Source organism: Triticum urartu, chromosome 4, assembly GCF_003073215.2.
Source record: "Triticum urartu cultivar G1812 chromosome 4, Tu2.1, whole genome shotgun sequence".
NCBI classification, from domain to species: Eukaryota; Viridiplantae; Streptophyta; class Magnoliopsida; order Poales; family Poaceae; genus Triticum; species Triticum urartu.
Window position 1 is genome coordinate 12,335,366 of NC_053025.1, and position 70,383 is coordinate 12,405,748.

At 45.1% G+C, this 70,383-nt stretch overlaps 5 protein-coding genes, 1 long non-coding RNA gene and 3 other non-coding genes across 15 annotated transcripts in view; 6 read left to right on the top strand and 3 right to left on the bottom strand.

Moving 5' to 3' along the window:
• Positions 1 to 22,688: 22,688 nt before the first annotated feature.
• Positions 22,689 to 26,949, top strand: LOC125553407 (bisdemethoxycurcumin synthase-like). The gene is made up of 3 exons (XM_048717193.1): positions 22,689 to 22,918; positions 23,265 to 24,245; positions 26,603 to 26,949. Exons 1-3 carry the CDS (start codon positions 22,714 to 22,716, stop codon positions 26,623 to 26,625), a joined length of 1,209 nt encoding a protein of 402 aa, XP_048573150.1. The 5' UTR covers positions 22,689 to 22,713; the 3' UTR covers positions 26,626 to 26,949.
• A 569-nt stretch (positions 26,950 to 27,518) lies between these two features.
• Positions 27,519 to 32,384, bottom strand: LOC125550255. Of its 4 annotated transcripts, none has more exons than XR_007301556.1 (5): positions 31,904 to 32,384; positions 31,354 to 31,474; positions 31,172 to 31,248; positions 30,272 to 30,360; positions 27,519 to 29,359 (listed from the first exon to the last, which is right to left on the bottom strand). It is a non-coding gene; the product is annotated as an uncharacterized LOC125550255 (long non-coding RNA). The 4 variants fall into 4 exon arrangements; XR_007301553.1 differs by having other exon boundaries at positions 27,519 to 29,393; XR_007301554.1 differs by having other exon boundaries at positions 27,519 to 29,612.
• Positions 32,385 to 36,977: 4,593 nt separating this feature from the next.
• Positions 36,978 to 40,231, top strand: LOC125550256. Its single transcript, XM_048713212.1, has 3 exons — positions 36,978 to 37,322; positions 37,431 to 39,775; positions 39,871 to 40,231. Exons 1-3 carry the CDS (start codon positions 37,223 to 37,225, stop codon positions 39,955 to 39,957), a joined length of 2,532 nt encoding a protein of 843 aa, XP_048569169.1. The 5' UTR covers positions 36,978 to 37,222; the 3' UTR covers positions 39,958 to 40,231.
• Positions 40,232 to 41,344: 1,113 nt separating this feature from the next.
• Positions 41,345 to 46,278, top strand: LOC125550257 (pyruvate kinase isozyme A, chloroplastic-like). The gene is made up of 7 exons (XM_048713213.1): positions 41,345 to 41,884; positions 43,723 to 43,810; positions 43,909 to 44,099; positions 44,321 to 44,439; positions 44,927 to 45,170; positions 45,284 to 45,518; positions 45,615 to 46,278. Exons 1-7 carry the CDS (start codon positions 41,480 to 41,482, stop codon positions 45,953 to 45,955), a joined length of 1,623 nt encoding a protein of 540 aa, XP_048569170.1. The 5' UTR covers positions 41,345 to 41,479; the 3' UTR covers positions 45,956 to 46,278.
• A 298-nt stretch (positions 46,279 to 46,576) lies between these two features.
• TRNAT-AGU lies at positions 46,577 to 46,650 on the top strand. The gene has a single exon. It is a non-coding gene; the product is annotated as a tRNA-Thr (tRNA).
• A 1,253-nt stretch (positions 46,651 to 47,903) lies between these two features.
• On the top strand, positions 47,904 to 47,977 carry TRNAT-AGU. Its single transcript has one exon. It is a non-coding gene; the product is annotated as a tRNA-Thr (tRNA).
• A 3,988-nt stretch (positions 47,978 to 51,965) lies between these two features.
• TRNAT-AGU lies at positions 51,966 to 52,039 on the top strand. The gene has a single exon. It is a non-coding gene; the product is annotated as a tRNA-Thr (tRNA).
• Positions 52,040 to 59,005: 6,966 nt separating this feature from the next.
• Positions 59,006 to 61,402, bottom strand: LOC125553409 (transcription factor bHLH19-like). The gene is made up of 4 exons (XM_048717194.1): positions 61,273 to 61,402; positions 60,496 to 61,116; positions 59,992 to 60,402; positions 59,006 to 59,439 (listed from the first exon to the last, which is right to left on the bottom strand). The coding sequence occupies exons 2-4, from the start codon at positions 61,087 to 61,089 to the stop codon at positions 59,365 to 59,367; spliced, it is 1,080 nt and encodes a 359-aa protein (XP_048573151.1). The 5' UTR covers positions 61,090 to 61,116; positions 61,273 to 61,402; the 3' UTR covers positions 59,006 to 59,364.
• A 7,732-nt stretch (positions 61,403 to 69,134) lies between these two features.
• Positions 69,135 to 70,383, bottom strand: part of LOC125550258 (transcription factor bHLH19-like) — a 3,045-nt gene continuing 1,796 nt past the window's right edge. For all 4 annotated transcript variants that reach the window (XM_048713214.1, XM_048713216.1, XM_048713215.1 and 1 more), the window contains exon 4: positions 69,135 to 69,520. In XM_048713214.1, the coding sequence (XP_048569171.1) occupies positions 69,422 to 69,520 (99 nt within the window). In that variant the 3' untranslated portion in view covers positions 69,135 to 69,421. The remainder of the gene's footprint in view (positions 69,521 to 70,383) is intronic.

Genomic DNA, 70,383 nt, shown 5'->3' on the forward strand with positions numbered 1-70,383 from the left:
ATATAAAAAACTTTTTCATCCGAGTTAGTATGCAAAAGTTATGCCCATTTTTACAAATTTCAGAGAGATTTTGCAAATAAAGTCAAAATTCACATTTGCAGATTTTTCCCAATAACTAGACCACATATCACATGGGAAACTTATTTTCTTTTATTTTTTTGACATTTCCATCATTTTCTTTTATTTTTTAAAAAACTGAAAAGGCGATCCACGGCGGGGGGGTGGGTAGAGTTTGAAAATGGGACCTTTAGTGCCGGTTCGTGGCACGAACCGGGACTAAAGGACTCAACCCCATTAGTCCCGGTTCATGCCTCAAACCGGGACTAAAGGTTAGACCTTTAGTCCCGGTTGGTGCCACCAACCGGGACTAATGGGCATCACACCCTTTAGTCCCGGTTCGTGGCACGAGCCGGGACTAAAGGGCCCAGGTGAACCGGGACTAATTTTTCATCCGAGTAGATGATTTTTCATATAAAAAACTTTTTCATCCGAGTTAGTATGCAAAAGTTATGCCCATTTTTACAAATTTCAGAGAGATTTTGCAAATAAAGTCAAAATTCACATTTGCAAATTTTCCCAACAACTAGACCACATATCACATGGGAAACTTATTTTCTTTTATTTTTTTGACATTTCCATCATTTTCTTTTATTTTTTAAAAAACTGAAAAGGCGATCCACTGGGGGGGGTAGAGTTTGAAAATGGGACCTTTAGTACCGGTTCGTGGCACGAACCTGGACTAAAGGTCTCAACCCCATTAGTCCCGGTTCGTGCCTCAAACCGGGACTAAAGGTCTAACCTTTAGTCCCGGTTGGTGCCACCAACCGGGACTAATGGGCATCACACCCTTTAGTCCCGGTTCGTGGCACGAACCGGGACTAAAGGGCCCAGGTGAACCGGGACTAATTTTTCATCCGAGTAGATGATTTTTCATATAAAAAACTTTTTCATCCGAGTTAGTATGCAAAAGTTATGCCCATTTTTACAAATTTCAGAGAGATTTTGCAAATAAAGTCAAAATTCACATTTGCAGATTTTTCCCAATAACTAGACCACATATCACATGGGAAACTTATTTTCTTTTATTTTTTTGACATTTCCATCATTTTCTTTTATTTTTTAAAAAACTGAAAAGGCGATCCACAGGGGGGTAGAGTTTGAAAATGGGACATTTAGTATCAGTTCGTGGCACGAACCGGGACTAAAGGTCTCAACCCCATTAGTCCCGGTTCGTGCCTCAAACCGGGACTAAAGGTCTAACGTTTAGTCCCGGTTGGTGCCACCAACCGGGACTAATGGGCATCACACCCTTTAGTCCCGGTTCGTGGCACGAACCGGGACTAAAGGGCCCAGGTGAACCGGGACTAATGACTTAGCCGTACGAACCGGGATAAATGCTCACATTAGTCCCGGTTCGTGACTGAACCGGGACTAATGTGAAAATTGCCCCGTGACCATAGCCCTGTTTTCTACTAGTGACAAGACCGAGACATCTATCTGGTCAATAACCAACAACGGGATCTGGGTACCCATGTTGGCTCCCACATGTTCCATGATGATCTCATCGGATGAACCACGATGTCAAGGATTCAATCAATCCCGTATACAATTCCCTTTGTTTACTGGTATGATACTTGCCCGAGATTCGATCGTCGGTATCCCGATACCTTGTTCAATCTCGATACCGGCAAGTCTCTTTACTCTTTCCGTAACACATCATCCCGTGATCAACTCCTTGGTCATATTGTGCACATTATGATGATGTCCTACCGAGTGGGCCCAGAGATACCTCTCCGTTACATGGAGTGATAAATCCCAGTCTCGATTCGTACCAACCCAACAGACACTTTCGGAGATACCCGTAGTGCACCTTTATATCCACCTAGTTACTTTGTGACGTTTGGTACACCCAAAGCATTCCTACGGTATCCGGGAGTTGCACAATCTCATGGTCTAAGGAAATGATACTTGACATTAGAAAAGCTTTAGCATACGAACTACACGATCTTTTGCTAGGCTTAGGATTGGGTCTTGTCCATCACATCATTTTCCTAATGATGTGATCCCGTTATCAACGACATCCAATGTCCATGGTCAGGAAACCGTAACCATCTATTGATCAACGAGCTAGTCAACTAGAGGCTTCCTAGGGACATGGTGTTGTCTATGTATCCACACATGTATCTGAGTTTCCTATCAATACAATTCTAGCATGGATAATAAACGATTATAATGAACAAGGAAATATAATAATAACCAATTTATTATTGCCTCTAGGGCATATTTCCAACAATCTCCCACTTGCACTAGAGTCAATAATCTAGTTCACATCGCTATGTGATTAACACTCATAGGTCACATCGCCATGTGACTAACACCCAAGAGTTTACTAGAGTCAATAATCCAGTTCACATCATTCATGTTATGCTTGTGAGAGAGGTTATAGTTAACGGGTCTGCAACAATCAAATCCGCATGTACTTCGCAAAACTTTATGTCATATCGTAGATGCTGCTACCACGTTCCACTTGGAGCTATTCCAAATGGTTGCTCCATTATACGTATCCGGTTTTTCTACTCATAGTCATCCGGATAGGTGATAAAGCTTTGCATCGACGTAACTCTTAACGTCGAACTCTTTATCACCTCCATAACCGAGAAATATTTCCTTATTCCTCTAAGGATAATTTTGACCACTGTCCAGTTATCCACTCCTGGATCACATTTGTACCCTCTTGCCAGACATGTGGCAAGGAACAAATCAGGTGCGGTACTCAGCATGGCATGCCGTATAGAGCCTATGAAAAAGCATAGGGGACGACCTTCGTCATTCCTCTTTCTTCTGCCGTGGTCAAGCTTTGAGTCTTACTCAACTTCACACCTTACAACTCAGGTAAGAATCCCCTTCTTTGACTGATCTATTTTGAACTCCTTCAAAATCATGTCAAGGTGTGCGTTCTTTGAAAGTATCATCAGGCGTTTTGATCTATCTCTATAGATCTTGATGCCCAATATGTAAGCAGCTTTATCCAGGTCTTCCTTTGAAAATCACTCTTCAAACAACCGTTTATGCTTTCCAGAAATTCTACATTATTTCAGATCAACAATATGTCATCCACATATGCTTATCAGAAATGTTGTAGTGCTCCCACTCACTTTCTTGTAAATACAAGTTTCTAGCAAACATTGTATAAACCTAAAAGCTTTGATCACTCTGTCAAAGCATATATTCCGACTCCGAGATGCTTGCTCTAGTCCATAGAAGGATTGCTAGAGCCAGCATACCTTTTAGCATCCTTAGGATCGACAAAACCTTTTATTGTATCACATACAACTTTTTCTTATGAAAACTGGTAAGAAAACTTGTTTTTACTTCCATCTGTCAGATTTCATAATCGAAAAATATAGCTAATGCTAACATGATTCCGACGGACTTAAGCATCGCTACAGGTGAGAAAATCTCACCGTAGTCAACTCCTTGAACTTGTGAAAAGACTCTTTGCCACAAGTCGAGCTTCATAAACGGTAACATTACCGTCCACGTCCATCTTCTTCTTAAAGATCCATTTATTTCAATGGCTTGCCGATCAACGGGCAAGTCCACCAAAGTCCATACTTTGTTCTGATACATGGATCCTATCTCGGATTCATGGCTTCTAACCATTTGTCGGAATACAGGCCCACCATCGCTTCTCCATAGCTCGTAGGTTCATTGTTGTCTAACAACATGATATCTAAGACAGGATTACCGTACCACTCAGGAGTAGTACATATCCTTGTCGACCTACGAGGTTCGATAGCAACTTGATCCGAAGCTTCATGATCACTATCACTAACTTCCTCTTCAACAGACGTAGGCGCCACAGAAACATCTTTCTGTGTTGCACCACTTTCCGGAAGTAGAGGTTCAACAACCTCATCAAGTTCTATCTTCCTCCCACTCAATTCTTTCGAGAGAAACTCCTTCTCGAGAAAGGACCCGTTCTTAGCGAAAAACACTTTGCCATCGGATCTAAGATAGAAGGTATACCCAACTATTACCTTTGGGTATCCTATGAAGATGTATTTGTCCGCTTTCGGTTCGAGCTTTTTCGGCTGAAGCCTTAAGCATCGCAGCACCAAATATTAAGAAACGACAACTTTGGTTTCTTGCCAAACCAATGTTCATACGAAGTCGTCTCAACGGACTTAGATGGTGCCCTATCTAAAGTGAATGCAACTGTCTCTAACGCATAACCTCACAATGATTGCGGTAGATCGGTAAGAGACATCATAGATCGCACCATATCTCATAAGGTTTGATTACGACGTCCGGACACGCCATTACGCTGTGGTGTTCCAGGTGGTGTCAACTATGAAACAATTTCACAATGTGTTAAGTGATTGCCAAACTCATAACTCAGAAATTCTCCATCGATCAAATCATAGGAATTTGATCTTATTGTTATGATGGTTCTTAACTTCACTCTGAAATTGCTTGAACTTTTCAAACGTTTCAGACTTGTGCTTCATTAAGTAAATATACCCATATCTACTCAAATCGTCAGTGAAGATGAGAAAATAGCGATGTCCACCGCACGCCTCAATTCTTATTGGATCACACACATCAGCATGTACGATTTCCAACAAGTCACTTGCCCATTTCATTGTACCTGAAAACGGGGTCTTAGTCATCCTCCCCATGAGGCATGGCTCACATGTGTCAAGCAATTCAAAATCAAGTGACTCCAAACATCCATCGACATGGACTTTCTTCATGCAACTTACGCCAATATGACCTAAGCGGCAGTGCCACAAGAAAGTGGTACTATCATTATTAACTCTACATCTTTTGGCGTGAACATGTGTATTACCACGACCGAGATTCAATGAACCATTTACATAGGGTGCATGACCTTGAAAGGTATTATTCATGTAAACAGAATAACCATTATTCTCTAACTTAAATGAATAACCGTATTGCAATGAACATGATCTAATCATATTCATGCTCAACGTAGACACCTGATAATATTTATCTAGGTTCAATACTAATCCCGAAGGCAAATGGAGCGTGCGATGGTGATCTCATCAACTTTGGAAACATTTCCAACACACATCGTCACCTCGCCCTTAGCCAGTCTCCGTTTAGTCCGTAGCTTTTGCTTCAAGTCACCAATAATAGCAACTGAACCGGTATCCAATACCCAGGTGCTACCAGGAGTACTAGCAAGGTACACATTAATAACACGTATATACTTTGTTGAAGTTGCCAACCTTCTTATCTACCATGCATTTGGGGTAATTCCGCTACCAGTGACCGTTCCCCTTACAATAGAAGCACTTAGTCTCGGGTTTGGGTTCAACCTTGGGTTCCTTTACTGGAGCGGCATCTGGTTTGCCATTCATGAAGTTTCCCTTCTAGCCCTTGCCCTTCTTGAAACCAGTGGTCTTGTTAAACCATCAACACTTGATGCTCCTTCTTGATTTCTACCTTTTGCGGTCTTAAGCACCGCGAACAGCTCCGGGATCGTCTCCATCCCTTGCATGTCATAGTTCATCACGAAGATCTAGTAGCTTAGTGATAGTGACTAGAGAACTCTATCAATCACTATCTTATCTGGAAGTTTAACTCCCACTTGATTTAAGTGATTGTAGCACCCAGACATTCTGAGCACATGCTCACTAGCTGAGCTATTCTCCTCCATCTTGTAGGCAAAGAACTTGTCAGAGGTCTCATACCTCTCAACACGGGCATGAGCCTGAAATCCCAATTTCAGCTCTTGGAACATCTCATATGTTCTATGGCGTTCAAAACGTCATTGGAATCCCGATTCTAAGCCGTAAAGTATGGTGCACTAAACTATCAAGTAGTCATCAGGATGTGTATGTCAGGTGTTCACAACATCCACAGACGACGTTGTAGGGGTTTGCACATCGAGCGGTGCATCAAAGACGTAAGCCTTCTGTGTAGCAGTGAGGACACTCCTCGGACTACGGACCTAGTCCGCATCATTGCTTACAATATCTTTCAACTTAATCTTTCTCTAGGAACGTATTGAAATAGGGAGCTACAACGTGAGCTATTTATCTACAACATATTTGCAAAGACAATTTAGACTATGTTCATGATAATTGAGTTCATCTAATCAAATTATTTAATGAACTCCCACTCAGATAGACATCCCTCTAGTCATCTAAGTGAAACATGATCCGAATCGACTAGGCCGTGTCCGATCATCACGTGAGACGGACTAGTCATCAATGGTGAACATCTCATGTTGATCGTATCTTCTATACGACTCATGTTCGACCTTTCGGTCTTCCGTGTTCCGAGGCCATGTCTGTACATGCTAGGCTCGTCAAGTCAACCTAAGTGTTTCGCATGTGTCTCGAGGCCATGTCTGTACATGCTAGGCTCGTCAACACCCGTTGTATTCGAACGTTAGAATCTATCACACCCGATCTTCACGTGGTGCTTCGAAACAACGAACCTTCGCAACGGTGCACAGTCAGGGGGAACACTTTCTTGAAATTATTGCGAGGGATCATCTTATTTATGCTACCGTCGTTCTAAGCAGATAAGATGTAAAACATGATAAACATCACATGCAATGAAATAGTGACATGATATGGCCAATATCATTTTGCTCCTTTTGATCTCCATCTTCGGGGCGCCATGATCATCGTTGTCACCGGCATGACACCATGATCTCCATCATCATGATATACATCATTGTGTCTTCGTGAAGTTGTCTCGCCAACTATTACTTCTACTACTACGGCTAACGGTTAGCAATAAAGTAAAGTAATTACATGACGTTTATGTTGACACGCAGGTCATAAATAAATTAAGACAACTCCTATGGCTCCTGCCGGTTGTCATACTGATCGACATGCAAGTCGTGATTCCTATTACAAGAACATGATCAATCTCATACATCACATATATCATTCATCACATCCTTTTGGCCATATCACATCACACGGCATATGCTGCAAAGACAAGTTAGACGTCCTCTAATTGTTGTTGCAAATTTTACGTGGCTGCTATAGGTTTCTTAGCAAGAACGTTTCTTACCTACGCCAAAACCACAACGTGATATGCCAATTTCTATTTACCCTTCATAAGGACCCTTTTCATCGAATCCGATCCGACTAAAGTGGGAGAGACAAACACCCGCTAGCCACCTTATGCAACTAGTGCATGTCAGTCGGTGGAACCTGTCTCACGCAAGAGTACGTGTAAGGTCAGTCCGGGCCGCTTCATCCCATGATGTCGTCGAATCAAGATAAGACTAGTAACGGCAAGTAAATTGACAAAATCGGCGCCCACAACAACTTGTGTTCTACTCGTGCATAGAAACTACGCATAGACTAGCTCTGATACCACTGTTGGGGATCATAGCAGAAATTTAAAATTTTCTACGCATCACCAAGATCAATCTATGGAGTAATCTAGCAACGAGGGGAAGGGGAGTGCATCTACATACCCTTGTAGATCGCTAAGCGGAAGCGTTGCAAGAACGCGGATGAGGTAGTCGTACTCGTGGCGATTCAGATCGCGGTCAATTCCGATCTAAGCACCGAATAACGGCGCCTTCGCGTTCAACACACGTGCATCCCAGTGACGTCTCCCATGCCTTGATCCAGCAAGGAGAGAGGGAGAGGTTGGGGAAGACTCCGTCCAGCAGTAGCACGACGGCGTGGTGGTGGTGGAGGAGCGCGGTACTCCAGCAGGGCTTCGCCAAGCACTACGAGAGACGAGGAGGGAGAGAGGTATGGCTGCGCCTTGGGAGAGAGACTCGCGTGTTGGGCAACCACAAAACCTCCACTATATATAGGGGAGGGGAGGGACTGCGCCCCCACCTAGGGTTCCCTCCCTAGGGGTGGCGGCATCCCCCAGATCCCATCTGGGTGGCGGCCAAGGGGGAGAGAGAGGGGGCGCACCTAGGGTGGGCCTTAGGGCCCATCTGCCCCTAGGGTTTGCCCCCTCTCCTCTTGAGGGCGCCTTGGGCCTTGGTGGGAGGCGCCCCAGCCCACCTAGGGGCTGGTCCCTTCCCACTCTTGGCCCATGCAAGCCTCCGGGGCTGGTGGCACCTCCCGGTGGACCCCCGAAATCCTTCCGGTGGTCCCGGCACATTACCGGTGATGCCCGGAACACTTCCGCTGGCCAAATCCACACTTCCTATATATCAATCTTTACCTCCGGACCATTCCGGAACTCCTCGTGACGTCCGGGATCTCATCTGGGACTCCGAACAACATTCAGTAACCGCGTACATACTTTCCCTATAACCCTAGCGTCATCGAACCTTAAGTGTGTAGACCCTACGGGCTCGGGAATCGTGCATACATGACCGAGACATCTCACTAGTCAATAACCAACAACGGGATCTGGATACCCATGTTGGCTCCCACATGTTCCACGATGATCTCATCGGATGAACCACGATGTCAAGGATTCAATCAATCCCGTATACAATTCCCTTTGTTTACTGGTATGATACTTGCCCAAGATTCGATCGTCGGTATCCCAATACCTTGTTCAATCTCGTTACCGGCAAGTCTCTTTACTCTTTTCGTAACACATCATCCTGTGATCAACTCCTTGGTCACATTGTGCACATTATGATGATGTCCTACCGAGTGGGCCCAGAGATACCTCTCCGTTACACGGAGTGACAAATCCCAGTCTCGATTCGTGCCAACCCAACAAACACTTTCAGAGATACCTGTAGTGCACCTTTATAGCCACCTAGTTATGTTGTGACATTTGGTACACCCAAAGCATTCCTACGGTATCCGGGAGTTGCACAATCTCATGGTCTAAGGAAATGATACTTGACATTAGAACAGCTTTAGCATACGAACTACACGATCTTGTGCTAGGCTTAGGATCGGGTCTTGTCCATCACATCATTCTCCTAATGATGTGATCCCGTTATCAACGACATCCAATGTCCATGGTCATGAAACCGTAACCATCTATTGATCAACGAGCTAGTCAACTAGAGGATTACTAGGGACATGGTGTTGTATGTATCCACACATGTATCTAAGTTTCCTATCAATACAATTCTAGCATGGATAATAAACAATTATCATGAACAAGGAAATATAATAATAACCAATTTATTATTGCCTCTAGGGCATATTTACAACAGCGGTGTCCTTTCCCATGACAGAAGGGGCAGCAAGGCACGTATTGTATCGTTGCCATCGAGGATAACAAGATGGGGTTTTTATCATATTGCATGAAACTATCCCTCTACATCATGTCATCTTGCTTAAGGCGTTACTATGTTTTTAACTTAATACTCTAGATGCATGCTGGATAGCGGTCGATGAGTGGAGTAATAGTAGTAGATGCAGGCAGGAGTCGGTCTACTTTTCTCGGACGTGATGCATATATACATGATCATACCTAGATATTCTCATAACTATGCTCAGTTCTGTCAATTGCTCAACAGTAATTTGTTCACCCACCGTAGAATACTTATGCTCTTGAGAGAAGCCACTAGTGAAACCTATGGCCCCCGGGTCTCTTTCTCATCATGTCAATCTCCATCACTTTATTATTGCTTTGCTTTTACTTTGCCTTTCTTTTTACTTTGCATCTCTATACCAAAATACCAAAAATATTATTTATCATCTCTATCAGATCTCACTTTCGTAAGTGACCGTGAAGGGATTGACAACCCCTAAGCACGTTGGTTGCGTTGAGCTATTGTTTTTGTGTAGGTACGAGGGACTCACCCGTTTTCTTTTTGTTTGCTCGTGTGTTCGATTGCTTGTTTGTCGTGATGGCTCTACCTCAATTTGGTGATGTTCACCTTAAAAGGTTAGAGGAGATCGAAAACAACGTCGGGAAGTTTATGGTTTTGCAATTTGAGCATAATAATTTCTTTAGAAATGAGCTTAAGGAACAAAAAGGTTTCATGAATTATATGAATAAAGAACTCGATGATATGTCTAAAGAATTTGATGGTATAAGATCCCAAATTGCTCATCTTGAAAAATTAACTGCTGAAATTTCGGATATGCAAGCTACCTTAGTAAATAAGATGGCCGCTAAACCGGATTCCTATGAAAATAATGATGAAGATCTAAAATTTATTGATGTGTCCCCTATTAAATCTTTGTTTTGCAATATTAATCTTGATAATAATGGGACTGAATATGATCCACCTTTACCTAGAAGGTGTTCTAAAAATTCGGAGTATTTAGATCTTGATGATGAAATTGATAGAAGTGGGATTAAAAGAAATAAAACCCTAGATGATGCGAAACCCACTATATTGGATTTCAAGGAATTTAATTATGAAAATTGCTCTTTAATTGATTGTATTTCCTTGTTGCAATCCTTGGTAAGATCTCCTCATGCTTATAGTCAAAATAAAGCCTTTACCGAACATATCGTTGATGCCTTGATGCAATCTTATGAAGAAAAACTTGAGTTGAAAGTTTCTATCCCTAGAAAACTTTATGATGAGTGGGAACCTACTATTAAAATTAAAATTAAAAATTATGAGTTTTATGCTTTGTGTGATTTGGGTGCTCCTGTCTCTACTATTCCCAAAACTTTGTGTGATTTGCTAGATTTCCGTGATTTTGATGATTGCTCTCTAAACTTGCATCTTGAGGATTCCACTATTAAGAAACCTATGGGAAGAATTAATTATGTTCTTATTGTTGCAAATAGGGATTATGTGACCGTAGATTTTATCGTTCTTGATATAGATTGCAATCCTTCTTGCCCTATTATTCTCGGTAGACCTTTCCTTAGAACGGTTGGTGCAGTTATTGATATGAAGGAAGGGAATATTAGATTTCAATTTCCATTAAAAAAGGGCATGGAACACTTCCCTAGAAAGAAAATAGAATTACCATATGAATCTATCATGAGAGCCACTTATGGATTGCCTACCAAAGATGGCAATACCTAGATCTATTCTTGCTTGTTATGCCTAGCTAGGGGCGTTAAACGATAGCGCTTGTTGGGAGGCAACCCAATTTTATTTTTATTCCTTGCTTTTTGCTACTGTTTAGTAATAAATAAATTATCTAGCCTCTGTTTTGGTTGTGTTATTTGTGTTTAATTAGTGTTTGTGCCAAGTAGAACCATTGGGAAGACTTGGGGAAAGTCTTGTTGAACTTGCTGTAAAAAACAGAAACTTTAGCGCTCATGAGAACTGCTGTCATTTTTATTTGGAAAGTAGTATTTAGTTAATTATTTTTTAATATGATTCATAGATAAATTCCTCACGTCCAGAAATTTATTTTAGAATTTTTGGGGTTCCAGATCTTGCGCTAGCTACAGATTACTACAGACTGTTCTGTTTTTGACAGATTCTGTTTTCCGTGTGTTGTTTGCTTCTTTTGATGAATCTATGGCTAGTAAAATAGTTTACAATCCATAGAGAAGTTGGAATACAGTAGGTTTAACACCAATATTCTATATCTAAATAGCTAGCCCCCACTAACATATTTCTCTCAACATGCAAGCATGACACCTCATCATTCAACATGCATAAAAAAGGCCCACCTCAACATGCAACTGTACATATTAAAAATCCACTTCACCATGCACCCATGCGTGCATGTAAAATTCCATTCTATTATGCTATTTACATCAAATTCTTATATACTTTCAAAAACTATTATTTCAAATATTGATGTTTCGTGTAATCAAAAACCTCATTGAAATATTGCAAAATATTCCCGCAACAACGTGCGGGGCATCATCTAGTATAAATAAAGAATGAGTTCATTACAGTACCTTGAAGTGGTCTTTTGTTTTCTTTTGCTAACGGAGCTCACGAGTTTTCTACTTTAAGTTTTGTGTTGTGAAGTTCGCAAGAGCCTAAGCTTGGGGGTGCCCATGGCACCCCCAAGATAATCTAAGGACACCTAAGAGCCAAAGCTTGGGGATGCCCCGGAAGGCATCCCCTCTTTCGTCTACTTCTATCGGTAACTTTACTTGGAGCTATATTTTTATTCACCACATGATATGTGTTTTGCTTAGAGCGTCTTTTATGATTTGAGTCTTTGCTTGTTAGTCTACCACAATCATCCTTGCTGTACACACCTTTTCAGAGAGCCATATATGATTTGGAATTTGATAGAATACTCTATGTGCTTCACTTATATCTTTTGAGCTTTATAGTTTTGCTCTAGTGCTTCACTTATATCTTTTAGAGCACGGTGGTGGATTTGTTTTATAGAAACTATTGATCTCTCATGCTTCACTTAGATTATTTTGAGAGTCTAAATAGCATGGTAAGTTGCTTAAAATCCTAATATGCTTGGTATGCAAGATTAATAATAAAAAAATTGTATGAGTGTGTTGAATACTAAGAAAAGTTTGATGATTGATGATTGTTTTGAGATATGGAGATAATAATATCAAAGTCATGCTAGTTGAGTAGTTGTGAAATTGAGAAATACTTGTGTTGAGGTTTGCAAGTCCCGTAGCATGCACGTATGGTAAACGTTATGCAACAAATTTGAAACATGAGGTGTTATTTGATTGTCTTCCTTATGAGTGGCGGTCGGGGACGAGCGATGGTCTTTTCCTACCAATCTATCCCCCTAGGAGCATGCGCGTAGTGCCGAGGTTTTTGATGACTTGTAGATTTTTGCAATAAGTATGTGAGTTCTTTATGACTAATGTTGAGTCCATGGATTATACGCACTCTCACCCTTCCATCCTTGCTAGCCTCTTCGGTATCGTGCATTGCCCTTTCTCACATTGAGAGTTGGCGCAAACTTCGCCGGTGCATCCAAACCCCGTGATATGATCCGCTCTTTCACACATAAACCTCCTTATATCTTCCTCAAAACAGCCACCATACCTACCTATTATGGCATTTCCATAGCCATTCCGAGATATATTGCCATGCAACTTTCCATCATTCCGTTCATCATGACACATTCATCATTGTCATATTGCTTAGCATGATCATGTAGTTGACATAGTATCTGTGGCAAAGCCACCGTTCATAATTCTTTCACACATGTCACTCTTGGTTCATTGCATATCCCGGTACACCGCCGGAGGCATTCATATAGAGTCATCTTTGTTCTAGTATCGAGTTGTAATCATTGAGTTGTAAATAAATAGAAGTGTGATGATCATCATTATTAGAGCATTGTTCCAAGTGAGGAATATAAAAAAAGAGAGAAAGGCCATAAAAAAGAGAAGGCCCAAAAAAGAGAGAAAGGCCATAAAAAAGAGAAGGCCCAAAAAAAGAGAAAGGCCATAAAAAAAGAAAAGGCCCAAAAAATGAGAGAAAAAGAGAGAAGGGACAATGTTACTATCCTTTTACCATACTTGTGCTTCAAAGTAGCACCATGATCTTCATAGTAGAGAGTCTCTCATGTTATCACTTTCATATACTAGTGGGAATTTTTCATTATAGAACTTGGCTTGTATATTCTAACAATGGGCCTCCTCAAGTGCCCTAGGTATTCGTGAGCAAGCAAGTTGGATGCACACCCACTAGTTTCTTTTGTTGAGCTTTCATACATTTATAGCTCTAGTGCATCCGTTGCATGGCAATCCCTACTCCTTGCATTAACATCAATCGGTGGGCATCTCCATAGCCCATTGATTAGCCTCGTTGATGTGAGACTTTCTCCCTTTTTGTATTCTCCACATAACCCCCTCATTATATTCTATTCCACCTATAGTGCTATGTCCATGGCTCGCGCTCATATATTGCGTGAAAGTTTTTATAGGTTTGAGATTACTAAAGTATGAAACAATTGCTTGGCTTGTCATCGGGGTTGTGCATGATGAGAGCATTCTTGTGTGATGAAAATGAAACATGACTAAACTATATGATTTTGTAGGGATGAACTTTCTTTGGCCATGTTATTTTGAGAAGACATAATTGCTTAGTTAGTATGCTTGAAGTATTATCATTTTTATGTCAATATGAACTTTTGTCTTGAATCTTTCAGATCTAAATATTCATACCACAATTAAGAAGAATTACATTAAAATTATGCCAAGTAGCACTCCGCATCAAAAATTCTGTTTTTATCATTTACCTACTCGAGGACGAGCAGGAATTAAGCTTGGGGATGCTTGATACGTCTCCAACGTATCTATAATTTTTGATTGCTCCATGCTATATTATCTACTGTTTTGGACTATATTGGGCTTTATTTTCCACTTATATATTATTTTTGGGACTAACCTATTAACCGGAGGCCCAGCCCAGAATTGTTGTTTTTTGCCTATTTCGGTGTTTCGGAGAAACAGAATATCAAACAGAGTCCAAACGGAATGAAACCTTCGGAAACGTGATTTTCTCATCAGATAAGATCCAAGAGACTTGGACCCTTCGTCAAGAAAGCCACGAGGCGACCACGAGGGTGGAGGGCGCCCCCCCCCCCCAGGGCGCGCCCCCTGCCTTGTGGGCCCCTCGAAGCTCCATCGACGTACTTCTTCCTCCCATATATATCCACGTACCCCGAAACGATCGGGGACGGAGCCAAAAACCTAATTCCACCGCCGCAACTTTATGTATCCACGAGATCCCATCTTGGGGCCTGTTCCGGAGCTCCGCCGGAGGGGGCATCGATCACAGAGGGCTTCTACATCATCATCCAAGCCCCTCCGATGAAGTGTGAGTAGTTTATTTCAGACCTACGGGTCCATAGTTAGTAGCTAGATGGCTTCTTCTCTCTTTTTGGATCTCAATACAATGTTCTCCCCCTCTCTTGTGGAGATCTATTCGATGTAATCTTCTTTTTGCGGTGTGTTTGTTGAGACCGATGAATTGTGGGTTTATGATCCAGTCTATCTATGAATAATATTTGAATCTTCTCTGAATTCTTTTATGTATGATTGGTTATCTTTGCAAGTCTCTTTGAATTATCAGTTTGGTTTGGCCTACTAGATTGGTTGTTCTTGCCATGGGAGAAGTGCTTAGCTTTGGGTTCGATCTTGCGGTGTCCTTTCCCAGTGACAGAATGGGCAGCAAGGCACGTATTGTATCATTGCCATCGAGGATAACAAGATGGGTTTTTTTATCATATTGCATGAAACTATCCCTCTACATCATGTCATCTTGCTTAAGGCGTTACTCTGTTTTTAACTTAATACTCTAGATGCATGCTGGATAGTGGTCGATGAGTGGAGTAATAGTAGTAGATGCAGGCAGGAGTCGGTCTACTTGTCTCAGACGTGATGCCTATATACATGATCATACCTAGATATTCTCATAACTATGCTCAATTCTGTCAATTGCTCAATAGTAATTTGTTCATCCACCATAGAATACTTATGCTCTTGAGATAAGCCACTAGTGAAACCTATGGCCCCCGGGTCTCTTTCTCATCATATCAATCTCCATCACTTTATTATTGCTTTGCTTTTACTTTGCCTTTTACTTTTTACTTTGCATCTCTATACCAAAAATACCAAAAATATTATTTATCATCTCTATCAGATCTCACTTTCGTAAGTGACCGTGAAGGGATTAACAACCCCTAAGCGCGTTGGTTGCGTTGAGCTATTGTTTTTGTGTAGGTACGAGGGACTCACGTGTAGCCTCCTACTGGATTGATACCTTGGTTCTAAAAAACTGAGGGAAATACTTACGCTACTTTGCTGCATCATCCTCTCCTCTTCGGGGAAATCTAACGCAGTGCTCAAGAGATAGCAGTGGCACCTGATGGAGGTGCTTGTGCAGTGGAAATAGAGGATGCACGTGGTGTCCATGATGAAGATCGACCTGCAGAAAAGTTAGTTCGCGCCAATGCCTGTCGATCCTGCACTTCACGTTCAGCTTTACAAGCAAGATGGAATAAACGAGTGATATTAGTATACTTCTTATACTCTATAATGGTCTGAATCTCTCTATTTAATCCACCCATAAAACGTGCAATCATAGCTTCATTCTCCTCAACAATACCACATCTAATCATGCCAGTATGTAATTCTTGATAATATTCTTCTACAAAAAAAATTCCTTGTCTTAAACGCTGCAATTTTTGAAGTAATTCACGTTGATAATATGGTGAAACCCAACGAGTACGCATAGCAGTTTTCAAAGCAGCCCAAGTAGCTGGAATAGGATATGATCTACAATGTTCAGACCACCAAACACATGCAAAGCTAGTGAAACCACAAACAGCAGCAGGAACACGTCTCTCCTCAGGATATTGTAAACATGTAAATCGTTATTCAGTTTCTAACTCCCAAGTAAGATATATATCAGGAACATATCTACCCTCAAACGGTGGAATGTTCAATTTCAGTTTAGGGAGATGGTCATGATCACGTACCTGAGGTGGTTGTGTAGCCCTACCATTGCGATGATATGCTTGAGGACGACCTGGTGGTGGTGGTGCTGGTGGTTGCACGTAGTTCTGATTTTGATCAACCTCATCCTCGTAATGGTCCTCCACCTCTGCAGTAGCAGCAGGAGCTACAGAAGCATCAACAGCGGCACCAGAATTTTGACCAGGCTCAAGGGGAATGCGCAGTGCCCGTCCCACTTGATTTGGAAGGCGATGTTGTTGTTGTTGTTGTTGTTGTTGTTGTTGTAGAGGTGCGTTAGGTGTAGCTGGTGGTGGTGGTGGAAGACGCGCGAGCAATTCATTAAACTTGTTATCGAGATTTGTTTCGAACGTCTTCTCCATGCCATCTATCTTCTCCATGGCCTCTTCAACTCTGTTTAGCACATCTTGCACCTGTCCACTCATCATTTGCTGAAATTTATCATGTAGCTCTTCGTTCGTCATGTTCTCCCAATCTGTCTCATCGGCTTGTGATCCTACCATGGTTAGCAGCAATAGAAACACACAAGAATATGATCCTACAAACTACTAGGAAGTGGTGGTGGTGGTGTAGGACAAATTCGGCAAGCGAATCTCAAATTCTTACCAATTCTTACCCAACAGCGGGTGGTGATCGGCAACCGTCGTAGTCAAAACTCTCAAAGATTGGATAGAGCCATTGCTAGGAGGTGTCAAACGCACGATGTAGATGTATGTGGAGCTGGGAAGGCTTATGATATGGTAGCAAAAATGTCAGCAATAATCAATTCAGAGATGCAAAGTTGAATAAACGCTCAACGACGGTACTGTGCTGGTCCTAGGCTAGACCGTACTAGAGACGCGAGCCTAGAACATGAACAAAATCACCGTGCGACACGTAAACAAGGGAGGAGCACTCTCTGATTTTTTTTTCCTTTTTTGCACTTTTTTCCTTTTTTTGCTCCGCAACAATTTTTTTTCGAAAAAGTCTACATATGTCCTAAGAACTGCCTAGCCAGAATTTTCCAGACTTAGTTTTTTTAGTTTGGAATTATTTTTCTTCTGCGGATGGCTCGGAAGTTGGGGAGTCCTACTTTGTCACGACTCGGAGTATCGTGTAATCTGGAAATCGAAAACAAAGCAACAATTACTAGACTCGGACTAGGACTGGTGATGGAGATGAATCTGGTGGAATTTTGGACTGGTGGCGGAGATGAATCTGGTGTAACTCAGACTGGTGGCAGATATATGTTGCAGGTGGACTCGAACTGGTGTGATTATGTGGTGGTGGTATATGGCAGCGGCGATGAAGTTGGTGCGGTGGTGGTATATGGCAGCAGTGATGATGATGATGCGGTGGTGATATATGGTAGCGGCGACGTGACAACCTGTGAACAGAACTCGAAACTCTAAAGGACTAGACGCTAAGACCAGTAACTTGACACGACGATGCAACCGCAAATTCAACAAAGCAAATACAGAAAAGATTATGCAAAGGCTCAGATTGGTTCGGACAGGATGAACTAACCCTAATTTTTTTGGCTTTTTCGTGGACTATAGGTATGAAGAACAGACTCGATCTAAACTACAAAAAACTGTAAAATCTCACCGAGCAACCTGGAAATCTGATACCACTTGATAGAGGCAAAGGTGTCCCGTCTTTCAATGAGATGGTGGCTATCGTTTTAGAGGAAGTAGACTTTGATGATCCGACTACGAACGTGCGAGGACGCCACGCCTTAGCAATCGCTAAACCAACTCCGGGGGGTTATTGACCACGCTGGAGCATGATCAACCTGACCATGAGGGCTTGTTTCCTGCGAGCAAACGAAGAATAAGCAAGAAACTAAGATTGCAATCTGGATATTGCGAATATAAGATGAAAGCTTTATTGATCAAGGTGGGGTTCTGTGACGTCTTGGTCTGGTCGCTGGACACAAACGAAGTACGCGAAGTTGCAGCTATGGCGAACTTTTAATCTAAACAAAACCCAAAGTCTAAACGACGCCCTAAGGGTTGTATATATGGAGGAAGATGGGGGATTTCGTGGCCCTTGGAGGAGGGTTCGGAAACAACCCTAACTCTTGTTTCCCCACACATATGGACTCTAAAAATAGCCTATACTTAAGTATTTCGAAAAATACATGGGCCTGGCCTAATAATAAGGTGACGCAGCACCTAAAATAGCCTCTGGACGAAATTTATGAAGTGGCATCTTGTATATTTCGTCCAAGGCTTCATGCACTCCTTATGGTGGCTTCAAAGTCCTGAAATCATCACTTGTAACTCCGTTCTTGATCCCCTTGCGCATGCCATCATCTCCATGCTTGAACTTGCTCCAAGGTTCATATTTTTGTCCAAGCTAGGCCCTTCATTTGTAAGCAAAACAAATGTATCCAATTTAGGCAGCATCATATTCTCATGAACATTAGAATCGTTACCAAGAAACGAAAGTACCTGATAATTCCATTGGCGTGCGCGAGCTCTAGTACTTGGTTCAGTATGTATAGCAGCAGGGTTGTGGGTGTAACAATGGTATTAATGTCCTCATCACCATTGCAGCGCCGGTAGGGTGCGTCTAATGAACGCTCCATTGTAGCCACGCAACGCAGCAAAAGTTGTTGTGACGGCGGCCGCGGCGGGCGGTGACTTGAGCAGCAGCGACGACAAATTGTGCAGCACCGGCGGCGAGTTGCATACGCTGCCCCGCTTGCAGCAAATTATGTTCTGTATCCACAGGGTACATCACCACGACGGTGTGCGTACATGGACTTCACCACGCAGCAACGCGGATGACCGGTGTTGAGCCCTTCATTTGGAGCAACAACAACTGCTGAAGTGGGAGAGTAGCAAGCAATGGTCGCCATTGTTTCTGTGGTTCGCAACACCGCTGGGGGTGGATGGCTTCGCCATGGAATCGTCTCCTCTTGAGCGGAGGGCGATAGGGAAGAGAGATGAGAGGAAGAAGACACCGCGAGAGAAAGGAAACAACGAACGGTTGTGGTCTAAGAGGATAAGGCTGGGAGTGGACGCGGTGGGCTGTGGGCGGGCCCCTCAGGAGGCATGTGTCAAACGCACGAGGCGGTTTGTAGGAGAGAGAGATCAGCCGGTCGAAAAGTTTTCCATTTTTGTAACATGAGATACATTAGCATTGAGTATTTTTCCACACTTCTAATTACTTTTTTAGGGATGCTAAAAAGCGTGAGTGCACCGGGAGTAGATCAAGTGCGGGGGTTGTGTGTACGTACTCACTCCTCCAAACCAACTTCTTTAGAGAAACTCTGGCACACCCGACATCCCGCCGGCCCGCAAAACGCGTTTGCAGTTCGTGAAAAATGATCTTTGCGGGCCAGCAAGGACGGCCGCAGATACAAATCCTCAAACGGACCCGTATAAAAGTATATTCGTGGAATATGCTTTTATACGGGTCGGCTTTGCGGTGTCTGCTCTTGCATCGCTACATCCCGCATCTCATCGGCCGCAAATATCAAATGCAACATAATACAACAAACGGAAGCAAACTAAATAATTATTCAAATCCAACATAATACAACAATCATCCACATTACAAATAATTATTCAAATTACCGAAGCAAAGTTAAATAATGCAATACAAAACTTATGATGAATGCAAATACAAATGAATACAAAAATGAGTCACTGTCCAGCTCTTTGCCAATGGTGCTCAATAAGATCCTCCTGAAATTGGAAGTGTGTGTTTGCCTTTTCAATCTCCTTGTATGTCTGAAGAAAAGCTCTAATGTGGTTAGGGTCTCTAGCTGGTTTGACACGGCTACCCACATTGTCGTAGAAGATTCCAAGTTCATTCTTCTCTCATCTTCAAGAATCATATTATGAAGAATAACACAGCATGTCATGATATTTTTCAAGGTTCTCTTATCCCCAAAAAACAATGTTTTTGTAATACTTTCATTGATTTTGAAAAAATCATTGATTTTCAAAAAATGTTCATTGATTTTGAAAAAATTAACAGATTATTAAAAAGTCATTGATTTTGGAAAAAAATTGTTCAATTTTTTTAAAAGGTCATCGATATTTTTTGGAAAACTTCATCGATTTTTGTGTTCTAAACTCAAATGTCTCGCAGTTTTTTGGTGTTAAAAAAAGAGAAAAAAGGGAAGATGGGCTGGCCAGCGCGGAGGAAAGGGTCTGCGCCCTTTGCGAGAAAGCAAGGAACGGGTGCTTAAGGCGCCATTAAAGATTTGCCCAACTGGGCATTCTGCTCAGACCTCCAAGTCGGCGCTTATCTGGGCCGGCCTAGTAGCACTGTTTGCTCGTCCCATGACGCCTAGTTCCCTTGCTCACATGTCGCCTAGTTTTCTCAAAAAAAAAAGTTTGCTTGCTCACATTTGACCGATCGATGGTTGACTAGTTAACGGGTCAACTGTTGACTCTTAAAAAGTAATAAAAATATATAAAAATCATGAATTCAAATATGTTCATGATTTTTTAAAAAAAATCACAAACTTAAAATAGTTCATGAATTTTAAAAAAAGATCTTTAATTTTGGAAAAAGGTAATCTAATTTTGAAAGAATGTTCACAAATTAGTAAAAAAAATATTTTGATAAAATATTCATCAAATTCTAAATAATTTCATAAATTTGATAAAAATCAAATGTATTTATAAATGTTTATCCAATTTGGAAAAAGTTTGCTGAATTTGAAAAAACAATTATTGATTTTGAAAAAGGTTCATCAATTTATTAACAAAGTTCAGGTACTTTAAAAAAAGCTTATAGATTTTGAAAACAAATTATATAATTTTTTTTAAAAAGCAAAGATTTGAAAGAAGTTTCCGGATTTGAAAAAAAATAATTCATTGTTCATGGTATCTTACCAGGGATTTGGAAAAAAGTTCACGAATTTGAAGAAAAAAGTTGCAACAAAACCGAAAATTTTCATGGGTTTGAAATGGGGAAAATTAACAGGAAAATGAATAAAAATAAAAATAAAAGGAACAAAAAAAGGGAAAAGTAACAATAACATGCACAGTGTGGTCGTCAGTCACCACAGGATTGATTTGTGGTAAACATAAGCCGCCTCCACAACCCTTTGATATGCACAATCGCAGCCGTCACTTTGCCCTCTCGTGGATCCTGAATAGCTCTCTTGCAGCGCACACCCCCTCCCAAGCATTGGTCTCTGTTCGTATCATCAGCTAGCCACCCGCTTCCCCCTGATTGCAGCACCAGCGCCGCCGGTGCTGCTGGCTGCATCCTCCGCTAGATGCTGCTAAGCAACACCAGCGAGCCTTCATTGTACCGCCGAGAGCTACATCGCAGACCGAGACCGCTAGTCACTGCTCCATTGCAGCGTCTGGAGCGCCGATGAGCGCTCCATTGAAGCGCATGTGAGCTCTTCGTTGCAACTCTAGGAGGAAGCGCGGGTGAGTGCTCCATTGCAGCGCCGGGAGGGAGCGCCGGTGAGCGGTCCAATGCAGCGCCGGTAGGGTGCGTCCGACGAGCGCTCCATTGTAGCCACGCAGCGCCACAGAAGTTGTTGTGACGGCGGCCGCGGCGGGCGGCGATTTGAGCAGCAACAACGACAAATTGTGTAGCACCGCCGGCGAGTTGCGTACGCTGCCCTCCTCGCAGCAATTTGTGTTTTGCATCCACGGGGTACATCACCACGACGGTGTGCGTACATGGACTTCACCACGCAGCAACGCGGATTACCGGTGTTGAGCCCTTCATTTGCAGCAACAACAGCTGCTGCAGTGGGGGAGTAGCAGGCGATGGTTGTTGTTGTTTCTGTCGGTTCGCAACAGGGGGTGTCCGGCGTCGCCATGGAATCGTCTCCTCTCGAGCGGATGGCGAGAGGGGAGAGAGAGAGAGAGAGAGAGAGAGAGAGAGAGAGAGAGAGAGAGGGGAAGAAGACGTCATGGCTGGATTCGAGAGAAAGGAAACAACGAGCGGTTGGGGTCTGAGAGGATAAGGCTGGGAGTGGATGCGGTGGGCTGTTGGCGGGCCCCATGGGAGGCATGTGTCAAACGGAGGAGACGGTTTGTAGGAGAGAGAGATCAGCCGGTCGAAAAGTTTTCAATTTTTGTAACATGAGATACATAAGCATTGAGTATTTTTTTCCACACTTCTAATTACCTATTTAGGGATGCTAAAAAACGTGAGTGCACCAGGAGTAGCTCAAGTGCGGGGGTTGTGTGTACGTAATCCCTCCTCCAAACCAAGTTTAATACCACAACGAATTGGAAGCTGAACAATGCTGGCCAACTTCCAACTAAACAGCATACTACGTACATGGAATTCACGTGACAGGCTCGTGCTCGTCGGTTTCGCTGCCAATTCTCGGGTCCAAAACGTGACCATCTTTGCTAAAAAAAAAAAAACGTGACCATCTTGTCTCTGTACTTAATACCCGTACTCTTTCCGTCTTCACTGTACAAGCTGGACAGCAGAGCAGTTCTCCCAGCCGAGACCAAGATGGTGCTGCTCGGGAACCTCACGGCAAGTCCGGCGGCCGCCGTCATCCGGCAGGCGCAGCGCGCAGACGGCCCTGCGTCCGTGCTCGCCATCGGCACGGCCAACCCGGCCAACTGCGTGCTGCAGCAAGAGTACGCCGACTACTACTTCCGGGTCACCAACGCAGAGCACGACACCAAGCTCAAATCCAAGCTTCACAGAATCTGTATGTACTTCCTTCATTTCAAATTATTTGTCACAGATATGGATATATCTAGATGTATTTTAGTTTTAAATACATTCATTTCTGCGATGAGTAATTTGTAACGAAGGGAGTAATTATTAAGCTCTTCCCCTCGGTTCTGTTTTGCTTACTTCTATTCATTCATGATAAGGTGTAACTAGTTTTAGTCAGTCGATTGAGATATAATCAAGTCTCAGTCAAATGACATAATATGCAAAAGAGAAAAAGAAAAAACTAATTTTTTATGTGAATCTTAATATAATATCTTACGAATATAGTATCGATTGAGACTTGGCAAACTGTTCATCGTAGCGTGTTCTATATTCAGGTAAAAGCTCGGCCATCAAGAAGCGTTACTTCTACCACACCGACGAGATGCTGCGAGACCATCCTGAGCTCATAGACCGGACATTGCCATCCCTGGACACCCGGATGGGCATAGCCACCACCGCCGTTCCCGAGCTCGCGGCAGCTGCCGCGACCAAGGCTATGGCGGAGTGGGGGCGCCCGGCCACCGACGTGACCCACCTCATCGTCGGCACCTACTGCGGCGCGCACATGCCGGGCGCCGACGTCCGGCTGGCTTCCCTCCTCGGCCTCGCCCCCTCCGTCCGCCGCACCATGCTCTACCTCAACGGCTGCAACAGCGGCGCCACCGCGCTCCGGGTCGCCAAGGACATCGCCGAGAACAACCGCGGCGCGCGCGTCCTCGTGGTCTGCGCCGAGCTCACTCTCATCCTGCTCCGCGCCCCCGAGGACGAGGCCGACAAGGCCACGCTCATCATGCAGGCCCTGTTCGGTGACGGAGCGGCCGCCGTGATCGTCGGCGCAGACGTGAACCGCGGCTCTGTCGAGTGCCCGCTCTTCGAGATGGTGGCCGCGTCGCAGGCCGTGATACCGGAGTCTGAGCGCGCCGCGGCCGGACGGCTCGGCGAAGACGGGCTCCTCTTCCGCCCCGCCGTTGAGATGACAACGCTGATTCGCGAGAACGTCGAGCAGTGCCTGGTAGAGGCGCTGGCGCCGCTCGGCCTGAGCGGTGGCTGGAACCGTCTCTTCTGGGCGGTGCATCCAGGGGGGCGAGCAATCTTGGACGGCGTGGAGGCGGTGCTCCGGCTGGACTCCGAGAAGCTGGCGGCAAGCCGCCATGTGCTGAGCGAGTACGGGAACATGTCTGGGCCGACGGTGATCTTTGTGCTCGACGAGATACGGCGACGCCGCGGAGAGCTTGGGGTTGGACGTGACGGCCTGGGTGTGCTACTGGGGCTCGGACCGGGAATTTCCGTTGAGACCATAGTGCTGCACGCCACCGGTAATTACTAGAACGAATTTACTAGCGCTCGTAAATTACCTCGTAGAAATAAGTTTATGCTAAAACGGTCAAATAAAACCGTCTGTTCCACTTCTTTCATTTTTCAAAAAAAAAAGTTAGAGTAGTTTTCCAAAAGTTTAAAAGTTTCTATATTTGACCAAGTTTTTAGTACTCCCTCTGATCCATAATAAATGGTAAGTGTCACAGTTTTTTACTAAGGTTTAACTAACCTTGTTTCAAAACTGTGACACTTATTTGGATTGAAGGGGTAGTAAAGTATATCAACATCTAAACTAGTAGATAAATAAAATATATAAATATGTTCCATATGAATTTAAAAATAATGATTTGCTATTGTACACGTTGATTCTCGATAGAATTTTAGCCAAGGTTTAAAAAATATAGTCAAAGTTAGAGAAATTAAACTTGAAAAAAATAATACACTTGCATTTGAAATATAAGAGAGTGGATATCAAATAAGTATCGTCTCATTGGAACCGTCTCAATGGAAATTCCGGGTCCACCCTTGTAAACACACCTACGTCATCACGTCCACCCTTGAAAACTGACTTGCAATGGTCGATGGACAACTTAAAACTTAGTTCAGTCTGCGCTGTAATGTTAGGCTATATGGGATTAGGAAAAAGTACAAAATTGGCTGACCGGCTATCATCTCGCTTCAGTCCTGTTGCACGCTACATCGAATGGGGAACCACTATAATCAGCGAACATTCACTCAGTTGATGACACTTGCGAACGTTTTTTATTGCATTTTGTGCTGGCCGAGGATGGCAATTTTTGCTAGCGAGCATGGCAACTGCAGTCTGCTATAGTTTTGTTTTCCGCTGGTAAAAATTGCCGTGCTTACAAATTAAAATTAACATCCATGCAACAATATATATTGCCGTCAAAATGTTTCCAATTGCCACCCGCCCCAGCAAATGTCAACATTGCCCCTTTTTCTTCATGCAATCCTCTCTCTCTCTCGCGTGCGCGAGCGCACACACACATCTCCTACCTCCGGACGCACCCCGCGTGCTCCTCCCTCCCCCCCCCCACCACACACACACACACACACAATGCCCCGCGCACCTTCGCGTGCTTCTTCCTCCCTTCCTACCCAATAGCGCTCGCGCGCCGCCCTCGTGTACACAGCCGCGCTTCCTTGCGAGAGGCGAGGGCGTCGCTCGTGTGATGGTCGTGGGTGCCGCGAATAGCTAGCACACAGACGATGTAGCGGCTACAACCTCCTCGGACTCTCAGAGAACCACACACGCATCGCTGCTGACCTCCCCCCTTTGACCCGTGGTGTCGTGGCTGTCGCCCAACCCCTTCTCCCCGACGATGGTGGCTCTGGCAGAGATACAACCGCAACGCTGGTAGCTACAACTGACGATCACCATAGCTGGTACCGACGGTCACTGATGCTGGGACCGGTGGTGGTCGGTGCTGCAAGAAGACCACGCCGTTGATGACCCACAAGTGTTGGGGATCACAACAGTCTTCGAGCGAAGCATTTCAACCCATTTTTTGATTTGACACAAAGGAAGTCAACGAATATTTATAATCCTTAGCAGTTGAGATGTCAATTCAACCACACCTAGACAGATAACTTGCTTGCAACAATGTATTAGTAGCATAGTTCTATGATGGTTGTAGTGATATAGTTACAACAACAATAAGACTAACAAGTAGCAGTATTACATAGAGTAGTACCAGGGTGCAACATCAGTAACTTTAAAAGAAGCAACAATAATGAAAAGCGCATGCATGGAATTAGATAGTGGTTTTTTTTTCTTCAGATGAGATTCATTATGTAAAAGTCATAACATAGAGCATTAGTAAACTAGCTCCAATTCATCAATTATATATAGGCATGCATTTCATAACTAGTTGTACGTGCTTGCGATAAGAACTTCCACAACATGCACAACATCTTTAGTCCTACCCTCCCGTGGCAGTGAGATCCTAACGGAAACCAAGGATAATTAAGACACTCCTTTTAATAGAGAGACAGATCAAAACATTAACATACGGTGAATACATGTAATCCTCGAGGTAAAGTCATCCTTGTTAATATCTCAGTTATTGTCACTTCGAAGGCCAGACTTTAGAACAATAACAGGTGCATACAACTTGTAGATAAAATCAAGAACGTAAATATATTCAGAAAAACAAAGAGAGTTTAGATGTGAAATCATGGCACTCGGACTCTAATGACAAGCATTGGGCATAACAAAGTCATAGCAACATCAGCCTCAGAACATAATGGATATTAGGCGTCAAGCCCTAACAAATCTGACATCTATTACATAGCAAATCTCATCCAATTCCCATCTACCTCCATGTGCTTGCAGATGAATTACTCACACATGGATGAGAGCATCATGAAATTGTTGTTGGAGAAGGATTGATGATGACGATGGCGAAGAATCCCCCTCTCTAGAGCCAAAAACGGACTTCAGACCAGATCTCCAGAGGAAGAAGAGGAGGTGGCGGTGGCTCTGTGTCATAAAACACGCCGATGATTTTCTGTGATTTTTTCTAGTATATATATATATATTACGATTTTTGGGCAGTGGAATCATCGTAAGGCGGTGCCCGAGGGACCCACACGGCCAGGGGTGTAACACCCCTAGTGTCATGGTACAGTAACCCTCTGTTAATGATGCCATGTAACCATGCTTTACTGAGCTAGCTATCACTTGATCAACTCTGAAGTCAAATTCCAATTAAATTCTCAAGTCAAATTTATTGTTTCTGCAACTTTAAAAAAAATTGTTGGTTAGGTTGAAAATAATTACTAAGTAATTTTCATGTAGAAACCGATATTATTTGAATTATTAAATTGCCCCTAACCTCTTTAAAACAATGTCAAAACAACAACTTTTAACCCCTTTTCTATTTAAAGGAAATTTAAATGGTTTCCAACCAGCCTCAACCTTTTTGAGCCAACTCAGTATATTGCCAAGTAATTATGTGTCAAATTTCATCTTTTACAAAAATCATTTAGTATCACAAAATAATGCAAAACAGGAGCAAAGGCAAACAGTAAAGTAAACTGAAAAAAAGGGAAACCTATCACTATGCCTCTGGGCCTTAAGGTAGTAGTTTTGGCCCAACCCACCCCCAATCCTCTCTTACCAGCTACAGGAGCAGCCAGGGCAGCCGTGGCGCCATCTCCATGGCCGGCGCCGCACGCGTCGAGCATCCCCGGCTCCCCTGCCCTATATAGCTGCGCCGAGCCCTTCCCACTTGCCCTCGCGCTCCCCCTCCTCCTCTCCCCCCTCTCGCTACACCCCCTCCTCCAGATCCAACCGCGTCCGACGCCGTCGTCGCCAGGGTTGCCCTCGCCGGCATGGCTACCCTCCTCCCCGATGCCTAAGGACATGTCCCTCCGCCCCGCCGTGGTCTGCTTCGTCGCCTGGATCCACGAGACCAAGATGGAGAGCCCCACATCGCGGGGATCGAGCTCTCCTTCCTCCTTCGGACGTCGCCGTTCGTCAACGACTCCGGCGCTGTCGATCCTCCCTGAGCCCGCCTTTGCACCCCTACGGGATCCCAGTGAGCCGCCCGTCCAATCCCTCTGTCCCTCCCCTTCGTTTGCATGCCGTAGGCCGCCATCACCGTCGTGCTCGAACTCTCGCGTACGCGTACATGCGTGCAGCTGCTGCGCTGCTTTGCTTGCGACGCTGCTGCTGCTGTGGCCCGCGCCTGCCGCTGCCGCCCAGTCCTCGCGCCGGCCGCGCCCGAGCCATCCCCGCACTTGCTCGGCTGCTGCTGATGCTTTGCTGCTGTTGCGTCCTCGCTGCTCGCCCCTGATGGCACTGTGTGCTGCCGCCTGCTCGCCCACGGCCGTGCCTGCTGCTGTCGGCCAGCCTCACCGCGCCCATTGAGCCGCACCCCGCGCCCGCCCGAGTATGGCCTCGCCTGCCGTTGCGGCTGCCGCGCCCGAACGCGTATGGCGCCCGAGCCATGCCACTGCCCATGCTGCTCGCTGCTCTATTGTACTACTACTACCTACTGTAGCTGCTACTAGTTAGCTTTTGGATTTCTACGTTGACTAAGCCCCTAAACAGCCCCTAAACTCAGGCTAAACAGCTACTAACAGGACTAAAAAAATTATGGGGAGGTAGTACACTTGACAATGCTCAAATGTTTCCATTGGACCAAATCCTTTTAGTGCATAGATTAAATTTGATGAAAATCACAAAATGCTATCTTTTGTTAGCAGAAAACAGAGCTATTTGTGGGTGAGTGTGTGTTCTGCATAGTGTGTGTGCGTACAGTTGGCCATGGCCGTGTGCTCCTGTGTGTGTATGTGTGCATCATGCGTGTGGCCGGTTGGGCTATGCCCATTAGTGGCCGGCCCTAGCTTAGATTAGTACTACTCCCTCCGTCCGGAAAAAGTTGTCCAACGCGAAGTGTACTGGTGTTTTTGCAAAAAAGCCCTCCGAGTTTTAAAACTATCTCAAATAGATTCATGTCTCCATCTTCTTCCTCGGTCGTCCCCGTGCATCGCCTGGCCAGGCGCAACCAGCTGATTTCACTGCCGTCCACTAGCACGAGCCCACTTGCGCCTCTGATTCCGCCGCCCGCCCGCCACCTGCGCCTCTGATTCCACCGCCGCCACCCATCTGCACCTGCACGATTCCGCGCGTCGCCAAAGGTGCCGTCGTAGGATTCTTCACCTGCGCTGGCCAGGACGTGCGCCGGCCAGGAACTGCTCCGCTGCTGCTGAGGAACCGCGCCGACGCATTCCCCTCACTCCACGACCACCTCCACGCGTTCCCCTCCAGCCACGATCCCCTCTGCGCGTTCCCCTCCTGCCAAGAATCCCCCCCCGAGCGTCGCCGGAGCCTCCCACTGTGATCCGGTTGAGGTCGTCCTCCTCGAGCTCTGCGTGCTCCTGGGTGTCGATCGCCTGGACCAGGAGTGCATGCTGCTGCTCACGTCCCAGGCTGCTTCCTCGCGCCCGCGGCCACCGCTCCTCTCTCTGGCGACTCCGGCAGGCAGGGCCACGCGGGCCTGCCCACCGGCGAGACGACCGGGTGCCTGATCGAGCCCCGCCACCGCTGCCTTTTGCCGCCCCACCCCTCGCCGCTGCTGCCCGCCTGTGCCGCAAGAGTTAAAGTTCAGTGCTGCTGCCTGTAAAAGTTCAGTGTACACATTTAAATTCAGTGATGCTGCATGTGCTCCCAACTTCTGATGAACTTGAAGCTAAAATTTAAACTGAAGTCCAAATTCCAGTGTGGTCTTCAACTGCAGCAGCCTGTGTGGATCCACAAGACTGCATTTATGTTTGTGTATGTGTGTCTTTGATGAAATGCTTGCTTGCTGAAATTGTAGCAGCAACAACAACTAAGGCTGAATGATGAACAGATTATAGTGGTCAGATTAGTTCAGACATTGCTGCTGAGAAACATGTATAGTGGTTTCAAGTATTGCACTGCTACTGAATGATGAACAAATTATAGTGGTCACATGTTTAGATTAGCTCAGACATTTCTAGATAACATAACAACAAAACAATCCTCTTTCCTAAACAGGCATTTCTGAAAGTTGATAGATATAATCAGCTAGATCAATTGCTATCTTATTTCCAAATAATTTCAGTCCACAATCTATCAATTTATTTTGGAAACAATTAATATGATTCCACCAGATTACTCAAGGCTGGAGTATATTTCCAAATATTTCCAGTTAGTCTTATGGGTCATCTAAAAAATGTTTCATTGGAACATTCTTGCTGTCAAATTTCAAATTATTGTAAGGAGTTAACTGAATTTACTGTAAGGAGTTAACTGAATTTAGTTTCAATAAAGTCAAATTAGCTAAATTTTCAGTGAATTTAACAACATGAATTTGCTTGGCTGGCATATCTGAGAAACTGTAATTCAGAAAGAGAATTTTCAGATGCTCTTTGACTGAAACCATATCACATTGGCATTCTCTCTGACTAGGAGCAGAGGGAGGAGAGCCAGGAGAAGACTAACAACATCAGTGATATGCTCAACATAAATTACCTTAGTCAAATTTGTCCCCCGAGGCAATCTGATTCCCCTTCCATTATCCAAATAGACTCCTTTGCACTATCCATTATCTTCATTAGTCTCTGCATGATCATAGAAGAATCTGAAAAAATAAGGGGCCCTTCTAAACAAAATTTTACACTGAAAAATAGGACCCCGAGAAACTGTATTTAGTGATCTTGTACTCTAAAAATAGAACATTTACACTGAAGCTTCAAACAAAATTTCAGTGATCTTGTACTCAATTTAGTGGCAATCAGACTTGAGATGCAAAACTGAAGCTTCGAAACTGAATTTTCAAAATTTCAATGATCTTGTACTAAATTTTCTAGCTCACTTTTCTCGAGTTACTTCAAAATTTACACATCAGTAGTGACTCTAGTGTGTGTAGAATTTCAACCACAAGACTGATTCTCACCAATATCCAGGACTTGCCACTTCAATTATGTCTTTAGAGAAATTCAGTTAAAATGACAGCAGTTTTCAGTTTTGACAATAGTATAACATCTTGTCAGTTTTGACAGTATGTGTAGTTGCCGTGGAGCAAACTACACACATTTAATATTTGGAGATAGCAGAAACAGACGGCCGAGGACCAAACCTTGAACTACAGAATCTTCTAACGGAACTTTAGATGTTCTATAGGTCATGTACGACTCCCAAGTTCTAACAAAAAAATTCAGACAACTCCCAGGAATACATGATCTGAATTTAAAGGATCACACTATAGATGTGGCTCAAACTATAGAGAGAAAAGCATTTTCCTGCAATCTTTAGCATGAGTATTTCAGAATTGCTAGTGAAATGTCAAACTAGCATTTGGAGATCAAAATGTCCTAGCTCCAAACATGGAAGTGTAGAAAAATCTAAAGGCAATGCCCTAATGTTCTGAACCTCATTGTTGAATGTCTTGTCAGGCGGCATCGGTGCGTTTTGCTGATGTTTCTTCCCCGCAATCACTCTGCCATCATCTGGCACAACACGCTGTATTATTAATCCCATAGATACAAAGATATGAGTACTCCGAATGGACATTGGTGGAAAGGATAGAAGATGTTAAAGGAAAATAACCAAACCTTATAAACGTTTCCGAATGGACCTCCACCAATCTTCCGCTCCGCGGAGAAATCATTTGTAATTTTATGGTCTGCTGGTTGCCCCTGATGTGCCAGTCAACAATGCAGCATTGAGCCTTCACTTCAGTACATGAAAAATTACTGTCAATTTTCAGCAATGCAGCATAAAAGATCAAAAATCATACTTTCCAGTAGTAAAAGATCAAAATTACTGAATTTTGACTTCCATAGTTACTGGTTTCTCATTGACATTGACCAAGATTGCTGAATTTGTTTTCAGTTTTCAAAGTTTTGACATTGACCAAGATTACTAAAGAAAAAATCAGTCCAAATCTGTCTACTGTCTTCAACATTGACCAAGATTACACAAAAGCTCAGGTAGTAGCTAAATTTTCCCTATGCTGGTGCACCATAATTTTCCATATTCATTGAGCAAAATTCAGTCCAAATCTGTCTACTGTCTTCAACATTTGCTAATTGTCTACTGTCTTCAACATCTATCAGTACAAATAAACTTCAGTTCAGAACTATAGCATGAACTTGAGTTTACTCTGGATCTGAAGCTCCGGCGAGCTCTGGACTTGAGCACGTGGAGGTGTTGTGGACGCCTTGAGCGCGTAGTGCTCCGGCGAGCTCCTCCACCTTGACCACCCGTGCTTCCCAGTGCTTGGGTCGACGACGTCCATGGAGGGGGAGGGCTTCATGGTTGACAGCGAGCAGGTGGTCGGACGAGAGGGCCAGCAGGGGTCGCTGGGTAGTTGGCAGGTGCCGACGCGGAGGGAGGAGCGGAGAGGGGGGAGCGCCACGGCGAGGAGAAGAGACCGGGTTGACGAGGCGGCAGACGGAGGAGGGGGCACTCGAGGAGGAGGCTGACGGAGGAGGTAGACATGGACGGCGGCCGCCATGGCTAGTGGTCCTCGGGGATGGACACCTCGCTAGGCCGCCGCACAAAAATCCAACCTTCGGGCAAAATTCCAAGCTTCAAACAAGGCATGGGGGAAGAAGGTGGCACTGGCGTGGGCAGAGGTGGGGAGGGAGGGGCAAGGCGACGTGGGGCGGGAGGGGGAGGAAGGGATCGAGGCAGCGCGATGTCACGGCGTCGCCGGCGAGCAAGCAGTGAAAGAATGGGGTAGCGAGGGGAAGAATGGGCGGCTGGAGTGCGGATTGTGTCGGGGGAAGCTGAGGGTGTTTTTTGCAAAATGTACATGGTGACAACTTTTTTCGGACGGAGGGAGTACTAGGTTTAATTAGTGTTAAGTTAGTCTAGTAGTAGATGACATGTAGGCCCTTTTAAATAAGTTAGATTTATTTAGGTAAATAGTCTATGACATGTGGGCCACACCTGCCCTTTGACTAGTCAAAATTAACTTAGTCGATTCGGTTTAAGTTAAATATAATAATCCCAAGAATTCAATTAAACTTTAAAAAAATCATTATAAAATAAACCGCAGTTCGGATGAAAAAAGCTTTGTACATGAAAGTTGCTCAGAACGACGAGACGAACCCGGATACGCAGCCCGTTCGTCCGCCACACATTCTTAGCATAGCGAACACGCAACTTTTCCCCTTCGGTTCATCTGTCCGAAAACGCGAAACACCGGGGATACTTTCCCGGATGTTTTCCCCCTTCGCCGGTATCACCTCCTACCGCGTTAGGTCACACCCGGCACATCTTATTGCCATGTTATGCTTTGTGGTGCTATGTTTGCGTTATATTTACTGTTTCTTCCCCCTCTTCTCTCCGGTAGACCCCGAGACCGATGCTGCCCTTGTGATCGACTACGTCGACGATGACCCCTCCTTGCCAGAGCAACCAGGCAAGCAAACCCCCATGAGCATTCCGATATCGCCCATTTCTTTCCCTCTCATGCTTGCATTAGAACTGCTATTGTTTTCTGTATGATCCTACTTTGATGCATAGCCTGTTGTTGTTACCTGCTTTCATACCTTACCTGCTTATCCTAAACTGCTTAGAATAGGATGGTTAGTGATCCATCAGTGACCCCCACCTTGTCCCAGTTGCCCCGCTTTATGTTCGATGACTCGATCAACGTGATCGACGCCCAGGCCCTGACACCGCACATCACCCCCCCTTAGTTGTACGACTCTGCAGAGTTACCATCGAGTGTCGAGGGTGGAACCTCTTACATCACTCCTGATGAGATCTCCGTAGTGTAGCTTTACGGTCGAGGTCATCGAGGGTGATTTCCTCCTTAACCACTTCCGTTACGGCTCTATTGTGCAACCCATCAAACGTGAACCTCGAGGGTGGATCCTCTTACGTTCACCTTGATGACAACATTGAGTGGAATTCACCGGGGGTGATTCCTCGGTTTTTCCCCTTGGTGTTAGACACACAGTTACTATGGTCACTATGACTTTGCACTGAACCATGTGACTAAAGACGGGTTGACCCTGAGTGGTACCCGCGCGAGCTTAATTACGAGTGATGTGGAGTCGGGTTGACCTGGAAGGTGCCTGCGAGATACTTACGAGGCGTGGCCGGGCATTCTTAGCCCTTGCCGCAAGTACTCGAGACGGGGCGACGGGGTCACATCGATCGTGAGTCTCTGCTCGTTACCGCGCGTTCCTAATCCACTACGATTTGGATATTTGATCTGAGGGGCCTCTGGCCTATACGCACTAACCATCTACGTGGGGACAGTTATGGGCACTCGACGTCGTGGTATCAGCCGAAGCCTTCGTGACGTCAGCGACTGAGCGGCGCGCGCCGGATTGGACCGTAAGCCTGCTCTTGTATTAAGGGGGCTAGTTCTGCTTCCGGCCGCGTTCGCAATGTGCAGGTGTGCAAAGGGCGATGGGCCCAGACCCCTGCGCCATAGGATTTAGACCGGCGTGCTGACCTCTCTGTTATGCCTAGGTAGGGCTGCGACGTGTTGATCTTCCGAGGCCGGGCATGACCCAGGAAAGTGTGTCCGGCCGGAGTTAATCGAGCGTGGTGGGTAAGTTGGTGCACCCCTGCAGGAAAGAAAACAACTATCGATAGCCTGTCCTATGGTAACGGACACTTGAAGTTGTATCCCGATCGATACAACTAGAACTGGATACTTTGGATAAGTACTGGAGATGAGACTTGGATATGAGATGATGACTGGATAGTATGGCTCTGGGATTGCTTTCTCGCAGGGAGTCGAGAAAGGATCTCTGGCCGAGGTTGATAACATTTCTGCTACTTTACTTTATACTACACTACTTTCTCTTGTTGCTGCAAGATGGTGGTTTCCAGAAGATGCTAGTCTTCGATAGGACTAGGCCTTCTCTCTATTCTGGCATTCTGCAGTTTAGTCCACAGATACAACCCATTCGTTTGATACAGATGCATACTTAGTTTAGATCTGAAGTAAGTCTTGCGAGTACTTTGGATGAGTACTCACGGTTGCTTTGCTACTTCTTTTCCCCCCATACCTGATTGTTGCGACCAGATGACGGATCCCAGGAGCCAGATGACGCCACCGATGACTACTACTACCCGGAGGATGCCTACTACTACGTGAAGACCACTGACGATTTGGAGTAGTTAGGAGGCTCCCAGGCAGGAGGCCTTGCCTTTTCGATCATTGTTGCTTTTTTGTGCTAGCCTTCTTAAGGCAATCTTGTCTAACTTATGTATGTACTCAGATATTGTTGTTTCCCCTGACTCTTGTGTCTTCGAGCTTATGTATTTGAGCCCTCGAGGCCCCTGGCTTGTAATATAAAGCTTGTATTATTTTCATTTATGTCTAGAGTTGTGTTGTGATATCTTTCCGTGAGTCCTTGATCTTGATCGTACACATTTGCGTGTATGATTAGTGTACGATTGAATCGAGAGCGTCACAAGGGGCGCGGGCAGGGGGTGGCCTCACGGCCTGGTGGGCTCCCTCTGGTCCATCTTCATTCCATAAATCTTCATATATTTCTGAAATAATTGTCCAAGAATCCCTGTCCAATTTCGAGCAGTTTTATTTCCGCACAAAAATAATACTATGACAATTCTGCTAAAAATAACATCAGCCCGAATTAGTTTCATTTAAATCATGCAAAATTTCATCCTTTTGGTGTCCTTGCCACTCAAGGCCTCCCACACATTTTCTTCAACCGTGACTTGAACCAGAACTTCGGGTTATCTCCTGGTACAGGATGGAACATTGATCTTTATGCAAAATAAAAAAAAATGAGTCGCAATAGGGGCCATCCCCCGTTGTTTCATGCTAAAGAAACACTAAAAAGGAGTTCCTGGTGGAAATTTTCACGCCGTCATCTTTAGCTCGACGGTTTGCATCTTGATTGATGAAGTTCCCCGAAACTCTGTCTGGCGTAAAAAAAACAGAGATGACAAAACCTGTAAAAAAAATTAGACCGGCATTCAAGGTCTTGTAGAGCTGGATGGGCCTTGTCCGCACGAGCTGTTGGATGTCACGACGTGGGCTGTGACTTGTGAGAGCAACTTTAGCAGACCCCGCATCCAGCGCAAACCCGCATAATTCCGCAGATTATACGGGCTTGACCTATTTTTCTGATTAGACCAGAGCCCGCATCGGTGTCCGACCCGTAAATTTTTTTGCCGCAGCCCGCAAATGCAACCCCCGAGCCACTATAACTGCGGGTTTGCGGGGCAGATGCGGGTCGAAACCCATCCTCCCGCCGCCGCCGTGCCAGATCTGACGCCGCGCGCAAGCGGGTGGCACGTAGGTGGCTCAACCATGGTGCCCGGCCGTCGCCGGCATTCGACCGGCGCGAGCTCGACGAGTTCGAGCTCGAGCGCGCCCGTCGCCGTCGTGCCTCCTTCGGCAACTGGTCCGCGGGGAGCTCATCCGGCCACGTCTCCGCGGGGTGCTCATCCGCGAGCGCATCGAGCTCGCGGCTCGTTCCGGTGAAGAGGGAGCCGGAGGAGGCCGTGCCCGATGCGTCGCCGCGCCGAGGCGTCATCGGACCCGAGGACTACCTCCCACCGGGGCAGGAGGAGCTCCTCGAGTGGTCGGCGAGGGATCAGGAGGAGATGGAAGAGCGCATCCGGCGCGAGCTCGAGTACAAGCGGCTCTTCCTCGAGACGGGCCTCACGGCATCGCAGGAGCACGCATAGAAGGAGGCCGACCTGCGCGTGATGAAGGAGGAGCAGGAGAAGCTCTTCGTCGACCTCGACTCCGACTCCGACTGATCGCCGCCGGTGGGCAGCTACCGCAGGAGCTCCGGTGAGCTCAATTTTGTTGCAGTGGTGCGGCAGTGTAGGCCCTGTCTATCATATCTAACCTTTATGCATGTATGTGGCTTGTATGAACTTATATGCGAAGAAGAACCATCTATGCGAGCGAGCTCCGGCGAGCTGTTGCTTAAATTCCTCGCACGAAACAACTTTTTTTAAAGTTTAATGGTTTGTTTGCGGTTTCTAATCTGCCGCCGTAAATTTTGGCCTGCATAACTGTCTCCATGCAGGTCGGGAAAATGCTAGAGTTGCTATGAGGAGAAGGAGGAGGAGGCAAGCGCGGCGGCTCGGTTTCAAAATGGCACCACAAAGCTGTGGCAACGGTCGGCTGGGTGAGCTGGAGCCTGAAGGCAACGGGCAGAAGAGAGAATCCATCGGGCTCCATCCCTCTTCCAGGCGGGGCCGTCGGTGGGGGCGGTAATAATGAACACCTCGCCAACGGCTTCCTCCCCGAAATCTAGCCATTGCACCCAACAGAAACCGCTCCCCCTCCTCTTAACTCCACCCGCGCCCATCCCCGCCCCACTCTCCGCACATTTCATTTTCATTCCATTCCCCCGAGAAGCGAAGAGAACAAACGGATTTCGAAATCAGCCAGAGAACGAACGGGGAAAAAAAGAGACCCCCTCTCCGCCGCGCCGTGATCCTCTCTGCTCTCCCTCCCCCGAGATGGCAGCGGTGGCCAGGTCCCCGTCGCCGTCGCCGGCCGCGGCCAGGCCCTGCCCCGCCATGCGGAGGAGCGCCGACTCCAACCCCTTCAAGCCCGCAGGTAATTCCCCTCCCCTCCGCTGGTTTCCCTTAATTTCCGTTGGATTTCTTCTCTCGTCGCGTTTGTTCGACTACGAGCTCTGGCTGAATCCCCGTCCCTGGTCTGCAGATTGCCCCTCGCAGAGGAGCGCCAGCTCCAAGGGCGTTGGCGGCGGGTGCGGGTGCCACCACGCCTCCTCGCCCTCGCCGCGGCGGAGGCCCCTCTCCTCCTCCTTCGGGGAGAAGGAGAACGAGCCGCGGGACCGCACCCCCAAGCCCGCGGCGCGCACAGGCGGCCCGAAGAACTTCATGGCGCCCACCATCTCCGCCGCGTCCAAGGCCGCCTCGCCCAGGAACACCAGCAAGGTGCTCGGGGAGCGGAACCACGACACGCCTCACCTCGCGCCCTTCTCCCCCGCCAACCTCGCGCACAAGCCCAAGGCGGGAGGAACCCCCGACCCGCGCCGCCTGCGCCTCTCCTTCGACGCCCCTCTCGCTCCCGCTGGAGATGACGACGCGGGGACGGAGATTCCCGTGCGCGCGGCGGCCGAGACGGTGGGCGCGGAGCGCAGCCTGCGGCACTCGTTCGAGCCCCCTCCCGCGGCCGCCGCATGGCACGGCCCGCTCGCTGGAGATGACGACGACGCGGGGTTGGAGGATCCCGTGGGCGTGAACCACCCGCACGCGGCGGCCGATCCGGTGGACGCGGAGCCGTCCCGGGCGGCCCTGTACGACCCCAAGACCAACTACACTTCGCCGAGGCCGCGCTTCCTCCACTACAAGCCCAACCCCCGCGTCGACATCTACCGCCACGGCCGCGCTGGCGTCAGGCGCCTCGAGGACGGCTTCGCCTCCGCCTCCGCCTCCGAGAGCAGCGACGAAACCGACGCCACTGCCACCACGGAGGACGACCTCACGGAGGAGGAGCAAGAGCAAGCACAGCAGAATCACCTGCCACGGGAGCAGCCAGCTCTCGCCGCTCCATCCGAAGCCGCCGAGGCTTGCGTCCTGGCGCCAGATCCCACGCCGGGTTCACCGCGGGCTGCTCTGCTGCTGCCATCAGAGGCTGCTGCGGTGACGCCCGAGCCGGCTCGCGTCTCTGCACCGGAGCCTAGGGCGACTCCTCCGCGAGCTCGTGCACTGACGCCGGAGCCGGAGCATGGGGTGCGAGCTCCAGCGAAGAAGGGGTCCTCGTTGAGGTTCCTGCTTCCCCTTGCTTTCGTTCTGCTCATGTCCGCTGCTTCCGTGTGCGTGCTGCTGCAACCGGATTCGCCGATCATGTCAAACACCGCCTTGTCGAAGGCGTCAGGCTTTCTTTCAGTTCAAGAATCACACCCTGTGGAGTTGGCTGCTTGGCTCAAGCAATGGTCAAGCAGTTCGTTGGATTCGATCACGTCTTACTGGGAGGCCTTGGCCTCTACATCCACGCAAAAGCAAGAGTACTTTGGTCCGCACTTTGCAGCCAACTGGAGTGCGGCGGCTGCCGATGGTGACAACCATGCTGCTGCTGCTGATTTCTACTACAACTTTGCTGAGGCATGGCCAGTGCCGAGTGAAGAGCCTATTAGCAGTGCCAATGCCTTGACTGCAGAGCCGGAAGAAGAATCAGTTGATGATGCTGGAGTGGGAGAAAAATATGATGCATCAGACTACTACGACATGGTGGTAGTTGAGCTTGATGTTGGAATGCCAGAAGAAGCTCCTGGTAGCAGCTATGGTGCCAGTGTCCTGGAGGAGCAGTTGAAGATCCAGGATGCAGTTTCTGAAGCAAGCAGTGCTGACTTGATTGCAGAATCAGAGGGTGTTGCTGCAGTGGTAGAAGAATCTGATGCAGACTACTCCAAGGCAGTAGATGAGCTTGATGTTGGGGCATCAGAAGCAGCTCCAGGTAGCATCAGTGGCGAAGAGATCAGTCAGGATTTGGGCACCCCATCTCAACCTGCTGAGCAGCATGAACAGGATGTTGAGAGTGAAGAGCCCGAGGACAACCACGGCAGTGGCAAGGAGGGCCAGGAGCCGCATCTTGGCCTTGAGTCGGACTCGAGCATGTCGCCAAGCTACTTGGACAGAATCTCAAAGCCTGCTGCAGCAGTAGGTGTTGCTCTCGTTGTGGTCATTCTTTCAGCAGGCGTTGCCGCCCTTTCCATGTGGAAGAAGCAAGCTCAGGTTGCCACAGGTGCCAATGTACCAGCTGAGCAGGGTCAAGCCGAGGAGGCTGAGACTCGATCTGGTTCAGCAAGCAGTGAGGGCCATCGTGTTGTCAAAGGTTCTGTGGCAGAAGAAACTGAGCGATTTGGTGACTCTGGTTTCTCTCAGTACAGCAGCAGCTTGTCGTCTGGCCATGGCCATGGCAGGGGGAAGACCAAGGAGGAAGAGAACGTCGGCCTCGAGCCCGCGTCCAAGAGGGAGTCCATGTCATACTCCACATCATCCTATGGCAGCTTCACGACCTATGAGAAGATCGCTGCCAAGAACGTAAGCTTTGATTCTTCTTGTCCATCTTCTCGGCTCAGTCAATTTCAAATGTGATATATGCATGTAACTTATAGCTTGTGAACTTGTTTTTGCAGAGGAACAAGGATGATGAGGCGATGACCCCGGTCCGGCGCTCCAGCAGGCTGCGGAGTGTCAAATCACCCGAGGCCGAGTCTAGTTAGTGCTCCGACAGATATGATGATTGATAACCGACAGCTTTCTGCTGTTATGTTCTGCGCAATTGATTATTAGGAGGATTTATGTTTGTAGTTTGAGATTGCTTTTGAAACTGCACGAGTGATTGTGGACACCTTGTATTGTTCTCTGATTGAGATGATGAATCTTGTGAACCTCTGCTGTTATGTTCCATACTGAGAGTTGATCCCAATAGATTCGATTTTTTATGGATGTGGACAAGACATCTCATCTATTGCTAACAACATTCTTGCTTTGTGACTTTGTTTGTCCATATGTATGTGAAATGATGGGTCCAGTACATGGAGAACTTGGATAATTCTTGTCATTTCTAGTACTTGGAGGATGATACTCTGTTCTATGGCGCTGTGTACCAGCGGACCTAGATCAGTTGGTACAATTGATCGTCGGTTATGAACTCACAGATTTGAACTTATGTTTAGCCCTTCTATATTGATATTACCTTTTTTTTTGGTTCTAATGTCAGTTTTCTAGACCAACCAGCTAACTTAGCATTGTCAAATGGATATCTCATCTTGTACTTCTCATTTGTGAAATACAAAGCACTGATTTTCAAGCATAGAAGCAGATGGGCTGTAGTTTGCCTGACATGCCAAATAAAATTTCAGGTTGATATTGTTGTGCTTGACATATTTTGTTTTACTGGTGGTCTGTCTGTCATCTATTTTGCCTCACTTCCAGAGGATTTCAACGCTTTGGATCTGTGCATCAGCAAAGTTTCTAATATACCCGCAAAAAAGAAGGTTTCACGTGTGTACGATAAAGAAATGACTATTGCATTGTTTGACACTTCTATGTTTTTGTAGAACGCCAACTTAATAGTTGGTTTGTCTTTCCCTTTTCTATTTCTCACTATTGCAAAATAAAATTGTTTTTATCTTATGAGACTCCACAAATAGTTAATGAGTTGGACTTTGATATAGCTGCTCGGTGCATTTTGTTCATGTGCTTACATAATCCAGTATTGATCCACAAAATGATATATGGCTGTTGAATTTATTTCAAAGTGCCAATAGAACACACACACACACACATGAACCCAAACGGACATCAACTTCATATTCAGTACATTTCCGTGTGCCTATGTAATATCGTTTAAAAATGACTGTACAAAAAATGGTGTATAACCTACAGACAACATGTCGAATACAAAATGAAATGATAAACATAATTCATGAACTTCTTTTATCACACACCGATCGCTAGTACAAAGAAATGATAAAAACAACAACTCGTGAAAAAGGATAATTTGGGGAAAGCGGGTACCAATCAGGGGCGGGAAAAAAACTCAAACATTAGTTCGGCCGGCCGGCCCCACTTGTCAGGGACAGCTCGCCCAATCCGTCGTCCACTTGCCAGGTGGGAGTGGGACCCACCTGTCACTGTGCGCCACCACCCTCCGCAGGAAGGAGTCTCCCTCCCTCGCATCGTCCGCCCACCACCATCGCCGCCGCCGCCGCCGCCGCCGGCTCGAAAACCCTAGCCCCGATGGCCACCTCCGCCGCCGCCAGCTCGTTCCCCTCCTACCTTGTCCCGGCCCACGCCTCCCGCCGCAGCGGGGCCCGTCCGGCCCGGGCGGCGGCGGAGGGGGTGATGGACGTGGTGTCGGAGGCGGAGCTCAGGGAGAAGGGGTTCATGGGCATGCGCAAGACGAAGCTCGTGTGCACGGTGGGGCCGGCGTGCGTGGACGCGCTGCCGGCGCTGGCGCGCGGCGGGATGGGCGTGGCGCGGGTCAACCTCTGCCACGGCGGCCGCGACTGGCACCGCGCCGCCATGCGCGAGGTGCGCAGGCTCAACGACGAGGAGGGCTTCTGCGTCTCCCTCATGGTCGACACCGAGGGCTCCCAGCTCCTCTTCGCCGACCACGGCGGCGCCGCATCCGTCAAGGCCGAGGTGTGTCTGCCGGGCATGTATGCTGTTTTCTGCAATTGCGTCGGTCAGATTCAGGCGCTACACATGGGTGTGGTCGGGTCGTGGTTTGTACGGTGTTTGACTTTTGCGCTGCTGTGGAGTAGTCTGATCAGGGATCATGCAGTGACCAGAAGTAAAAAATTCTACTCGATCTCATATTAATCTCTAGTTTTGTCTGGGGAATTGGGACTCATTTTGGTAGTAGATAGCATCACTAAGCCACTGACAATATTCTGCAACAACATCGCTAGATTCTCAAAATTTCATTATGGTAATAAGTTTGTGTCACTCACTAGGTGGTAAGTGCACATGATGACTAATAAGAGAAACAAACTGTAATGAGGGCCATAAGAAACTGTAATGATAAACAAATTTGCGCCCATCAGATTCGGGCGCTACATATGGGTGTGCTGGTTTCGTGGTTTGTACTGAGTTTGACTTTCTGCTGTGGGGTAGTCTGATCAGAGATCATGCAGTAACCAGAAGTAAAAAGTTCTATTCGATCCACGAGAAATCGTGACTCAGTTTGGTAGACAACATCGCTAAGCGACTGACAATATTGTGCGATAACCAAGCCGTAGTTTCCTTTTTGTACAACAACTCATGTGTCGCCAAACACATACATTGGCAGTAACAATCATTGTGTGAAAAAAAGACTCCAAGATCAAGCAATTGACATTGAGTATACAAGCACTATGTCTATTCTTGCTGATCTCCTCACTGAAGGTTGCTTGCAATAGCAAGTCTCTTTCGAACACATATTGCTGGCATGGGTCTAATGGGAATCCTATAACTATTGGTCGTTGGATACTTAATTACTTTTGATAACGAGATTCTCAAAATTTGACTACGGAAATAAGAAACTTCGTTTCACTCATTAATTGCACATGATGACTACTAAGCGTCTAAGAGAAACAAACTGTAATGAGGGTCATAATAATGGGCGTATGGCTGCATGCACATACAAACTAACTAGACTAACCGCATCACAAATGCAATTACAGCGGAATTAACTAGACTAACCTGAGTTTGGTGAAGAGAGCTAGCTATGGACAGGGGTGCGTGGAAGCTTGCTATCCATGTGCCCGAGTCATGAGTTGGTTGCGAGATCTTATGGGTTTCACCTCTAGCCTACCCCAACTTGTTTGGGACTAAAGGCTTTGTTGTTGTTGTTGTTGTTGTTGGTGGTGGTGGTGGTGGTGGTGGTGGTGAAGCCATCTTTGTAGTCAATGTAGTAGAAGAAGCAGAGTCGATCATGAACCTGGTGGGTTTGCTGACGGTGTGCTATCCAGATTGGTTTGGATTGATGCAAGATTGGGAGCACTCGTAACCTTGATTAGTTTTGTGGTTAATCATGTCCAGGGCCGCACCCTCTATTTACATGGATTTGTGTGTAGCGCCCATTACATGCTCGTTAATTAATTAATCCCTAATGAGATTTTTAATCTCACAATTACTTATGGTGCCTTTTAGGTCATAGTTAACTTAGTCATTTGATCACATTATTTTCTAACAGTGGAATCCCACAGTGACAATATGTGATTTGATTAGACTGGAGTATCAATCAGTTGTGCTACTCATACATTGAACAGCACACTGTTTTCATGCTGACTTAGATTGACTGGGTGTTTTACTATAAGTGGGAGTGTTTGATTTTGAGCTCCTGACGAAAACAAGTGAATTGTACTAGATGACAGGCCAGTCTGAGAGTTTGACATCGCCCGTGATCTGTATAATTATATGTTTTAGTCCTCTATGCCTTGTCTTTCATCGAAGATGGAGATCCTGATATCTTTTCTTCCTTTGATGGTACATTGCAGGATTGCTCTGAATGGTTATTTACCAGTAAAAAAACAGATAAAGCTCACCCATTTACAATGCACGTGAACTTTGATAAGTTTTCTGAAGGTCTGAAGATGAACATGAGTTGCTTGTTGGTTGTCCATAATATGACTTTTAAAAACAGCTTATTGCCTTATTCACAATGTAATTACGGCACTGTACAGGCATTCTAGTTGGTGATGAGCTTGTCATAGATGGTGGAATGGCGACATTTCAAGTTACAGAGAAGATCGGGAGTGATCTGCGCTGTAAGTGCACAGATCCAGGTTTGCTTCTTCCTCGAGCCAAGTTGTCATTCTGGAGGGACGGAAAATTAGTTGAAAGGAACTTTGGGCTTCCTACATTATCGACAAAGGTTAACTTATAATGCACACTTATTATTCTTGTAGCTCTTGTATTTCATTTTTGATAGTTCCATTTTAATTTTCTCACTCATTAAGAACAAACCATATTTTTTGTAATTATCAGTTTGATGGCATGACAATTTTTTTGGCTAATATTCTTAATTTTTTATTCTTATATTACTTACTGAAACTAGTATCTTCTTGCTTGCTAACTGCCTATATTGTATTGTAGGATTGGGCTGACATTGAATTTGGCATAACTGAAGGAGTCGATTGTATTGCTCTTTCATTTGTAAAGGATGCTAATGACATTAAGTCCCTGAAAACTTACCTCTCCAGAAGATCATTAGAGTGAGCAGAACTGCAATTCTTAAAGGACCTAAACATAAGTTGGTGATACACATATTTGTTCCCCAGAGGTGTCTGTAGTGTCTAGGATTGTTCAAGTTAGAACTTCGATCATAGAAATTACCAGCAGCAGGGTTCTGACTTCTGAGTCTCTGACTGCTGTTGTACAGCTTCCAATAAGTGCAGGATCCTTTTGTAGTTTAGAGCATGCTATTTGCTATATCTAACTTGGAAAATGTGGAATGGCGTAGCAATAGAAATTGACTCCATTGTTTGACGATAGAGCATATGAAGTGGGAGTCTGTTATTTATCCAACTAAAATGGCACTTTAGGACTTTTGCCTGTGATATGATATACGCCAAACTTAGCAAATGATACAATTCTATCCATTAAAAGATGGTATACATATTCATTAGGACTTGAGAGTTACATTACTGTTCTTTTTTTGGGGGGTACCTGATATCGTAATACAATCTACTTGTATAACAGACACATTAAGATATTTGCAAAGATCGAGAGTCTGGAATCTCTCAAGAACCTTAAAGACATCATAGAGGCATCAGATGGAGTCATGGTTGCGCGTGGTGATCTTGGAGTTCAGGTTCCTCTAGAACAAATCCCAGCCATCCAAGAGGCGATTGTTGAATTATGTAGAAACCTGAACAAGCCTGTGATAGTTGCTTCGCAGCTTCTGGAATCAATGGTTGAATACCCAACGCCTACTCGTGCAGAGGTAACCTGAACTATTTTTTATGAAATCTTATTTCTGAAAATTGAATTATATTTCATCTACTTTACCCTCTTATTCTCGCATTCACTTGATGAACTCCCGTTGCCTGTATGAAGGTGGCAGATGTTTCTGAAGCAGTGCGGCAATACGCAGATGCGATAATGCTGTCAGCCGAGTCTGCCATAGGTGCATATCCCGAGAAAGCTCTGTCTGTCCTACGTGCTGCTAGTGAGAGGATGGAATCATGGAGCCGCGAGGAAAACATGCAAAGACTTCTTCCACAGTATCAGCTTGCGATAGCTCTGCCTGACCGGATTTCGGAGCAAATATGCAGCAGTGCTGTGGAAATGGGTAATGGCTATTTTGTTTTCCTGTGCAAACTCCATATCCAATTTTTATCGTTCCAGCAAAACTCACCTGTTGTATATACTCCATGGCTCCATGCAGCAAACAACCTTGCCGTGGACGCCATCTTCGTTTACACAAAGCATGGCCACATGGCGTCGCTCCTGTCACGCAACCGACCCAACCCTCCCATCTTTGCGTTCACCGACGACGCCAACACGAGAAAGAGCATGAACCTTTACTGGGGGGTGATCCCGCTCCAGCTCCCGCTGTTGAATAGCATGGACGACAACTTCAAGCAGACCATCAAGCTCCTGAAGTCCAAGGGCTCGGTGAAACCTGGGGACTCCGTCTTGGTCGTGGCCGACTCGGATCTGAACCAACTTTGTGCTGCTGCCACATCATCAGTGTACCAATCCATTCAGGTCCGATTGGTGGACTAGGCTAGCTGTAACTATACCAAGGTTACGGCAAATGTGCTGGAGTGAAGAACAGTTTGTGTATTTGTGCATGCATTACGTGTTTTCGCTGTCCAGTGTGGGATATATGATCATGTTGATAACTGTTACTGCCTTCCACTTTCGTATGTGTTTTTTGGGGGTTCTTTTTGAAGGTAGAAGTATTTGTTTGATCTGCGTACTGCCTCAGATGGCCCAATTCATTCAGGGAAGTGTATTAAGCGCAAATTCTTGGCATATTAGTGCTACATTTTTTTAAAGATGAATTTCAGTACTAAGGGCACGACTACGTACTGACATAAACTAAATTACTGTGAGCAAACTAATACAGTAATCACTATGAGTTAAGAGCCTTGTTTTCGATATATTCTAAAACATCTCTGCAATTCATAGTTCCAACAAAAACTTGTGGACGACTAAGCTAGGATCTGCCTTTCGTTTTGTTGTTCGTTTCAAAATACAAGATGTTGCGTGCATTCAAACTTTTCCATCATCTAGCACTACACAACGAAGGACTACTTCGGCGGGTTAGGCACCGAAGTATTTGGGCACGAAAGGGCAGGAAATACTTGGACAAGAAAAGGAAAAGAATATCTTGAATAACAAGCTTTCATAGCTCAGTTGGTTAGAGCACCCGTTTAGTAAGCGGGAGGTCTTGAGTTCAACTCTCAATGAAAGCAATTTATTAATTTTTTTTGCTCCTTTTATTTGTTCCCCATGTTGGGCTCTCAATGAAAGCAAAATCAAAGTGATTTTGTATTTTCCACCAGCACAAATATTTCTTCCCCAAAGTTTTCAATGAGCATAGCACCCCCCCCCTCTCCTGGATGTTGAGCTCTCAATGAAAGCAATTTATTAATTTTTTTTGCTCCTTTTATTTGTTCCCCATGTTGGGCTCTCAATGAAAGCAAAATCAAAGTGATTTTGTATTTTCCACCAGCACAAATATTTCTTCCCCAAAGTTTTCAATGAGCATAGCACCCCCCCCCTCTCCTGGATGTTGAGCTCTCAATGAAAGCAATTTATTAATTTTTTTTGCTCCTTTTATTTGTTCCCCATGTTGGGCTCTCAATGAAAGCAAAATCAAAGTGATTTTGTATTTTCCACCAGCACAAATATTTCTTCCCCAAAGTTTTCAATGAGCATAGCACCCCCCCCCTCTCCTGGATGTTGAGCTCTCAATGAAAGCAAATCAAAGTGACTTTGCATTTTCCACCAACATGATTTTTTTGGTGTTTGTTACGAGCATAGCATTTTTTTCCCTGCATACTTCACATGTTTCCACGAGTAAGGACTATTGTTTTCTTCTGTACGACATAAGTCGAGTGATCTCTGTTGCCAGAACACCCATAGAGCACAATGATAATTACTAGCTCTGCTTGAAATATTGTGATTTTCCATAGTAAGAATATGTTTTTTCGTGCGAAACACACAGATCTATTATAAAGGTTCATCGAAAGTACAAAGCATCTCAAACATAATAAAATTTACGTCGAGGTCTCTGGACTATCGGCCGACCAGTACTGTCGCTAGAACGAGCCATCGACACGTCGTTGTTGCTGCTCCCATGCTGGAGCCGGCCTGACCTTGACAACCGGGAAGTCTTCGTGTACGTGCCCCTAAGAACAATACCCGCACTAGAGTAGTAGGTGTCATCGTTGAACCCTTGAACCATTCTGAAGCACATGATAACAGATCTCGCGATTGTGCAAGCAAGAGAAGAAATCCTAACCTCGTCGTCCCAAGGAGACGACCACTATGTATTCAACTTACCTCTAGTATAAGGGGACCTTATTAAACTGAGATATTATGTCCATAGGAGATGACATTCTGTCGATAGCAACACGTCTATCGTGACTTTGGGGGGAGGGGGTGGGGTTAGGATCTGCCTAAATTGATCACATGTTTCGCCAAATAAAATTATTTGCAAGAAGCTTTCATAGCTCAGTTGGTTAGAGCACCCGTTTAGTAAGCGGGAGGTCTTGAGTTCAACTCTCAATGAAAGCAATTTCTGTATTTTTTTGCTCCTTTTATTTGTTCCCCATGATGAGCTCTCAATGAAAGCAAATCAAAATGATCTTGCATTTTCCACCAGCACAAATATTTCACCCCCAAAGTTTTCAATGATCATAGCAGCAAATCAAAGTGATTTTGCATTTCCACAACATAAATATTTCACCCCAAATGAAAGAAAATCAAAGTGATCTTGCATTTTGCACCAGCACAAATATTTCACCCCCAAAGTTTTCAATTTCTGTATTTTTTTGCTCCTTTTATTTGTTCCCCATGTTGAGCTCTCAATGAAAGCAAATCAAAATGATCTTGCATTTTCCACCAGCACAAATATTTCACCCCCAAAGTTTTCAATGATCATAGCAGCAAAATCAAAGTGATTTTGCATTTCCACAACATAAATATTTCACCCCAAATGAAAGAAAATCAAAGTGATCTTGCATTTTGCACCAGCACAAATATTTCACCCCCAAAGTTTTCAATTTCTGTAATTTTTTTTGCTCCTTTTATTTGTTCCCCATGTTGAGCTCTCAATGAAAGCAAATCAAAATGATCTTGCATTTTCCACCAGCACAAATATTTCACCCCCAAAGTTTTCAATGATCATAGCAGCAAATCAAAGTGATTTTGCATTTCCACAACATAAATATTTCACCCCAAATGAAAGAAAATCAAAGTGATCTTGCATTTTGCACCAGCACAAATATTTCACCCCAAAGTTTTCAATGATCATAGCAGCAAATAAAAGTGATTTTGCATTTGCACAACATAAATATTTCACCCCAAATGAAAGCAAATCAAAGTGATCTTGCATTTTCCACCAGCACAAATATTTCACCCCCAAAGTTTTCAGTGAGCATAGCATCCCCCCCCGCATACTAAGCTCTCAATGAAAGCAAATCAAAGTGATTTTGCATTTGCACAACATAAATATTATAAATATTTCACCCCAATAGTTTTTGACTAGGCATAACAAATTTGTTTCCCACGTTGAGCTCTTAACTGAAAGCAAAACAAAGTGATTTTTCATTTTCCACCAACATAAAAATTTCAACCCCCAAAGTTTTCAGTGGGGCATATTTTCCCATGTTGAGCTCTCAATGAAAGCAAATTAAAGTGATTTTACATTTCCACCAGCACAAATATTTCATCCCCAAAGTTTCCCATGAGGCATAACAAATTTATTTTCCATTTTGAGCTCTCAATGAAAGCAAATCAAAGTGACTTTGCATTTTCCACCAACATAATTTTTTTTGGTGTTTGATACGAGCATAGCATTTCCCCCCTACATACTTCACATATTTCCACGAGTAATGACTATTGTTTTCTTCTGTACGACATAAGTCGAGTGATCTCTGTTGCGAGAACACCCATAGAGCACAATGCCAACTACTAGGATCTGCTTGAAATATTGTGATTTTCCATAATAAGAATATATTTTTTTCATGCGAAACACGCAGGTCTATTATAAAGGTTCACCGAAAGTACAACGCAACTCAAACATAATAAAATTTGCGTCGAGGTCTCTGGACTATCCAGCGACCAGTACTGCCACTAGAACGAGCCATCGGCACGCCGTTGTCGCTGCTCCCATGCTGAAGCCGGCTTGACCTTGACAGTCGGGAAGTCTTCGTGCACGTGCCCCTAAGAACAGTACCCGCCCTAGAATCGCAGGCGTCATCGTTGAACCCTTGAACCGTTCCGAAGCACCTGATGACAGATCTTGCCGTTGTGCACACAAGACAAGAAATCATAACCTCGCCGCCCTAAGAAGACGACGGCTATGTATTCAACTTACCTCTAGTATAAGACGACCTTATTAAACTGGGATATTATCTCCATAGGAGATGACATTTATGTCGATAGCAACACATCTATGGTGACTTTGGGGTGGGTGGGTGGGTGGGGTTAGTATCTGCCTAAATTGATCACATGTTCTGCCAATTAAAATTATTTGCAAGAAGCTTTCATAGCTCAGTTGGTTAGAGCACCCGTTTAGTAAGCGGGAGGTCTTGAGTTCAACTCCCAAAGTTTTCAATTTCTGTATTTTTTTTGCTCCTTTTATTTGTTCCCCATGTTGAGCTCTCAATGAAAGCAAATCAAAATGATCTTGCATTTTCCACCAGCACAAATATTTCACCCCCAAAGTTGTCAATGATCAGCAAATCAAAGTGATTTTGTATTTCCACAACATAAATATTTCACCCCAAATGAAAGAAAATCAAAGTGATCTTGCATTTTGCACCAGCACAAATATTTCACCCCCAAAGTTTTCAATTTCTGTATTTTTTTGCTCCTTTTATTTGTTCCCCATGTTGAGCTCTCAATGAAAGCAAACCAAAATGATCTTGCATTTTCCACCAGCACAAATATTTCACCCCCAAAGTTGTCAATGATCATAGCAGCAAATCAAAGTGATTTTGTATTTCCACAACATAAATACTTTACCCCAAATGAAAGAAAATCAAAGTGATCTTGCATTTTGCACCAGCACAAATATTTCACCCCCAAAGTTTTCAATTTCTGTATTTTTTTGCTCCTTTTATTTGTTCCCCATGTTGAGCTCTCAATGAAAGCAAACCAAAATGATCTTGCATTTTCCACCAGCACAAATATTTCACCCCCAAAGTTTTCAATGATCATAGCAGCAAATCAAAGTGATTTTGCATTTCCACAACATAAATATTTCACCCCAAATGAAAGAAAATCAAAGTGATCTTGCATTTTGCACCAGCACAAATATTTCACCCCCAAAGTTTTCAATTTCTGTATTTTTTTGTTCCTTTTATTTGTTCCCCATGTTGAGCTCTCAATGAAAGCAAATCAAAGTGATCTTGCATTTTCCACCAGCACAAATATTTCACCCCCAAAGTTTTCAGTGAGCATAGCATCCCCCCCCGCATACTAAGCTCTCAATGAAAGCAAATCAAAGTGATTTTGCATTTGCACAACATAAATATTATAAATATTTCACCCCAATAGTTTTTGACTAGGCATAACAAATTTGTTTCCCACGTTCAGCTCTTAACTGAAAGCAAAACAAAGTGATTTTTCATTTTCCACCATCATAAAAATTTCAACCCCCAAAGTTTTCAGTGGGGCATATTTTCCCATGTTGAGCTCTCAATGAAAGCAAATTAAAGTGATTTTACATTTCCACCAGCACAAATATTTCATCCCCAAAGTTTCCCATGAGGCATAACAAATTTATTTTCCATTTTGAGCTCTCAATGAAAGCAAATCAAAGTGACTTTGCATTTTCCACCAACATAATTTTTTTTGGTGTTTGATACGAGCATAGCATTTCCCCCCTACATACTTCACATATTTCCACGAGTAATGACTATTGTTTTCTTCTGTACGACATAAGTCGAGTGATCTCTGTTGCGAGAACACCCATAGAGCACAATGCCAACTACTAGGATCTGCTTGAAATATTGTGATTTTCCATAATAAGAATATATTTTTTTCATGCGAAACACGCAGGTCTATTATAAAGGTTCACTGAAAGTACAACGCAACTCAAACATAATAAAATTTGCGTCGAGGTCTCTGGACTATCCAGCGACCAGTACTGCCACTAGAACGAGCCATCGGCACGCCGTTGTCGCTGCTCCCATGCTGAAGCCGGCTTGACCTTGACAGTCGGGAAGTCTTCGTGCACGTGCCCCTAAGAAAGTACCCGCCCTAGAATCGCAGGCGTCATCGTTGAACCCTTGAACCGTTCCGAAGCACCTGATGACAGATCTTGTCGTTGTGCACACAAGACAAGAAATCCTAACCTCGCCGCCCTAAGAAGACGACGACTATGTATTCAACTTACCTCTAGTATAAGGGGACCTTATTAAACTGAGATATTATGTCCATAGGAGATGACATTCTGTCGATAGCAACACGTCTATCGTGACCTTGGGGGGAGGGGTGGGGTTAGTATCTGCCTAAATTGATCACATGTTTCGCCAAATAAAATTATTTGCAAGAAGCTTTCATAGATCAGTTGGTTAGAGCACCCGCTTAGTAAGCGGGAGGTCTTGAGTTCAACTCTCAATGAAAGAAAATATATCTACCTTTTTTCATTTCGACGAGCATATTTTTTCTTAATTGAACTCCCAATGAAAGCAAAACAAAGTGATTTTGCGTTTTCTATGAGCATAACTATTTCCCCCACACCAAAAAAGTTTGTTGTGTTTCCACAAGTTCCAAAGCAAATTATTCAAAATTGATGATGAATAAGATTTCGTAACTTCCTACCAACATATATAAAGCAATGGTCGAGCACTTTATGTTACTTGGAGCTAAAGGTGTTAGCATGACCGCCTCTGCAGTGTCCACAGTGAGTCCACCTCCGGCCTATATCTACCTTTTTTCATTTCGACGAGCATATTTTTTCTTAATTGAACTCCCAATGAAAGCAAAACAAAGTGATTTTGCGTTTTCTATGAGCATAACTATTTCCCCCACACCAAAAAAGTTTGTTGTGTTTCCACAAGTTCCAAAGCAAATTATTCAAAATTGATGATGAATAAGATTTCGTAACTTCCTACCAACATATATAAAGCAATGGTCGAGCACTTTATGTTACTTGGAGCTAAAGGTGTTAGCATGACCGCCTCTGCAGTGTCCACAGTGAGTCCACCTCCGGCCTATGCCAGATCAAATGACGATGCCGGCAACTTAAACGAGGGTTAACCTAGGGTCAAGATGGACGGTCCACCCTCGGCCTCGGGGATGCAAATGAACTATTTCTTTGCTCAAAGAAAATGTGTGCGTCCTTCAGCTGGTAAGATATCTCGATCCTGGATGCATACACAGTATCTTCCCCCAAAGATGGCAAGAAAGATCTGACAGATGGCATAGCAACATGGGCGTAATGCATAGTACCAACTCAATAGTTCTCATTAGTCTACTAAATGAGATCGGTCTAGTTGGTGGGTAAGAATACACGGACGTCGGGCGCATCAGTCAAGGAGTGCAGTGCAGTGCCTCGCTATAGTAGCAACTTGCAGGGAGAGTACGTACGATGGATTCTGTTTGTGCCCGGCCAGCAGGCAAACCGGTCAAAGTTTCAGTTCCAAGCGCTGATTGATTACTTTATACTCCTTTTTTGCGGAAGTACTTTATACTAAATCAGCGGCAACTAATATGAAATGGAGAAGAGAGTAATTTCAAAAATGTTGGCAAAAGGTACCTTTTTCCTTAAAATAGACTTAAATCTGCTCCCTTAATTCCTAAATATAAGTCCTTTTAAAGATTTCAATATGGACTATACACGGAGCAAAATGAGTGAATCCGCACTCTAAAATGTTGGGGGGAAATCAGTGCTTCAAAATGAGTTTGAAAATAGCATTTTCAGAGTATCGTTTTTTTCTTCATGACTTCCACAAATGTAATTTCATGATGAAACTTTCCGAGCTCGTAGGACATTCGTCAAAGTTTGCCATAAAAAATTCGGATTTTTTTGATCATTTTTTTTGACATTTATCGATTTTATTTTTCACCCAAGCTCATTTGAGGTCTGGTGCAAAAACTTCACGTCCTTCCCATCTGCATTTTAATTAGTTTCACTCACTCACGGTGGATGCATGCATGCCTGCAAGTGCCGCAAGTACAAAATCCGCGCGGCATCCATTGATCTTTTTTCCTTCTTCTCTTCAGCGTTCACACTGATAGACAGTTAGACACTTCATAATGACCTCATGTAGTCGTTTTTACTGACCTCTACTAGTAGTATTGTTTGTCGATATGACTGACGCCGGTGCAACGCGGACTGAAGCTTTAACTGATGTGGAATAATGTCGACAAGTTGGTAAAATAGAATGCTCAATATATTTTGAAACGTCCGTGTGAATTATGAACCGTTTTCACACTTGTAATCCTCGCTTTGATATCTTAGGAACTAAATCCCATGCCTATATAGATTTCAGTATTTTTTAACTACATGTTTTTTAGTCTATTTTTTTACAGAAAAACTTCAGATCTATTCATCAACTGTCAAAGTCGTATAAAAAGCCAGAAGTAGAAATTACATTCATGTCCATAAACCATCTAGCGACGATCACAAGCACTGGAGCAAGACAAAGGCGCGGCGCTGTCATCGCCCTCCATCACCGGAGCCAGACAAACATTTTTTAATAGACAGTCGTAAAGTCGTCATGCTAAGACCTTAGAGGACCAACACACCAAAGCAGCAACCGCTGTCGATGAAGAGAAGCGTAGATCGGAATGATCCAACCTGTAGACACACAAACGTAGACGGACGGAGATCGGATCCAAGCGGATCTACCAAAGACAAACGCCGAACGAATCCCGCGAGATCCGCCCGAGACAAACCTCCACACGCCCTCAGATGTCACTAAAAGCATCATCGAAACGAGGGCTACACAGGGAGAACCTTATTTCATCTCTAATTTTTCAACTACATGTGCTTCCAATATTATCCGGTGCACTTATCGTATCACAATGTGTACTTTCCATGTTATTGCATATATTTCCTTCTGCTAGTGTGTATTTTCGTTTTAATTTCTTTTATAAAGCCATATATTTGTTTTCCGAAATAATGAACATAATTAATATTTGTGAACATTTAAAAACAAAAATATTTTTAAAGTATTGTGAACATGTTAGAAAATTGAACGCTTTTAAAAATCTGTGAGCATTTGTTAGAATTCGCAAACAATTTTAAAGTTCACAAAAAAAATTCTCAAATTCGCGACCTTTTTTATAATCGCGAACTTTTTCCAAAAATAATGAACACCTTTTAAAATAAGTGAATACTCTTTAAATTTTGGGAGAAACATTTCCTCAAATAGTACATGTTTTCATTTCTTAATATATATTTTTGCCTTAGGAAACCGTTGTAAGCCTGATAGAAAATAGAGAAAACCGCAAAAGGAAAAGAACAGCAGAACCGGCTAACACTCGTAGCCCGCGAAGCAGGCCGGGCCCTGACGCTTTTGCGTGTGCGTTTTGGCAGCAGTTTATCGCTTAGAGTGTAGAATAGGGAAATGTAACAAGATTCCCTCAAAACAAGGGCAAATGTAAGGAGATATTTTTAGGAAAGTGCATGAATGAACCCGGATACATATGAACCCACTTCAGAAAACATAATTCTAAATGCTAAAAAAAAATCTGAAAATGGTTGCACGGATACGTCTTCATATTTTATTTGTCTACATAAAGTTTCACGGAAAAATCAAAGCCCTGGAAACTCGTGTCCGGCTTATATTCCCATCCATCCGGACAAAGCACTGTTTTTCTTGATAAATATCAGATTCAAGAGGTCTTTTGAGTGTCTTTTCCTTGCAGAAAAAGGTCTCCGGTGAGCTCTACCCAGTGACGGAGACAGGCATGGGACAGTTAGGGCTATAGCCCCAGGCCTAGAAACAACTTCCTTTATAATTTCTTCATACAAAGCATAGAAAACCATAGAAGTTTATCACTCAACATAGCACAGCCCCAGACGTAGTCTGCATCTAGCTCCGCCACTGGCTCTACCAACTACACTCAAATGTGCTCCCTGATTCGCGTACTATTGTTATATAGTATATTTACGTAAGCTCATGCATCATAAACACACACCAGTTCTTAGAGTGCGTAGTTACGTAAGCTCATGCATCATAAACACACACCAGTTCTTCGTTTGGTAAGAACAAGATATGTCAGTCCCTACACAGCCGGGCCGGAGATGATGCATACATACGGATGGATACAGTATGTGCAACTGACACCCTCTCTCAGTTAGAAAAACCGAGAGATGTACCAAGATGCATCTGACTAGCAATGCAGAAATATCGTTTAGTACTAATCAATCTCAATCTAGGACTAATCAAGTCTAGCTAGTCGACGTGTATGATGCACGGCCGCTCGCATGCATAACAAACAAAAGTGTATTTGTAGTGCATGTCCTTGCTATATGGAGTACTATATCTTGAGCTGTGCAAGTAGAGTACGAGCGATCTGCAGATCAATTATTATTATCTTGAGCCTGTGCAAGTACTACACACACCGTGCATGCATGCTTCTGCTCCGACACAACACCCTGCATTCAAGATGTGGCGCCGAGATTCGCGTCGGTCACCGGCACGCTACCTTTGCCCATCGCATCACCATTATTTACCTCATTACACGCATGCACAGGGTTGTATACTACGTACATTTGCTCGTTCGGGATTGGAGAATCATTTGTCTATGCTGGACTTTCGAAAGTGTACATTTGTCTATGCTCCGTGAGGACCGACCTCTCACTGTCTCCGTCACTGGAGCGGTGTGTTGGCCGAGGGCATCGCTGCTGCACGCGCATCGCAGCTGCATGCTCGACTGACCATCGTCTCATCACCGCATTGAAACATTTTTGTTAAACCCGTGTAAAAGCTGAGGAACCTACTCTGGTTACGCGTCCGTTTACGATCGGGCCAGCATTAAACGCAAACGCAACGCCGGGCAAGCTTCTTCCTTTAGCCCTCCATTTAAACGAGGTCAAACGCCGGACAAAAATCGTACCATCAAGTTCGCCGCTCCCCATCTTCTCCTTCCATCATTTTCTTCACTCTTTCAATGGCTTCTGACGAGCATGAAGAGTAGCTCTCCGGCATAAAAGCCGGCTGGATGGCCCGCCGAGCCTGCCGGATACGAGTGAGGAAACTCGCTGCTCTACCTCCCTCGCCTAGTCTAATGGAGCCAGTTGCCGCCCCAAGTCGGCGCGTGGTTCAGCAACTCGTAGCTACAGGCCAGCTCGAGGAGGAGTGGCGAGTTGCTCCACGCTAGCACGGCGGTACGAGCATCGTTCGCTGCCGTCGTCCCGCGTCTCCCGTGTTTGCGGCCGCGCCATGCAGGCAGGGACATAATCTAGGTGCGCAGAGGTCGACGAGTCACTGGCCAGCGCGTCCGTGTTCGCCGCCATCATCGAGAAATAGTAGAACACGGGAGGCCGCCATTGCTTGGGTCCCAGGAAGGCCACCGTCGAGGCACCGCCGGCGTACACAACCGGTGTCTTGCCTTCTCGCCGGCTACCGACGTCCCCTTACCCAAGAACCAACTTTGGTCCGTGCAGCGTAGGGACCCTTCCCCTTCGACAGAAGCATCAGGCGACGGTTCCACTCCGATGAGCGGTGGGAAAGCGAGCCTTCCTTTGCGTTGAAGCTTATACCTTCGGTGCTCACCGCTGCCGGTCATGGAGACGACGTTGGAGACCTGCCGTAGTCCGGTTTGTTTTTAGTTGAAAATATGTTTAAAATGTAACCGTTTTCGTCCGGTTTGTATGAAACCCGTCATGTTTATATGAAATCCGTCGACTTTGCAATTTCATCCGGTTTGTTGATTTTTTTTTTGAAATGTATGCGGCTAGTGTTGGATGACGACCCTCCAACATTCGATCCGCGGACTGGTCCTCCCTGTGCGTGGATGGATGCAGGAGGAAAATTACGGGTGGTCGTTGGAGATGCCCTAAGATACCCTTTTGAGTATTACTTTTCTCTACCCGGTAAACTCTACCTACTCGCCTTTCCCTGATCTGCGTATACCATGTTATAATTTTTTGCGGGGTTACTATTGTTATAAATATGGTCGTACAGAACTCAGTATACCCATTATCGGATTGGGGTGTCATATCTTTGCGTGTCCAATCAACTTGGAGAGGGCGCGTAGTTATACGTAAGCTCATGCATACTAAAACATGCATATTCCGTGGTTTGGTAAGATATGTCAGTAGCAGGAGATGATGCATACGGATACAGCACGTGCCAACTTACATCCCCTCTCAGTAAAAAGCCGAGACACAACATCAAATCACTAACCGATCACAATTAGTACTCCCTCTGTCCCAAAATATAAGAACGTTTTTAACATTACAGCAATATTAAAAACGTTCTTATATTATGGGACGAAGGGAGTACTGATCAATCTGAATTTAGCGTTAATCAAGTCTAGCTAGCCGACGTGGATGATACACAAGCCGCTCGCATAGCAAACAAAAGTGTATTTGTTCCGTCCTTGCTTGAATTAAGCATGCGATCAACTTGCATGGAAACTCGCAACTTGCAGGTGTATATTATACTCCGTATAACCGGTCATTTTCGTCCAAGCGATCAATTATTTGAGCGGTGTGCAAGTACACATACTGTGTATGCTTCTGTTCCGACATAATACATCACATTCAAATCGAGATTCACGTCGGTCACCGGCACGCTTGGCATGCTTGCCCATCACATCACCATAATAACCATTAATATGATGATGTCGGTCTAAAATTATACTTTAGCGCAATGGCTTCCGATCGCCATACTTTATGGAGCTCGCTTCATCAACGACCTCGTAGCCTTCAATTTTGTAGGCCGGAAATATCGAGTATGAAATTTGCTCCAAAGCCTGACCGCCAGTGTGGGAAGGAAGTCGAAAAACCAGGTAAGTTTCATCCAAAACCAGATTTTGACCATGTGGCCAGTTTGACCGCCACGTAATCTGCCCTTGATGAAGAGTAAATTTGAAAAGAAAATAGATAAGAAAATACAAAAATCTATTTTTTTGGCATCTAATACGGTTGGGCAAGGTGTGTGCAAAATTTCGTAGTGTCTGGAAACTCAAGGAGCTCATGGCCAAAAAACAATAAATCTACTTAGGTGAACAGTGAATTTTAAAAAATGCAAACCATTTTTAAGAAAATCTAAAACATTTTGGAACCCAAGATACTAGGTGTGCTATGCCCGTGCAATTTTTTGTTGTCAAATATTCAAGGAGCTCTAGCAAAAAAAAGTTGGCTCAAATTTGCTCTCTTTTTTGCCACTAGCTTCTCGAATTTCCAAACACGAGGAAATGTGCATTGGAGCATCTTGAATGCAAAAATTATTAAGATGTTTTCTTTTTTCTGTCTTTCCATATTTTTTTGAATTTATTCTTCATCTAGACTAGATCTTTTTGCCATGAGGTCCTCGAGTGTCCAAAGACCATGAGATTTTGCACGCACCTTGCACACTTGAAGATATCGGATACCAAAACAATTCAGATTCTGTTCACCAAGAGCAGATTACGTGGTGGTCATATCCGGTCAACATGTTCAAAATATGGTTTTGGACGAAATTTATCCTGTTTCGAGACTTGATGAAGGACCAAATGTCTATCAAGATATCTTGAGGGGCAAAGTCTATACTTTTGGGAACTTGTCGGAACAAAAACACACTTTTCTCATTATTCTATGGCCTGATGCACTCGTTGCATCATGCGCGCGTGACGAGAAGTAATTTATTTGCATGGCGAGACAGTTTTGCCGTGATCCCTGCACGAAATTTGCCGTGATCTCTGCACGAAATTTGCCGTGACGGACACTCTTCCAGCATGTTTGAACGAAGCGCTTCGTGTGTCTTGCACCTTGACCTCTCCCGGAGCCCCTATCACGTGGCTGCAGGCAACGCCGCCTCTAGCTTGCCAACAATGTCCTCCGCCGTGACGCTGAAGCCGTCGTCCACCTGACAAGATAACAATGTCGTTCCATCCGTCAGTTGGTGTCCAAATAAAGTTTTCTCAGTTCAGTTCTGTTGCATTTCAACCACAACTATTTGTTTAATGTAAGGATAAACATGATTTGCTTTTGCCGCAAAAAAAACATGCTTTGCTTTTGCCACACAAAAAAAACATGCTTTGCTTCTCCTATTTTATTTAACTGAAACCACAATGTCAGTCTAGGAGTACAAACCATGAAAGAAAAACAAAATGATAAATCCCGAGCGTTCGGAATTGCCGTGTTTGTCAACTAAATTTGTCACCCCTCGCGTATATCAATTGTCATAGAAAACATTTCATTTGCAATCGGCAAATCTCGAATGCTTGGGATTTATCGGCGTCCCAGAAAAAAACAAGCAGAAAATACAGAACACTCACTAGAAACTCAGTGAAACAATTGCTGGTAGAGAATTGTGTAAAATACAGTAAAAGAACTTCTGTCCAAAGACGATGTAATCGAAGCCGCAACGGTAGAACGAAATTTCCTCGTGGGCAGCAGATTGTTGGGAGTAACTTGCCTTTGCAGTAACTGTTATGATCAGAGTGCAAGCGGGGAACGGGATGGCATTGGCGTGGGTGATGCTCAGGTGTAGCCCCTCCACCTCGGCGAGCAGCCTGACGAGCACCCCCTTGGCGTCCTCGCAGTGGATCCTCACCATCACGTCGCTCTCCGAGATCCTCGCCTCGATCTCCGGCAGCGCGCTCCCGGTCGTCGTCGCCGTCGTGCTTCCGGCTACCGCCCCTGCAGATGGTGACGGGCAGCAGCCGCCGACGTCATCGTCTTCCGGCACGGCGGCGCGCGACTTCTTGACGAGCACCACCGAGTCGACGGCGGCGCTCCTGCGGTTGCGGTCCTCGAGCGCCCTGAGCTTCTCCTGCTGCTCCTTGACGTACCTCACGGCGTCCGACAGGATCGTCGCCTTGTCCATCTGAGCGAGTTAATTAGTTGGCCAATGAATCAGTTGACAAATTTCCCTTGTTGGATACTGTATGGATGTGGAAGAAGAGGCGCGGACGCGGACCTTCTTGAGGCCGGGGATGACGGTGGAGAGCTCGATGAACCGCCGGTTGATCTTCTCCCGGCGCTTCCGCTCCGCCATGATGTGGTCCTGCGCGTACGGCGCGTGCCCGGCCCTGGCGGCGCTCTTGGCGGAGGCTCTCCTCGACGGCGGCGACACGTGGGCCTGCTCCACCACGCCGGGGCCGTCGAGCGCTCTAGCTGAGGGAGCGGTGGCGGGGCTTGGCGCCGCCTCGTTGCTCGGCTGCGCCACGGCCGAGGTGAAGTTCCAGCTCATGGGCAGGTAGTTGTTGCTGCTGCCGACGCTGCAGGTCGTCGCGCAGTTGGCGTCGTTCTCCACGACCGCGGCAGACGTGTTTTCATGGCCGCTGTCGCCAGAGCTCCAGCTATCGGTGGCTAAGTGACGGTGGCCATCTTGCACCGCCATTCCCGCCGGAGCCGTGCCGTGCTGCAACGCCGAGCGGCGGAGCTCTTCCAGTGATGGGAAGTTGTCGCCGGCGGCGTAGGCAGCGGCGAGCGGCGGGTGCTCGTGCTGCAGCGTGTCCACGGCCCACTGCATGAACAAGCTGGAGTCGTCCATGGTCTCCAGATGATACATACTGCTTGTAGCTAGCACCTGAAGGAGCTGCGCGCACCAAAGAAATCACATGAAAATGCAGAGCTTGGACAGCTCTATTTATCTAGGGGTAGCCGGACGCGACCGGCGGCCACTTGCTGCGAGCTCAAAAGGCAGGGGAGGGCGGTGCAAGAAGACGACGGAGCGGCAACCGCAGACAATTACCTCGCGAGAAGAAGACGGGGAGCCCGGCTGCGAGCAAATGATTGCATGGAGACGTAGCAAGAGCAAGCCATCCGAATCAGCTGAGATTTGGGCGCGTCCTGTCCCAATCCAGCCTCACGCTTTTATGCCGTTCTCCATGGATGTATGTTATGGCGTGTCACATTTATAGATAGCTCCAGCAGGTCGTGGTAGAGCCAGGTCATCGCCACGTCTTATCTAATTTGCATACATGTTGTTAATTTTTTTTTAATATCAGTACAGACACAAACGCTCATATACACGCGCATACACTCACCCCTATGAACACCTTCGAAAGACTGAGCCGGCATATCATCTTGAAATTTACAAAGTCACCGTAGGCACCTTGTCATTGACGGGAACGTCTCCTCCCACTGAATGCGCATCGCCGGAAATCCTGAAATAAATCCAGAAATAAATGCGAGCATCGGGATTTGAACCCTAATGGGCTGGGAATATCATAGTCCCTCTAACCATCCAATCACAGGTTGGTTCGCATACATGTTGTTAATTTTACCCGCAAAAAAGTTATAAAAAATTCGGTAGCTATTTTCATCAATAGGACATGTGGACAAGGTACTTTCTCATGGAGATTGACGAATTCACCACAAACATCGGTAGGCTATGGATTTAAAGAATACTCCGCCTTGATGCAACACACATATTAAAACATATGATTTGATCCCTGATAGACATGGGATACAATCGCCCTTCTAACCATCGGACCACGTATTGGTTCTCATGTCGATGCGATGCCCCATTGTCAATGTGATTGATGTCGTTATGCTAGGTTTCAGTTAAGTGACATAACATATAAGAATGAAAAATAATTCACATACTATTTTGTAAGATATTATGAATATAGCATCGGCTGACACGTAATCAAGTCTAAGTCCACCGAGGTTTAGCAAGACTGATTATGCTAGCTCCTGACAAGTTGCAAGTTCTCCGTACAACGGCTTGCTTTTATATCAAAATGCACTCGATCGTGGCAAAGATAGAGGGGCCGCGTGCACATGCACTACTATTCTGGACGTCAAATAGCGTACTTTTTTCATGGAAAAAAGGACAGAGGTAGACTAGTCACTGTAAATGCGATCAGTGCGTGAGTAGGCTCCCTTATTATTCCTTTTGTACAATCACAAGCAGACAAGGTCATCAGACCCTATTGTTTATCAAGTGGCTGAGCTTGACGGAAAATGTTACGGGTACAGGAAAACAACCTATGCATGCTTAACCTTTACTGTTTTTTTCTCGGTGTTTTTAATCCTAATATGTCACAAAATTAGCCAAGTTACGGCCGTCATGAGATTTTTTAAAGGTCAAACGTCATATATTATCGTCGATCAGCGCTTACAAGAGCATCATTGTAGAAATTAAAAGTTACACAGAGATCCTTGGGAAAATCGACGAAGTCTTCCTTCTGCACTCGCCAGCTATGCATCATGAGTGAAGCTAGACGCCATCTCTGGACCTCTGAAACATGATCGGAGTAAGGGAAGTGTTGTCGCAGCCGAGAAGTCAACGATCGAAACTAGAAGACACCGACAACAATAATATGAGAAATAGTTCGCGTCTCGGAGAAGAAGGTTGGACGGCCACTCTGAATCCATCTAGATAGATCCGGGGAGACCTAACCTCGCAAGCTCGCCAACGGCAGTAAAGTTGGCTGGTTGTTGCTTGTTGAAGAAGGAGCTCGAGGAGCAAGGCATGAAAAAGTGTCGCCACCCACTCCGCCGGCTCCAGCAGGAGAGCGGTCGTTTGGTTATCCAAGGACCTTGACGTAATTTTATTACGTTGAGGCTGCTTTGCACGTATTATGAATTTTTGTAATAGATTCAAACCCTTCTTCACAACAAAAGACAAACCACCGTTGTTTTCCGCCAACAACAACAAATACACTTTCTAGATGCTCACTCAAAATCAAAACAAGAAGGCTCATTAATTTCCCATTCTCTCCAAAGGCCACCAAAAGGGAATACAAAAATATTTCATGGGATAGCGATTATACGGCCTAGTCGCACCAAAAAGATACGCTTAACCCCACAGATCAGCAGATACAAGCAACCCATGATACGATGATGTGGCCGCACCTTGTCCCAATATCATGTACTAATCAACGTCACTGATTCAGCTAAAGCCACTGATGGATAACCTAACGTGCAAATCTCCATGCAAGCCAAGCAAATTGGGCGGACATGATAGTATTAGGTATGGAGATCTGGAACAGTACGTGCTATGCTAATTTGCAACTAATAAAATAATTAATCTTCCGAAGATAGCCATCCGTGTGCACCAATCTTAGACCGACCGAGCGCACGCTACTAATTTCAGATCAGCAGAATCTTTCTTGATCGGAAACACCGGACAAAAGTTAGTACTGGATCAGAATCAGGCTGTGTCGACACAAACACACAGCACCGAGAACATTTGCAATCATGTTGCCCAAGCAAATAGTGATGCATACGTAACGCCCCCCCCCCCCCCCCCCCCCAACACACACACACATTTCAAACTACAGTTGCTGATTTTGAATGTGCCAAATGAAACGAGAGTTACATGGGTGCGGCGTTTATGCTCCCGAGCTCATCTGCACCCGCCCTGACGACCCGCACATAAAAAAAATGATCGGCCGGGAGACCGCATAGCCAGTTGAAGTGGGGGATGTATCCGGTGCACCCGCACTTGCTTTGCTACCGAGGTTCACCAGATGCCATAAAATTTTTTAAAAAATCTGAAATTCAATGTTAATGCAATATCAATGTATGATGTCACAAAATTTCATATAAAAAATTGAAATATTTTTTGAGATATAAAAATGACAAATTTGACATCACTGTGATAATGGGCTAAATCTAAAGCTCAAGTTATGTTATGTACTATTCAGTGTGGAATTTGTCATTTTTGTTTTTCGAGTTATGTTTCGAATTTCGACTTGAATTATTGTGACAACCTACATTGATATTGTGTGAGTGTGCTATTTTTTCAGAATTTCTTGAATATTTTAAAAGCACAATATGAGCTTGGTGCACCGTTAGCACCACAAGCTCCGGTGCACCAGATATTTTCCCAGTTGTTCAAGACTTTACTGTGCAAGTACGAGGTGTGCAGATCGTTGCACACCGGAGATCATGGTGAGGTTTAGACTTTATAGGGAAGGTCAAGAGCATTGCTGGGCGGGGGCAACGGCTGGGGCAGGTCGGGGCGACAGTGCGGATGGGGGATGCCATGTTTGTGCCGATGGTATGGCTGGCATTGGAGGAAGATAGGCTGAGTAAGAAGAGGCATGCCAACCGTTCGATCGAAATCCAACGGCTCGAAAATTGATCCACTCCAACTTTTTATAAGGCAACAACAAAATACTAAGTATTTCTCTACCGGCAAAGTGCTATATTATGCTAAGATTACATAAAAGGAGCAGGGATATTGTCAGTTAGATAGTATTCTTGTCCCTTCACATGATGTAATATTTACTCCATCTTTTCAATAAACACCGTTTATATATTTACATCGTTCTCATTAATATTTATAGGAACATATTTGTAGAAAATAAAAATTGTTTGTATAACAAGTCTATCTTTCACACACTGCATATTTTCACCTCGCGAATCTACATATTTGAACTCAAAGTAAGAAAAGTTTGAATATAGCCCAACAACATGCATGTTGAGAGAAATACCGTAAGTAGCATTTCCCATACATGTAAGGAGAAACACAAGTAGTGTGGTTGATGAGGTGCCATGTATGGTGAGGTGTGATAAAACTAATTGTGACCAAATATATTGGATAAAACTAATTGTGATCAGAAGAAGGATAAATTGCATTAACTTTTCTTTCCCAACTCATCCTTTTTACATGATTCCTCAAGTAGTGTGTGTTTGATGTAGGGATGCAGGCGGACAGTGTGCGCACACATCCGTAGGGGTGTAATTTGAACATCATCAATTCGTATCCGGCCGTCGCGGGCGGACGTACGGGGACACGGTTCACTTTTTTTTAGAAAAAGAAGATTACCCTTGCTATCTGTGTTAGAGCGATGCATGCAGTCATTTTATTAATTATTCATAAAGATTTTATAAAATAGTACGTTGGATAGTCCGAAGCCATCATCTTAGCAATATCTATCACTATTTCTATTCATTTGATGAAGGGATGCTGATAGTCTAAGCCTAATACCAAACAGACATCGCCCAAATGCCTAACATCTAAAACCGGAGGCCTCAACCAAGCCACATACCGGGTCTAGGGCACAAATTAGTCTGACGCACTTTCATGGGTCATCGCCGCCGTCCTCCACCAATCTATCTTCAGAGTGGACACTCATGTAATGACCTTGCCAGGCCTGCCGTCGACGCCGCCACGGTGCCAAACAGCGTCACCGCCATGCGCTCGTCCATCCAGACGCATCTGTCATCGAGATTCAACCGCACCATGCCACCAATACTCGTCGTCGTCGACGCGGTAGATCCAACGCCGCTCCTCCTGCTAACCTCCACACCGTCGCCGTGACTGGAGCTGCCACACCGAGCCCACCACCCATGATAACTCTCCCCACAACACCTAAGCCTCCCAAGACGGCGCCTCCATGGAGGATACGACACGCTCCACTTGCATCCCTAGTTTGATGAAACAAGTACCATCACAGTGTAGCCAAAGCAACTTAGAGCATCTATAGCCGGGCGTACCAAACCGGCCTCAAACGTCTGGGCGGCCCGCTCGGTCACCAAAATCTGACCCAGACGGGCACCTCAAACTGGCCTGAAACGTTCGGGCTGACCCACACCCTCATATCCAGCCCAAATACGGGAGGTATATGGGGGCGCCCGCCACGCAGGACTAACGATGGGGTCCCACACGGAATCGTCCGAAAACCCGACGGTCCGACAGACACCTCCTCCGTCACCGCGGTGTGAACATCACGTAACACCGCTCTAGCTCGCCGCCAGAAGACAAATCCGGCTGTTTAAGCTGGCCGGCGTTCCCCAACCCTAGCCCATCCACCTCCTCCCTTTCTGTGCCGCTACCCGAGCTCGCCTGCCTCCTTTTTCCCGCTCTCCCACGCTCTCCGGCATCGTCATGGTCCGGCGCAAGATCACGGCATACGCTATGCTGAAGCCGGAGCACCGGAGGCAGATCGCGTAGATCCAGGCGAGGCGTGCTGCCCGCATCGCTGCTGGGCGGCCTACAGACTCGCTAGAGCTGGAAAAGGAGGAGCAGCAATAGTCGGAGGAGGAGGAAGAAGGGCAGCTACCGGAGCCGATGGAGGTGGCGTATCCGAAGGAGGAGGAGGCGGAGCAGCCTGCTGCGGGGTTCAACATGGCGGACGCGGAGGCGAAGTTGGCCGTCGCCAAAGCCACGGAGATGGCAGAGCAGCAGGCCATTCTGGAGTCCATCCAGGATGAGGCATGTGTGGAGGCCAACCAGCAGTTCCTCCGCCAGGGGCAGGCGACGTCCGACGCGCTCTCCGCCGAACTCGACGCGGAGATAGAGAAGGAGGAGGAGGCCAGAGTGGAACAACCGAAGGCGTCGGAGCTGCAGCTGCCGCCCATGTACCGAGCTGTGCTCAAAGATTGTCAACATCTCCGACTAGGAGTAGCTAGATGATCTACTTAGTATGTAGGTTTCTAAGTTTACATGTTTTTGTATGGATTTGAAAATCTAGCATGGGATGCATGGTGCAGTTGTGTTTATTTGAGCAGTGCACATGCGCAAAAAAAAAATGTCCGATCAATTACCGGCCGACGCGTCCGCGAACGCGGACGTTCGAGGAATCATATTTGTCACCGCCAGCTGTACATGCTCTTATGAGCATGCCTGCGGAAAACCATGGTACACTATACGCTGCAGGCTACAGCCTACAGGTCTGTGCAGAAAAAGGGTTGGTCTGCTCCCCTAGCGAGGTGGCAAACACGGGGTCGGCGTTAATTAACTACGTACTAGCGTAATAGTATTCGACATATTACGGACAAGGCCACGTGGGTGGGTATGGTAGGGGCCATGCAAATGCAGCCCAACCGGGCGAGCGCACCAAATGCACTTCCTGTGCGGCCTGGTTGTAGCAATAGTGTTCTTTCCGTCACGTCAGCTGATACTTACAAGTTTGAACCTTCAAAATCACAACTTGACTGATCAGTCCGCTCATGCAACAATGGGAAAGTGTCGGTGTTGTCCTCCAACTGCAGTACCACTAGTTTTTTCATTCTTTTCTCACCATTTCTTGGCGGCCGCCGGCCAGGTGGACTTTTTTAAAACTCCGATTACAATGTAGAAGTACACGTAGGAGGAGCAGCAATGTGTTGTCCTCCAAAACACATGTGAGCGTATGCAACTTAAAAATCCGGAAACTCAATAACCTTCCATTTTTATAAGGAACCAACCTTACCGCTTGGGCTTGTCGGAGTCGAATCCGGTTCACCAGAGCTACGTCATGGTGAAAATCTTTCATCTGAACTTAACTGGTCGGATGACATTTGTCGTAGTTGGGTGTTGTCAAGGACGGGGGTTGATGTTAATGCCTTGGTTCGTGCCATTGGCCACTCCAGCATGGCATTTTGGTGTCATGTACGTTTTTCCCTTAAAATAACCAATTTCATTGCATGCATGCATCTACGATGTCTTGAATAATTCTTGAGATTGTGTTGTTGGAGGGCCAAAATTACTTTATATGGAGGCTTTTAACGGTGGAGGCATGGGATCGCAGATGCAGATGCACAGGGGCTCGTTTGTGTCGCTGGGGAGACAGGAGGGGAGAAGATGACACTAGGGTTTTGGTTTGAGAGGGAGGATAATTGGTTTCCTTGTTGTTTGGCTTTTTGGGCATGGATTATCCTAGATGGTTGGATAAGAAACCACTTGAGTTTTTTCTACAACTTGCAATTAAATAATTGTTGAGTTGGTTTCTTCAAGCCAACCTAAAGAAAGAACTCTTTGAGTCGGTTTTCCCATAGATCCGTAACCAATGATTTTTATAATTATTTTGTGTTGGCTGAATTTTTCGTCCAAAACCAACTCTATGGACTGACCGAAAAATTAGGATTCCCTGTGGTAGTGTATACATATATAGTACACGCCTTATGAATGGATATTATTACCAGAATATTCAGAAAGCAATGTCCACAATTTGCATGCAGCCAGACGCCAGTCATTTTCGTTTGGAATCGTCTACTTGGCTTGATATTTCAGCAAGCTTTTGCCGTTGGTGTTGTTGCACCAACAGATACATGCGAATGCATGTTATTTTGTGTTGGCTGAATTTTTTCTCCAAAACCAACTCTATGGACTGACCGAAAAACTAGGATTCCCTGTGGTAGTGTATACATATATAGTACACGCCTTATGAATGGATATTATTATCAGAATATTCAGAAAGCAATGTCCACAATTTGCATGCAGCCAGACGCCAGTCATTTTCGTTTGGAATCGTCTACTTGGCTTGATATTTCAGCAAGCTTTTGCCGTTGGTGTTGTTGCACCAACAGATACATGCGAATGCATGTTATTTTGTGTTGGCTGAATTTTTCCTCCAAAACCAACTCTATGGACTGACCGAAAAACTAGGATTCCATGTGGTAGTGTATACATATATAGTACACGCCTTATGAATGGATATTATTACCAGAATATTCAGAAAGCAATGTCCACAATTTGCATGCAGCCAGACGCCAGTCATTTTCGTTTGGAATCGTCTACTTGGCTTGATATTTCAGCAAGCTTTTGCCGTTGGTGTTGTTGCACCAACAGATACATGCGAATGCATGTTATTTTGTGTTGGCTGAATTTTTCGTCCAAAACCAACTCTATGGACTGACCGAAAAACTAGGATTCCCTATGGTAGTGTATACATATATAGTACACGCCTTATGAATGGATATTATTATCAGAATATTCAGAAAGCAATGTCCACAATTTGCATGCAGCCAGACGCCAGTCATTTTCGTTTGGAATCGTCTACTTGGCTTGATATTTCAGCAAGCTTGCACCAACAGATACATGCGAATGCATGGTTCAGCTAGACATTCTCGTCAGAAACATGCATGCCTGCCTGCATGCCCTCTCTCTCACCACTTCCAAATATAATTATACAGGATAATGTGTTCCGTACTATACATATGACATGTTATATTTTCTTGTTTCATTTTTCATCGGTAGAAGTGCAGCTGCTATGCAATTGCAGCACAGAGTTGAGTCTTCCTACGATCTCCTCTGCCGTAACGGTGAAGCCCTCATCCACCTGAAAACAAAATGCGAACTAGCTATTGACCAGCATTGTATTCTCCTACTTCATTCAGATGAATATAATACGTATGAACAAACATGATTAGCTCTTTTTCCCGGGGGAACATGCATGATTGCCTAGATTGACAATTATGTTTTTGTTCAATAAAAATTAATGGTCATCACACGAAAGTGCTACACCATTTACAAACATTCTACGGAACCTTCCAAACTCAATATTAAATACCCCCTCCGCCCTGAATTTCACTGGGTTAGGGCCCCTACCCTTTTATTCTCCAACCAAATCTCACGATATCAGCTCGTCCGTACAGTCCATAAGAAATTCCCCGTAAATGTAGCTTTACTCGTCATCAAATATATATATGTAGGCTCTACGATAGTACGTTTGTGGAATTTTCTAAGCATGTTGACCATGCCTTGCAAATTAAGAAGCTTCCTCACAATGCGGGATAGATTATGTATTTTGTACAGAACATTAGTTAAGGCCATCGTAGTACAACTATGACGGTATGATCGATATCCAATTTTTAAGTTTTGCCGGGGCCAATATTTATTTTGTTGAATGGTTCGAACTATTCAGCTTAAAACAATGAATATAAGTTTTAGTGTAAATAGCCCAGTTTAAAACAAAACTTTCGAGCATTGGAATCACATTGTCTTCGAAACATGAATGTCTTTTTGGTCCAAGTTGCTAATCACTTCGGTTTAGCTAAATCTAAGTCATCTGAGATTGTCCTATATCTAAGACGATGCTCTAATTAAGCCGTTTGATGTCCACATGTTGAGATACATGTAGAAATGGGTCTAGAAATTCCGTGCCCGGCAACTATATTCAAAATAATTATAATTGCTAATATT

Coding starts and splice junctions, on each gene's coding strand:
- LOC125553407 (XM_048717193.1), top strand. CDS start 22,714: ATGGTGCTGCTCGGGAACCTCACGGCAAGTCCGGCGGCCGCCGTCATC. Junction 22,919..23,264: donor ATCCAAGCTTCACAGAATCT/GTATGTACTTCC, acceptor TTCTATATTCAG/GTAAAAGCTCGGCCATCAAG. Junction 24,246..26,602: donor CATAGTGCTGCACGCCACCG/GTAATTACTAGA, acceptor ATGTGCTTGCAG/ATGAATTACTCACACATGGA.
- LOC125550256 (XM_048713212.1), top strand. CDS start 37,223: ATGGCAGCGGTGGCCAGGTCCCCGTCGCCGTCGCCGGCCGCGGCCAGG. Junction 37,323..37,430: donor CAACCCCTTCAAGCCCGCAG/GTAATTCCCCTC, acceptor CCTGGTCTGCAG/ATTGCCCCTCGCAGAGGAGC. Junction 39,776..39,870: donor AGAAGATCGCTGCCAAGAAC/GTAAGCTTTGAT, acceptor TTGTTTTTGCAG/AGGAACAAGGATGATGAGGC.
- LOC125553409 (XM_048717194.1), bottom strand. CDS start 61,089: ATGTATCATCTGGAGACCATGGACGACTCCAGCTTGTTCATGCAGTGG. Junction 60,403..60,495: donor TCATCCCCGGCCTCAAGAAG/GTCCGCGTCCGC, acceptor TAACTCGCTCAG/ATGGACAAGGCGACGATCCT. Junction 59,440..59,991: donor TCATAACAGTTACTGCAAAG/GCAAGTTACTCC, acceptor TTATCTTGTCAG/GTGGACGACGGCTTCAGCGT.
- LOC125550257 (XM_048713213.1), top strand. CDS start 41,480: ATGGCCACCTCCGCCGCCGCCAGCTCGTTCCCCTCCTACCTTGTCCCG. Junction 41,885..43,722: donor CCGCATCCGTCAAGGCCGAG/GTGTGTCTGCCG, acceptor GGTACATTGCAG/GATTGCTCTGAATGGTTATT. Junction 45,171..45,283: donor CAACGCCTACTCGTGCAGAG/GTAACCTGAACT, acceptor GCCTGTATGAAG/GTGGCAGATGTTTCTGAAGC.